At 25.9% G+C, this 52,995-nt stretch overlaps 10 protein-coding genes across 10 annotated transcripts; 7 read left to right on the top strand and 3 right to left on the bottom strand.

Moving 5' to 3' along the window:
• Window positions 1–8,027: 8,027 nt before the first annotated feature.
• Window positions 8,028–8,693, top strand: OCT59_004942 (uncharacterized protein; the record flags this gene model as incomplete). Its single annotated transcript, XM_025328593.1, has 1 exon — window positions 8,028–8,693. The coding sequence occupies one exon, from the start codon at window positions 8,028–8,030 to the stop codon at window positions 8,691–8,693; it is 666 nt and encodes a 221-aa protein (XP_025165945.1).
• Window positions 8,694–15,015: 6,322 nt separating this feature from the next.
• OCT59_004941 (uncharacterized protein) lies at window positions 15,016–15,549 on the bottom strand (the record flags this gene model as incomplete). Its single annotated transcript, XM_025328595.2, has 1 exon — window positions 15,016–15,549. One exon carries the CDS (start codon window positions 15,547–15,549, stop codon window positions 15,016–15,018), a length of 534 nt encoding a protein of 177 aa, XP_025165947.2.
• Window positions 15,550–17,315: 1,766 nt separating this feature from the next.
• OCT59_004940 (uncharacterized protein) lies at window positions 17,316–18,990 on the top strand (the record flags this gene model as incomplete). The annotated part of the gene is made up of 2 exons (XM_025328596.2): window positions 17,316–18,064; window positions 18,150–18,990. 2 exons carry the CDS (start codon window positions 17,316–17,318, stop codon window positions 18,463–18,465), a joined length of 1,065 nt encoding a protein of 354 aa, XP_025165948.1. The 3' UTR covers window positions 18,466–18,990.
• Window positions 18,991–22,380: 3,390 nt separating this feature from the next.
• On the top strand, window positions 22,381–23,565 carry OCT59_004939 (uncharacterized protein; the record flags this gene model as incomplete). Its single annotated transcript, XM_066138044.1, has 6 exons — window positions 22,381–22,391; window positions 22,474–22,546; window positions 22,797–22,842; window positions 23,094–23,135; window positions 23,332–23,442; window positions 23,537–23,565. The coding sequence occupies 6 exons, from the start codon at window positions 22,381–22,383 to the stop codon at window positions 23,563–23,565; spliced, it is 312 nt and encodes a 103-aa protein (XP_065997228.1).
• Window positions 23,566–28,698: 5,133 nt separating this feature from the next.
• Window positions 28,699–29,124, top strand: OCT59_004938 (uncharacterized protein; the record flags this gene model as incomplete). Its single annotated transcript, XM_066138043.1, has 3 exons — window positions 28,699–28,701; window positions 28,773–28,859; window positions 28,996–29,124. The coding sequence occupies 3 exons, from the start codon at window positions 28,699–28,701 to the stop codon at window positions 29,122–29,124; spliced, it is 219 nt and encodes a 72-aa protein (XP_065997227.1).
• Window positions 29,125–29,843: 719 nt separating this feature from the next.
• Window positions 29,844–30,815, bottom strand: OCT59_004937 (uncharacterized protein; the record flags this gene model as incomplete). The annotated part of the gene is made up of 4 exons (XM_066138042.1): window positions 29,844–30,080; window positions 30,159–30,265; window positions 30,347–30,593; window positions 30,678–30,815. 4 exons carry the CDS (start codon window positions 30,813–30,815, stop codon window positions 29,844–29,846), a joined length of 729 nt encoding a protein of 242 aa, XP_065997226.1.
• Window positions 30,816–32,093: 1,278 nt separating this feature from the next.
• On the top strand, window positions 32,094–33,141 carry OCT59_004936 (uncharacterized protein; the record flags this gene model as incomplete). The annotated part of the gene is made up of 2 exons (XM_066138041.1): window positions 32,094–32,128; window positions 33,072–33,141. The coding sequence occupies 2 exons, from the start codon at window positions 32,094–32,096 to the stop codon at window positions 33,139–33,141; spliced, it is 105 nt and encodes a 34-aa protein (XP_065997225.1).
• Window positions 33,142–34,285: 1,144 nt separating this feature from the next.
• OCT59_004935 (uncharacterized protein) lies at window positions 34,286–34,941 on the bottom strand (the record flags this gene model as incomplete). The annotated part of the gene is made up of 3 exons (XM_066138040.1): window positions 34,286–34,324; window positions 34,392–34,758; window positions 34,841–34,941. The coding sequence occupies 3 exons, from the start codon at window positions 34,939–34,941 to the stop codon at window positions 34,286–34,288; spliced, it is 507 nt and encodes a 168-aa protein (XP_065997224.1).
• Window positions 34,942–37,731: 2,790 nt separating this feature from the next.
• On the top strand, window positions 37,732–38,262 carry OCT59_004934 (uncharacterized protein; the record flags this gene model as incomplete). Its single annotated transcript, XM_066138039.1, has 2 exons — window positions 37,732–37,791; window positions 37,858–38,262. 2 exons carry the CDS (start codon window positions 37,732–37,734, stop codon window positions 38,260–38,262), a joined length of 465 nt encoding a protein of 154 aa, XP_065997223.1.
• Window positions 38,263–42,678: 4,416 nt separating this feature from the next.
• OCT59_004933 (uncharacterized protein) lies at window positions 42,679–43,700 on the top strand (the record flags this gene model as incomplete). The annotated part of the gene is made up of 4 exons (XM_025312034.2): window positions 42,679–42,819; window positions 42,876–43,046; window positions 43,131–43,481; window positions 43,552–43,700. 4 exons carry the CDS (start codon window positions 42,679–42,681, stop codon window positions 43,603–43,605), a joined length of 717 nt encoding a protein of 238 aa, XP_025165953.1. The 3' UTR covers window positions 43,606–43,700.
• Window positions 43,701–52,995: the final 9,295 nt, after the last annotated feature.

The following is a 52,995-nucleotide window of genomic DNA, read 5'->3' as shown; positions in this document are numbered from 1 at the left end:
CAATTTTAAAATTTCAATTGAATCATTTTTAAGGAATTCACTTTGATGTTTAATCAAAAATTCTTGAGTATATTTTGTAAGTTTATCTAATCCAAGTTCATCTGAAGCTATTAATAATTTTAATATTTCAGATCCTTTCAATTCAAATAAATTAATTGTCCCATAATAAACAAATCTGAAAATTAGATAAAAATAGATAGAAATAAATAAATAAATAAATAATAGTATTAAAAATAATATTTAAATTTTTTTTTTTTACCTTAGAATAATTTCAAAAATATCTGGTAATATATTAGATTTCCTTAAAATAAATATACCATCTTTTTTTTCGGCCCAATTCGATGAAAATGCTGCTCGAAAATATTCAGACCTACAACAAAGTATAATAGAATGTGCGTAAAGTTCTATATTATCTTCTCCTGTATATATAATAACATCATAATTTTCTTTATTTTCGTATAATTGTTGATAATCTTTAATTAAATCCCCCCATAATGTTATTGCCATACCGTAAAAAAGAATTGTAATATTTTATGAAAAAAAAAACGGCTTATCGAAATTTTAATGCAAAAAAATTTATATATTACAACAAACAATTCGCAAAAACTTTATTCCTTTTTCCGAGTCTTACCAGAATTAGATAAAATCTATTACCGATCGAAAATTCTGGTGTTGATCAATGACGAAATATTTAGTAAGCGCTCATTTGTTGAAAATTTATTATCATGTGAATTGTAATTCTGCGAAACTTTAGCGACTACGCCACTATCGTGTCCTTTGTTTAGTAGTAGTACAGACTAGAGTTAAACAATCATTGTACGTAGTGTTTCGGGCGAAACCGAAACTTAATATCTGGAGAAACTTCCGAAACTTGGTGAAACTGGTTTCAAAATTTTGAAACCTGGCGAAATTTCCGAAACTTAAATAAGTCACGGGTTAAATTTTTAATTGGCTATAAAGTACTTTAAACTCTAGCATCTGTATTTAGAAGTAAGGTAGGATTTTGTACAATTTCCATTTTGACACTTGCTACCAAATGTCAACTTCAATGTGATTGTAAATAATTAACTACAGTCAAACGCTATGCGCCGATAATTGCACGTACCGATAAACTTCCATGTCCCATTTCACAATTAATAAAAAAATCACATTGTACCGATATTATACAATAAATATTTGGCCAGCATTGGTTGAAGTTATAAAATTTAAAATGAATTTTACGCCATCTTGAATTAGATTTTGGCCTAGCATAAATTATACGATTTTGACAGGTTGAATACTATATTAGCATAGAATATGAAACATATTTAACAACTAATTACATTTCGCCAGGTTTCGGCAGTTTCGGAATAGCCGAAACCGAAACTCAAAATGGGTGAAACGTTTCGCCAATCGCAAAACAGTTTCGCCCGAAACATTAGTCATAAAAAAAAAGGTGATCAAGCGAAATTGTCTGAAATTTAATTTAAACGTCTAAAAAAAAAAAAAAATCTAGTCTATTCAATTTATTAATTATATTATTTTATAAACAATCTAATTTAACATAATCTATTTTAATCTAAATAATGTAATAATGATAATATATATTATAATCTAATAATGTAATAATGATTCTATTCTCTAATTACTTGAAATACTTCATAACTATCTACATCAAACTTACTTGGAATATTTAGATTAGGATAAGAAGTTGGAGTTGCAAACCATTCACCATTTGATCGCATCATTAAATCATTACTCTCCGTCACTTTATTATAAGCGCCAAAGATTGGTCCCCATCTTCTGAAGCATCGTACAGCGCGTTTATTATGAATTACTCTACCAATTTTACCTGAATTAACATTTTTATAATCATCAAATGAAAATATGAAACTATCTGATGTCGATTTACTACCCTTTCCTTGCCAATCTAATGGATTATATCCACCCACTAATTTATTTGAATTTTTAATTTTTGCGATTACAATTGTTGCACCTTTACCATCACATCTAAAATGAAATCTATCACCGCTAATTTGACTTTTACCTTTAATGTGTAAAATAGGTTTAAAATCGTATTGAATGAATTCTCTAGTCTTATAAATCATATCCCTCTTATTTATCCAATTTAAAAATAATGAATAATAGAGATCTTTTTGTTTAGTAATAATATTAGATTTAAGTTTAGGTGTTTTTGGACTTGAAATGGAGTATAATTGCAAGATATTTTCCGATAATAATTTCTTATAAGGATGTACCTTGTCGAAAAAATCTTTAGATGGAATATTACGAAATTTGATTAATGAGATCAAATTACCCATTGTTTGTTTCATAACTTCAAAATCAATATTAGTCCATATTAAAGGATTATCTCCAATAGTAGGATTTTGTGCATGAGACCATTTAATTAGATAATCCCAAATATCCACTTCATCTAATGTGATGTTATCCTGTTTAAACAATAATTCTAATATTTGTGGAGGTAAAGTTAAAAATCTTTCGCTCTCAAATAACTCTCCCGCTTTTTGACAGATTAATTTTACAAGAAAATCCCTTAGAGGTATGAACTGTTTATAAGGAAAAATAAGTTGAAGTATTCCTATTGGATCTTGTTTTAAGTACTCATTTTGATTTTTAATTAAATAATCTTGAAGACTATCAACGATTCTATCAAATATGAGCTCATCTGCCGCTTTTAATAATTCCAAATACTCCGTTTTTTCAATTTGACTATAATTAATTCTTCCACTATAAATATATCTATTTTTTTTTGTAATAAAAATTTATATAAAAACGTATAAAAACGTAAGTTTTTATAAGATTATCGATAAATTCTAAAAAATTATAATAATTTATAGTAATAATTGACATGATAATTACCTGAGGATTATTTGAAAAGTTGTTCCGGAAATATTTGGTTTCTTTAAAATATACGTCCCATCACTTTTTTTGGCCCAATTAGGACTAAACGCTGCCCTAAAATATTGTGAACGACATCTTAAAATAATTGAATGGGCGTGAAGTTCTTTAATATTAGGTTCTTCTCCCGCATAAATTATAACATTATAATCCTCTTCGGAAAATTGTTGAAAATCATTGGTTATATCTTCTTTATAAATATCCACCATTATGAAAATTTTTTTTTTTAAAAAAAACAAAAAGGAAAAAAAGAGAAAAAAAATTCTATTTAATTAAAATATGAAAAAAAAAATTAATTGCTATTAATTATAAGTTTGTGATTCTTCTAATGGTAAATATATAATTGACAATAAAATTATTCTTTAAGGCTGAAATATTTCCGCCTTATTTATATGTTTAGACAAAGAAATTCTTCGCTTAGTCTTCTTTGTTTTTCCATGATAAATAAGGAAATTTTCGAATGGGAAAATTTTCGTTTTCGTTGTTATTGTACGTAAAACGTATGAGGCGTAGGATTACATCATTTTGTCACGTGAAACCCCCAAAAACCTACAAAGCTAACAAAAAAAAAGGGATTTTTTAACACATAGACCGATAGTAAATTAATAATGAATGATTCCATCAAAGCATAATTGTTTTAATAATTAGATGGCGGAATCCATGAAAGGAGTATGAAAGCTTTATTCTTCTTTTTTGTGCTACTGTACGTGACTTTATATGATTATTTTATTATATTTATTATACAAAAATATCCGGTTTTTGTTATCTTAAAATTTCAACTAATTATTTTACTATTAATTTTTTTTTCTTTCTTTTTTTTTAACAAAAAAAAATTTGTAAATAAATAAATTACATTAATATTACTAAATTAGAAAAATTCACAAACTTCGATTATCCACGTTTTTCGGAATCCGAATTTCTCCCCCTGCATCATTGTCATAATTTTAATTTATTACGTTTTTATAAAGTAACTAAAATTATTGTCAAAATAGCAATTTATTAACAAAGGTGTCAATTCAAAAAATGTCTTTGTTATACGATCTTATAATATATTGTACGACAACATCTTTGTTTACAGTTATCGGCAAAATGCGAAATCTATTTGGCGCAGTTAAATAACTATCCAATGAAGTTGAAACACATAAAAAAAATACTTAAAAATAAAAATTACACATATTATATATTTTTTTATTATTATAATAGAAATATTTATGTTCATGTGATCATGTAATGATTTAGTAATAAAAAAAATAAAAAATTTTAATTACCATATTTACCGTCTTTATTTAGAGTTTGAATTTTATACGCAGGTGCGTAGCAACGCACCCCCTATATTATGTTTATATGTAAAAGTCAAAAATTAGTATTCTAAACCCTTTTTAGTAAGTTGTAGAGTTGTGGAGCAGGCAAAAATACGCATAGGACGTGTACTTTAAAGGTTCTATAATAAGTACATAAGGTTTGCACCGCGCTTATTTACATTTATGATATCACGTGATCATAAATGATCGGCAAATTCACTATATAATAATTTCCAAAAAGGGGGGGTGCTGCCCCTGCATAAAATTATTATCAATACCAACGGAGTTTGGAATATTCGTGTTCTTGTGATGATTTAGGATATCCGGTTTCTCCGAATTCCATTTCTCCGAAGCCACTTTATCGAATGGACATTTCACCGAAAAATTATTTATTCCATTTGGTTATTTGTTTTTATACTAAATTTTTAAATTTAGCTGATTTTTATTAATTTATCTTGTTGTTTATAATACATTAATCTTTTTTTTTACTTATTTTTTCATGATTAAATAAATGTTTTCAGGAATTATTTATTGTTTAATAATTAATATTGGTTACTTGATAACTTTGAATGTTGAAGTGATAATATCCTGGAAAAAAATATCTCTAAAAATAATTTAATTTTTATTTCATTGCGCGATGGAAATTTTTATAAAAATGTTGATCGTTACCATTTTGGTGAAACGTCGATTTCGGTGAAATGTACCGTAACCATCTTTATGGATGGGTAATGAGTCAGTATCTCTAAATCGGAAATTACGAGTGGGAACATGTGATGAGTTCCCTAAAAATCCGGAAAATAATCTTAATGCTATCTTAAATAAATAAAAAGATGCAGCACGAGGCTATTATATACAAATTAAATGTCATTTTCCACCACAGACGCATGACCATTTGCAGGATTTATCTCCTGCGGTCAAAAAAATTAAGGTAAAACATGAACGAAGCAGGAGATGTACAGTACTTAGAAAAGATGGGAAAAAAAATTATGTTTCTATAGAAAAGTTAATAACGCATCTGGACCTAGCGTTAGAGATGAATATGTCCTCCATTATAGCGAACTACAATATTATGTAATACTTGGAATGGTAGTGGACGAAGTACAGAAAAAAGCGTGTGAAAGGGGAGTTAAAAAGTCAAAAAAGTTTATTTTAAAGAGAGCAAATGAAAGGGGAGTTAAAAAGTCAAAAAAGTTTATTTTAAAGAGAGCAAGTGAAAGGGGAGTTAAAAAGTCAAAAAAGTTTATTTTAAAAAGAGCAAGTGAAAGGGGAGTTAAAAAGTCGAAAAAGTTTATTTTAAAAAGTGCAAGTGAAAGGTTAAAGATGGTCATCGGTCCTACCGGTCCTACTCGGTCCCGGACCGGTCGGTCCCAGGACTTGTAGGACCGGACCGCGGTCTTTCATTTTTTCTTGGCGCAGTAGGACCGGTCCTGAGACTGACCTAGTCTTTGTATTGGTCTTTATATATAAGTTATTACATGCATATTGAAACTTCGCCTTATTTCTAGAAAAGACTGTCTCCAAGGAAAAAAAAGAAAATTAACGTTAATAAAGTATAATAAGTCCGTCTTTATACATGTTATTTGCTTATAATATACGTCTGGACTGGAATGGTTCCTGGAAGACTGTTCCTAGTAAAGTAATAGAAAAAATTATTATTTGCGGAAAAAAAGAAAAAGACTGATCGGTCTTAAAAAGACTGCAGTCCTTAAAAAGACTGTCGGTCTTATTGTACGTGTTACAGGACCGAAAGACCGCGGTAAAGAAGTTAAAAAAAAAGTTTTTTAAAAAAAAAGATTGAACTGGTGGCATATCACGTGATATATAAATACTAGGAGCTTTTCCCGAAATTTTAAAATACTGTGACAATACCTATAATACGCTTTTTCTATATATATTTTTAATGAATTAACAATATTATAAAAAGAATTGTTTTGGTACAGCCAAAATGTCATGTGAAATCCCATTGCGATACTGGATTAACATCGGAACAATTCGTTAAAAAAAAAAAGGATCGTCACATTACCCTAAATATATTTTGTGTATGTTTTAGTAACAACATAACGATACCTTCGCAAAAATTCAAGGTTTCTGCAAAGAGACGTATTCAAATGTATCTCTCAATATACAAAACGTATCTTTCGGTATAAAAAACGTATCTACTTTTTTTTATAGGGCAGACATTTTCCTGAAAAGCATTTTGTCCCAACATGATATAATCCCAACAAGAAATTTTCCCGAAATCAAATAATGAAAAATGTAACTTTGGGTTGAGTATGTAGTAGCCGAGTTGACAGTCAAAATCCCAAAGTTTTTTTTTTTTTTAAAAAAAAGCATATAATTTTAAAAATGCAGCAGTGATGCAGTAATTTGTTAATTTATTCAATATAATTAAAATATAATTTGTAAATTTTATTAATACCAATGTAAATTGTTTGCAAATTTTATTAATATTACTGTAATGAAAATTAACTAACGTTACTCATATGGGCCGATCAGACTCATTTCTCATTTCATTAATTAATGATCAGGTGATATAATTGAGGAATATACTGTATATGAAATTTGTGATGATCTGCAAATAAAATTAACTTAGATAAGCTATCTACAAAAAAACAATATGGTGGGGAATCGTCGGGGAATCGTTTTCCTATTGGATGTTGTAAATATGTGATGTTAAAGTTAGTATAATGTGCTCTATTTTTATAACATTATTTGCACATTATTACGTTTATTAAGGCATTTTAAACAGCAGTTTACGCTGTAAAACTTTTTTTAAATATATTAATAGGTTTATTTTTATTTATTAGGCATTATTGTTTAATAATTATTATAATTATTGTATATTATATGTATTTATATAATAAACAGCATATTTTTAAGGGTTATTGTTTATTTTTGACGGTATTTTATAATGGTTTTATTACATAAAAAAAGCGTTCGAAATATTTTTTTGATTTTTTTCGCTTGTTACACTAAATTCGATTGGTTCGATATTGTCACACTTATTTTCATGTGACATTTGGTTGGTGAGCCATATGTATATTATTAATAAAAAATTATGATAAAGAAAAAATTTTTTATTTTAGTTAAAAGGATTATGTACTGTGCAGTATATTACTATATTACTAAACTATTCCTTATCTTCTAAAATTAGAAACAATTGCATTAAAAAAATTAACTAATCTCAAATTCGTTTGATCGAATTTCAGTCAGGATTTTGGCTGCCAAGATTTTAGATCATCGGGATTCTGTGACTTGTCAGGATGTCAGGATTTTTTAATATTGAACAAAGTGTGAAAGTCATTTATAATAAAAGTTTTTTAATATTTGTCCAATTTTCAAGTTAATAAATCTTAAACTGTCCGTAAATTTCCATAAATTTATTTTTGTAAATTTATTGTAATTTAATTTCGGGAGATTGACAATATCGTGTCGGGGAAAAGTCCTATTCGGAAATTGGATATCGGAAGTAACTGTTACACCCGGCTAAAAAATAAAAAGATAGCCATATTTATAATAATATCCTTAGAAATTTATGTGGAGTGCTGATTAAGTATTAGATACCTTTATTAACTCATTAATGAAAAGAAATTAATATTCCATCTTTTTTCCGTAAAAGGCTCATATTTCCGGATTTAATGGAATTTATCAAATCATTCATTTTCCGTAAATAGATCCGTGAAAGGCACATTATTACGGAGTTTTTACAGATAAAATTTTTTATAGGGAAAGTGTATAAATATTCTGATAATATTATCATCCTTTCCCAAGAACAATTTAATTTCACATTTCTTTTCCTTTGTCTTTTGCATCTCTCCAGAAAGAATAATGAGAATATTTTCGGCTCAATTATTTAAGTTATACGCTTTATTTTTAGTTGCAATTGCAACCGTAGCTTTAGGTGTTCCTCTAGTTCGTCGAAAAGGTAGTCATGGAAGTCTTATATGTTCTGAACAAAATGCCTTAACCAAGCGAGCAGACATACCATTTGAAGAGCGATGTCCTGAAGAATACTCTTTATACATAGCTTCCCTTTGTTCCATAGATGCACCAAACCTAATGTTGATAAATTGTGCAAGAGAGGATGAGCCAGACGTCATTTTTGACACTGACTATACTTGTGAAGATGATGAAATTTGTATAGATCGTACTGAATTTCCAGAGACCCCACATGCTTTTTGTATTAAAAAAAAATGTGGTCTTCCATTCGATAATTTTGTCCGTCCTGATCTCGATGCCTGTGGATCACATAGTTACAGTGTTTCTGGACCAGTGAATTTAGTAGTTGCAATGATGACATATTCAACAGAAATGAACCCAATACAAGTAAATTATCAGAATGTAAAATATAAAGGTGATCTCGCTTTTGTTAATCAGGTGAACAATTTCACTAGAGTTATTAATGGTTATAATGGGGAAAATATCGATTTCTGTTTTAATGGAGGCACCACGCAGAAAGTACAAGCTTTCGCTGCTGCTTGGATAACTGACTGATTCTAATGACATGTAGTTTTTATAAATTAACTAGCCAGTAATTTTTTATCCAATACCCACAGATAAAATAGGTGGAATTACAATTTGTAGAAGTTTTATTCTTTTTTTTCTTTCATATTTTGTTAATGTAATGATTTCTTATAATTTTTAATAATAAACGCTTTTTTTTTATAGACTTCATGGCATAATGTTAACAATTTAGCGCTTTTGAAATATTAATTGAAGTTGTATTTTTTTTTTTTTTAAAAAAAAAAAAAAATGCTATCTATTTATTTTTTCTTCCTTATTATATCTAGCAAGCTTTCTAAACTTTTCTAACTTTGATAAAATTTCCGTAATATAAATGATACACGTCTAAATAGAATGAAAATATTTCAAAACGAGTTGATAAAATATTTTTATTATTATTATTGTACTTTTAGCATATTTCTGTTACAGATAATAAAGATATTAGTATTAATCATACTGTATTTTCAATATATGATTTATATATAAATAAATAAGTATTTTCCTTACTTTTTCGTGAATAAGTGTTTTCAGGATAATAAAGTGGGTCTGGTTCACATTACCGACAATCATTTTACCGACAATCATTTTACCGACACTCACTTTACCGACAGGTACGTTTTACCGACAATCATATTACCGACAATCATTTTACCGACAAAATAATAATTATTTTTAAGTTACAAAAAAAGCAAATTATATAAACTAAATTAAGAAAATTATTAAGAACAATTCTAAGTACAATATATTATGAAGCTGAAATAAATTTTTTAAAAAATAAAATTGATAAATTAAATATTCATTAAATTCAAATTATTTTATTATATATAAATATCATAGTATTTTACATTTTGTTATATATTAATCAATTTTTTATTTTACATATTATGGTAAATTCTTTTATATTAAATATGTATTTTAATTTTCATAACTGAAGTGGGTAGTGAAATAGTAATAAATACTGTAAGTGTTGATGGTAAAATTGGGTGTCGGTAAAATGAGTGTCGGTAAAGTGTACCTGTCGGTAATATGATTGTCGGTAATATGAGTGTCGGTAAAATGATTTTCGGTAGTATGATTGTCGGTAATGTGAACGGGTCCCAATAAAATAAAGTTATTTATTTATTGCTTAACAATTAATATCAGTTACTTGAATGTTAAAGTGATAATATCTTGGAAAAAAAGGAATTTTCATTGCGCGATGAATTTTATAAAAATGTTAGGAATTCGGCGAAATTGACGATTCGGTGAAATGGATTAAGCGAAATTTACGTCCCTTCAGCGAAATATCCCTTAGGCGAAACATCCCTTCGGCGAAATGGCTTCGGCGAAATTGGTTTCGGCGAAATGGCTTTTGGTGTAATGATGATTTGGTAATAAAAAAATCGAGCGGGCGATCAATATTTTAATTACTGTATTTATTATTTATATAAATTCTATATTTAATTTGAGTTTAAAAACTCATGATAAGAATTTGACTTGGATCATGTGATATAATAGATGGACCAACACATTTCCAAGTGTCATTCTAGGATCATTACCAAACTGATTACGATATGATCCTAATTTTAGGGTTTGAATTTTTTTTTTTTTATTAGAAATGATTTCCCATATAAGTGGGTTATATGGGTTATAACATCCTACTATTAATTGGTAGACGATGATGGAGAAAGAGCTATTAATAATAAATTGCTCTGGGTCTAATTTTTGTTATAATTAATGTCTCATTGTGATCGCTGATTCGCCGTCTTGACTAATTACCATAATATGAACTATTATTCCTGTCGTGGAATGTTCGATTATCGACCAAGTTTTTCATTTGTCTGGAGTGTATGTTGAATATCATCATTTATCAACATTTTGAACTCGTGATATTTTAAGATTTCATGACATGAATTAATTTAATTGGATAAAAATTTTTTAAGGTAGAATTTGAAAAAAAAAAAATATTCGTTTGAAGATATATAATAAAATCTGTTAATTGATCCCTCCATTACTTTAATATCAAATATCGCTTCAAATTTTAACATCTTGTGTAGGATGTCCGAGATACCATTTGATCAAATTAACCCATATTAACCTTCTCCAAAAAAAAGATAACGTTTCCATAATTGGTGCTTTTAATCTAATAAATTGATCGTAATCCGCATATTCTATCGATATAAAAATCATTAAATTTGTATTTGACTCATTACTAGAAATTAAATCAAGAATTTCTAAAGAATTTCGGCATAAAACTAATGCCCATTCTCAATTAAATAATTTTGAATGAAATGGACCGAAGTTTGAATGTTGAGTTCGTTCACAATTGTCATGAATTTTATTCAATTTAGACTACCCGATCTCGTTCGTCCAAGAAGCATAAAATGATTCTTTTTTACCAAAAACATTACAAGAAATACCATCATTCTAAAAAGGAGACGATTATATTTCAGTGTATAACAAGTCAAAAGGTTAGAGAAAATCGGTTATTGGTATGAATAATAATTAAAATGGCCAGGTGGTGCGAGTTGGTGGATATGTGCTGTAGGTCAGTAGGTATGTGGATTGGTGGATCTAACGTTATATTTTTTATTTTCGAGTACAGTACATTCGTTTTAGTCAAATATCAATCCTTTTCTGGAGAAATCAAAAAAAAAAAAACACGTGAGAAACGTACAAAAAGGAGATTTTTTTTTTAAAAAAAAAATTACTAATTTATCATTCTGATAGTAGCTCAGGAAAGCCAGTTTCTCCTTAATATCTAACCCTAGCCCTATGAAAAAAAAAATTCTTTAAAATATACTTAAAATGTACTTATATATTTTAAAATATATCTAAAATGTACTTAAAATTTTTAAATGTACTTAAAATATACTTAAAATTGCAATTTTAAGTATATTTAAAGTATGAAATTTTATACTTAAATTATATTTAAAATATACTTAATTGCAATTTAAATATAATTTAAGTATAATTTAAGTACAAAATTTTACACTTTAAATATACTTAAAATTGCAATTTTAAGTATATTTTAAGTATATTTTAAAATGTTAAGTATATTTTAGATATATTTTAAAAATATATAAGTATATTTTAAGTACATTTTAAAGAAATTTTTTTTTATAGGGTAGTTCCTCCATTACTACTGTAGTCCTTTATTTACTAAAGGACAATAAAAAATAAATAAAACCGAACAAAATAAAAATAAAAAGGAAAAAAATATCAAAGAAAATGAAAAATAAAATATTAATATATCCTTTTTTCATAATTTGACGTAAAATTTCATTATTAAAGAAAAGCGTTATATATAACCTAACCTGACACTATAATATGCCAGTTCGGGTTTCGGGTAATCATTACGATAGTCAAAAATCCCGTAATCTGAATCAGCTTCAAAATTATTCCATTTTATCAATTATAAGATGAGTAAAATATTTTAATAAGAACTTGTAAAGAGTTCTTATACGGTAAGAGTAATGAATCATTTATTATATATGTTGTATATGAATCAAAAATAATAAATATTTTTATATGTAATTTAATAAATTTGAAGTAGGAAGAATTTTCTTTGCGTTACTTCTAAATTAAATATCGGATAGAATCATTTTTATTAATTGCAATAATAATAAACACAATTATAATAGTTATAACAACAAAATAATTAATAATAACAAAGTATAATAAATAACTAATGCAGCAAAATATAGAAAATATGTAAAATGAACTGTTATGTTAATTCAATAAATGTTCTTAAATATTTAAATATTCTTACAAATATGGAGAATTGCTGTGATGCAATTAACAAAAATGATATAAAATATTTTAGATAAAAATAATTTTACTAAATATAACAACTTATTTTGAAATATTGAAAATAAAATATTTCAAAAGAAAGAAAGAAAGAAAGAAAGGATGAATGTATATACTCAATTTAAACATATGCTCTTATTTTTTTATCACATTAAATACTTCATAGTCATCAACTTCAAAATGGTGGGAAATGTCAATTTTAGGATAATAAGTACAAAAAGAACTCCATTTGCCATCTGAATACATTAAAAGATCTGCCCATCTTCCATTGTACCCAAAACATACTCCATAATAGTTCTTCCAGCTTACAGCATAGCGTTTATCATTTACTCTATATAAATTACCAGTATCGACGCTTCTGTAATCATCAAATAAAAATAAAAAACTGTCATTTGTATTTCCATTAGTATTTCCTGACCAACTATATGGATTATACCCTCCAACTATTTTATTAGTTCCTTTAATTTTTGCTATCACAATAGTTGCTCCTTTGTCATCACATTTATTATGAAATGATGAAGCACTAAACCCATCCCTACTGCCACGTAAAATTAGATTAAAATTATATGGTACTCTTTCTAAATCATAAGCTACATTTTTTCTATCTATCCAGCTTGCAAATAATGGCATGTATTTTTTATTTATAATAAGAGAATCAATTTTACCAATATTAAAGGCCATTCTTGACGGTAACAAATCTATTCGTTTCGTACTCGGGTTTAAATATGAATTTAAAATTTCATGTTTTAATTTCTTTGGTAATAAATCTTCATAAGGTAATACATTAAGAGAAAAATCTTCTGAAGTGATATCTTGAAATCTGATTAGAGGAATAAATCTTGATATTGTCTCTCCCATTAATGTAGAATCTTCTCTGTTCCATTTAGAAGTATCAGTGTCGATTGTAAGGTGTTTTGATTGGGTCCATTTTATCAAGTTATTCCATATCTCAATTTCTTTTAATGCAAGGTCATCTCGTTTAAGTAATAATTCCAATAGTTCTGCTGGTAATTTCAAAATTTTATCAGTTCCAAATAAAATATTTGGCTCTTGACAAATTGTTTCGATACAGTAATTACGTAACGTTGTTAATGATTCATGTTGAAAAATAATTTCAAGAATTCCGACAGTGTCATTTTGTAATAATTCCTTTTGATTATTGACAATAAATTCTTGGAGATGTTCATTAAGTGTATGCAATCCAAATTCATCTGTAGAAATCAATAATTTTAAAACGTCTAGTCCATTTTTTTCAACACTCAAATCTACTTGTCCACAATATAAATACCTATCATATATTGAGAAACTTTTTTAGTTCATTTATTTTTACAAATAAAAGCATTTTATACTAATATGAACATGATAAATAACCTGAGAATTACTTCAAAAGTATGTGATGAAATATTAGGTTTCTTAAAAATATATTTTCCGTCAATTTTTTCCGCCCAATTTGAAGAAAATGCTGTACGAAAATAATTTGATTGACAACGAAGTACAAGAGAATGAGCATAAATTTCTTTTATATTTGGTTCTTCACCAACTTGTATGATAACATCATAATTTTCTTTCGATTCAAAGAGACTTTCAAAATTTTTCAAAATTTCTGAAGATAATTTTGAATCCATTTATTAGCAGTTAAGTAATATGATTTTGTGGCGTATTTATACTTAAATTTTTTCTTTGTATGACTGTCGATCAACTTTTGTAACGTTACTAGAAATATCTAGTATTAATAATTTTTTCCCGAACATAATTTTGATTTTATTCAATCTTAGCTATTTAATAAAATTATATGACTTAACGACATAACATTTATAGAACTTTGCTAAATGATTTTTTGCACAAACGGTATTACGGTCCAGCTCACGTCATCGATGCTTCTTTAAATAGTATTTTAATATTTTTTTTGTCTATAAGTTGATCATCAGCTTATTTGCCTTCTATATGTACTCTGCCAGCTTATACTGCAAGTTGAGTTGTAAAATTGCTGAATAAGTTAGTTTTATATTTGTGAGCCTGACTTTAAGATTATTAAAGTTGTAACGGGCTTTATTCTAAAAGGAATGATCTTATAAATTCTACATTGCATTAGAGTAGAAATTATTAAGTTATCTAAGTTATCTAAGTTATCTAATAACGTAATATATTACTACTCGAAGGTCGAAATTTCTCAACATAGATTATTTGGATCTTTTTCAAATAATTTTGGTATAAGTTTAACAACGATTAATTGACGATTTTTTTTCATGAAAAAAAAAATTATACTAAATAATATAATTCTGTAAGAGACGCGTACGAGATTATTGCGTAAGATATACAGTATATAAAAAGTATAATATAGCTTAAATTTGACTAAGTGGATTTTATAATAATTTAAAATTAAAATTAAACTCTTCTTTGTGGATTTTATGTACGATTTTTTATTTATTTAAATAAATACTGTAAATACAATTTAATACAACATATAAATTTAATACAATATATAATATATATAAAACTAAAATACTATAAAAAAAATGTTCTTTTATACATTACTAATTTCACAATCTTTAATAACCTGAAATGCTTCATAATGTAATATTTCAAAATTACTTGGAATACCAATTGAAGGATAAGAGGTTGGTTTACTTGTCCAATTACCATCATTCTTACATAATAAATCAGGACCATTTCCAAATGCCGGTTCCAATCTTTCATTATAATATACGGCATTCTCAGGTTGACTAACATAACCACATCTCCCAGATTTAACTTCATCTTTGTCTCCAAAATAGAATAGAAAACTATCTCTTGCAAATTTATTTGATTTTTGTCTACTAAATCCATTTGGATTATAACCTCCAACTAATTTATCCGAATCCTTAATCCTAGCTACAATCAAAGTAGCTTTAGCTCTACTCAAAGCTGATTGAAATACCGGGAATAAATTCATACCTTTATCAACATGTTTACTAATCAATAATTTGAATTTGTAGGGATTGTTATGTATCTTATAATGTGAATTAGATTCCTTGTCTATCCAATTAGCAAACACAGCGCAATGATAAGGCGTAAGCATGATTGAAGGGCTGACTTTATGATATCTTGTTCTGTGACAACATCTAATAGAATTACTTTTATCCAAGAATTTCTTCAATAAATAATTAATCATGTCTTTTGATAATAATTTTTTATAAGGTAATACCTTTTGATAAACATCTGTTGAATCAAAATAATCAAATTCAATTAAAGGAATTATATCATTTAATGTTACTTTCAATATCTTAAGTTGTTCCTTATTTAAATTATTAATATTTTGATCGAATGTTGGATGTTTAGAAATTCCCCATTTTAATACATTTTCCCAAATTTTTGATTCTTCTATTTTATAAGCTTTACATTTTAATAAATCTTTTAATAATGATTCATCTATTGAAGGAAATTTTTTTGATGAGAATATAATTTCCGGTTTCACACAAATAATTTCAAGATAATCATCCCATAATTTTGTGAATAATGAAGAATTTTTATGAATTATTTTAAAGATTTCTATTGGTTGAGATACTAAAAATTTTAATTTATTCTCATTTAAGAATTTTTTAGCGTAATTAATTAATTGTTGAACGTTAAATTCTTCTGATCCAATAATTATTTTTAGAATTTCAGATCCTTGTAAATCGGTCAATTTAACATTTCCACAATAAATAAATCTAAGAATAAATAAATATATAAATAAATTGATTAATAGAAATCATCATCAATTACTAAATTTAAATAATAATATAAATAATATAAATAATTAATAATAATAATATTTACTTTAGAATAATTTTAAACACTTGAAGATCAATGTTACGTTTACTGAATATAAACATTCCATTATTTTTATCAACCCTTTTATTTGAAAAAGCTGTTCGAAAATATTGAGATCTAATACGTAATATTACTGAATGAGCATGAACCACATTTCCATTTTCACCAACATAAAAGATTGTATCATATCCTTCTTCTGTATCAAATAATTTTTCATAATCGTCTATTACATCCGCCCAAAATTCTCCGGTCATTATGGAAATTCCTGGTGAATTAAAAAATAATTTTTTTTTTTTTTTTAAACGAATACTTATTTAAATAATTTTTTATTTAATTTTGTGTAAGGTCACATGGTATTAGCCCGCATGATTTTTAAGACTAGCCAAGTATTGACCGGTACTAAATAAAGATCGGCAAGAGAGGCTTCGGTTAAAAGGTTTGGTCGTATTAAGAAAATGTTATACAAATTTAGTAAATTTAGTATACAGTACATACTAAACATTTTAAATTACGTATAATGAACGTATTTTTAATGAAAAACGAATTTAATAACTAAAAAAAAAATTTATTATTTAATTAATTAATTAATTCAACAATTTTGGCGCGGAAAAAAGTATATAACCGTAGTTGATTATAATCTGCAAGATCAATACTGATATGGTAAAAGTCCGTGCTGCCATATAAAAAAAAAAAATTGCGAACAAATTATAAATCTGCGCCATTATTTCCCTGCATATACTTTTTATTTAGTTACAAATCAAAGGACTATTTTATATTTTAATCTATAAAAGGTTGGATCAGCCCAAGAAACAAAGAAACAATGCTATCCATAATTGAAAGGTGATGCATTGTGGCGTATAAATAAATAAACACATTCATGTAATACAAATAGCTCATGATTTTCTCCTTTTTTTTTCTTTTTGAACTTTATAAAAAATTGTCATTTTTACGAAATAAAAAAAAATTAAAATAATTTTTTTGAATAAAAAAAAAAACTTAAATAATATACAAATATTATTACGTACGATAAAAATGAAAGAAATCAAATCATGTGATATCGTCCTTCCATCTCCGAGTCTTTATATACCTAGTGGGACATCATCATTAATTATCAAAGGAGAAATTAAACTCGTACTTTCGACTCCATTAAAGGTTACTCAAGTTGTCTTAAAACTTCATGGATTTTCTCAATTTAATAATTCTCAAAAATCTACAACACGTAATCTTACTACAAAAGATTTGACTAAACAAAAACTTACCGTTGTTAATGTTACAAAAACATACAATCCTGGTGAAACTATTCTTCCATTTTCGATCACTTTAAAATCTCCACAAAATCTTCTTGAAAGTGTAGAGGGTAAACATGCCGCTGTACGTTATGTTTTGACTGCGGAATTAACCAAGGCGAATCCGCACGCTATTTACAAAACCTCGAAGAATGTAATTCTTCGTAAAAATATATTTACTAATGGGGTGGATATTAATGATAAAGTTGTGTATGAAGGTGAAAGAGAAGGATTATTGAAATATAAGGTTGAAGTTTCCAAGTATATGGTAATCGAAGATGATGGTTATGTTGGTGAAGAAAATGACGATGATGATTCTCCATGCGAAAATCCACGTGGTAAAGTAAAAGTAGAAGCTACGTTCGAATCATTAGATAAAGCTGGCGTTAAAGAAGTGAAAGTTGATGCTTTTGAATATGAAATGTATAATCTTGCAAAATTCAATTCTACAACTGGAGTTTCTTCGTCAAGTGGTTCAACTACTACTGCAAAATCGTAAGTTTAATTTGATTTTTCTTCTGTTTAAATTATTTAAATATAAATTTAGTTAATTGTTATTTTATATTTATTACATTTTTAGATCAACTTCAGCTCCTAAGCCTAAAACTCCTACTACAAGAGCCGCACCAAAGATTCCGGCATTTTCTAATGTTAATATACAAAATCCTCATCATACTAAACCCCTTCTTACTCCCTCGCTTACAATCCCTGTGTCTTCTAATGCATCTGAACCCGTAACTTTTGAAATTCCTATACATAAAAGAATGAAGCCTGATTCAAATATCAATTTTTTGGAAATAAAACATGAAATTATTATGACAATAAGATTTGATAAATTCATGTTAACTCCTTTGAAACTTGAAGTTCCTATTTCTATTATAACCATAGGTTCATAATCTAATTAATAATAAATTTTTTGATGAAAATAAAAAAATTATTTTAATAATTTTCATTAATAGATAATTAAAAAAAATTAATAGATTTTATTTCTTTATTTTTCCTTTTTCCTTTTTTTTTCAATATTGTAATTTTCTTATTAAAAAAAAATTTAATAAATGAATTTTAGAACTTTTAATGATGCTTATAAGAAGGATTAGAAAAATTTCAGATTTATGATTTTAGAGACATACAATAATTAACGCTAATGATATACTTGACGCTAGATCTATAAATTACGAAGGAAATTTTTTTTTTTTGTTATAAAACCGTATTTTACAACGTATGTTAATTAATCTATAATGATGGTTGAAAATTATTTTCAAGGATAGGTGGTGATTTCTTCGAAAAAGAATTTTCCGTCCTTTTCTTAAATTTGATCTTTCATCAGCTTGTATTATAGCTTGCTTTTTCAAACAACTTTAAAATTTAAAATAATTTCCTCCATGTATTCTGTAAGGAGAGAATGAATTAAGCAGAGGAACGAATTTCTATGTACACGTTTTCTCATTATTATATGTGATGCATAGACTCATGCATTATATGGCGGGATCGTGATGAACGACAAAAATCGTGATTGCGAAAATTATCACAACAATCATTACGATGAAGTAACTATCTTCTCTCATTTTCGGTCGAACCAATTCTGATTTATCACGATAAATAGTGCGTGCTGTTATCTTTTACCGAAATCAACTTCCCTTAAGTAAATTCAAAGAGAAGAATCACGAATTTAATTAATCTTATTTCAATCATGATTTCGTTTTAAAACTTGTTGCTATAGTTTTTTTAATTAGAAGATTTCTAATGGACTTATTCAAGTCAAATAATGTCGATTTCGTAAATTTGATCTTTCATAATAGCTTGCTTTCAAATAACTTTTTAAAGTTTAAAATAATTTTGCAGAATCTTGCAGGGAGAGAATGAATTTAAGCGAAAGAACGAATTTCTTATGTACACGTTTCACATTATTATATGTGATGCATAGACTCATGCATTAGAACGACAAAAATCGTGATTGTGAAAATTGTAACAACAATCATTACGATGAAGTAAACTACCTTCACCATTTTCAGTCGAACCAATCTGATTTATCACGATAAATAGTGCTATTATCTTTCATCGAAATCAACATCTCTTAAGTAAATTCAAAGAAAAGAATCATAAATTTAATTAATCCTATTTCAGTCACGATTTCGGTTTAAAATTTTGCTATAGTTTTTTTAATTAGAAGTATTAATAATGATTAATGAATTAATCTCCGCAACTCTTGTAAGAGCTGTCGTTTGTATCGTATAAGAAATAGATAATACTTGGGAAAAAATGGAAAAAGATGAATATTAATAAATCAATACTATATACATTTAAACACAATTCCATAAAATAAAATACAGTGTGTCTAGTACACGCAGATCTTGCACAAAATTTTTAATTTAAACTCTTAACGATTGCAAATAATATAAATAATCGCGTAGTATTGGTTATGATACGGCACAATACAATAAATTTATTGATTATAGGGAATCTCTACTATTCGGCGAGTAATACATTAAATCAATACGTGTATTTTAAATTGGCATTATTCCATTCGGAATTCTGCGATTAAAACATTAAATTAAATATCCAAATATATTTTCATTTGTTAAATTTTGTCTTAACGTTACAAAATACTAAAAAAAAAATAATTTTTTTTATTTTTAATTGTAAATTTTTTTTTTTTTTTGAAATAGAATGAATTTGAATGATTATTGTAAAAATAAACCTTAGATGCACGAAGAACATACATTTTTTCTTTTGTAAGAATACGAACTGAACTTGTTCTAAACAAATTCTTAATAATATAATAATAGGTTAATTCGGTATATAAAAAGTTTATCTATACATTCTATTTATCGATGTAACATCCAATGCATAGATGCAAACCTTGAAAGTTGAAACACGCCACAAAAAGATCATCAAAGTCATTTCTTACATAAACATTGTTGACATTGTCATACAATATTAATAACCACTTACAGTATTATATAAAAAATGACATCAGCACATACAGGTCGCACAACTTCGGTAAAATTTTCGTTTCTGAATTCCGGAATTCTTTTCTTGTTTTTAAAAAATTATTAAAAAAAAAAGAAATGTCATATAAATTTTAGGAATCTGCTATCAACGATTATGAAAAATTGCTTGAAACTGGAGAAAGATCTGATGTTATTATATATGCTGGAGAGAATGAAGAATTTCGTGCTCATTTGTCTATCTTATGCGTTAGGTCCGAATACTTTCGCGCAAAAACTGGGCTGAGAAAAAAGACGGAATGCTTATCTTTAAAAAACTAACATTGAATTTAACTTGTTTCTGGTTATTCATAGGTAAAATTATAATCAGATATATTACATCAAATTATATTTCAAAATAAATATAATTTGATAATTATATACAGATTCATTTTTTGTGGAAAAGTTAATTTAACAAAATTACAAGTTTTGAAATGTTGAAACTTTGATAGCAGTAAATGAATTAGATATTATTCAAGAATACTTGTCTATAAATAAGTCTGATTTCTTGAACCGAAACCCTATAGAAATTCTTGAGATACAGTAGTTTATCAACATGAAAAATTCACAGAGTTATGGAATTTTTGTCTTAGTAATATTAAAAAATCAATTGACTTAATAATTTAGAAATACCTAAATTACCTTTATTAGAATTCTTTTAAAACATAATGATTCTGCTATGGATGAGATTGTTATGTGGGAAAAGTTTAATCGAATGAGATCTTGCACAAAATCCTACTATTCAAAAGATGTTAAAATTGGAGTAAAGAGAAATATAAATTTTCTCTTTTTTAGATAACAATTAGTGTTGTTCTTTTATTATGAAAAGTAGAAAACTCGACTTGTAGCAGTGATAAAAACAAGAATGTGTAATTATTTGCTTTTCTCTTATCTTTAATATTTTTTTTTTACAACTTGAACTTTTTATTGTATTATTAATTAGTCTCTCGAACTTTCACTATTACAGTTTCAAGCATTAGTATGTGTAATACCGTAATTGTTTGCTATTTGGGCGTGATTTGAAAAATTACCATAATAATTTTCGCGATGAAAAAATGAGAGATAATATTCCAGCAAAAATTCATCAATATATTATTAGAAAGTAGTCTAACTATCCGCCTTAGTATTTGGAGCTTTGAATGGACAATCTAAGATATAATTCCAAATGAGTATAATGGTTGCGCTTGGCGTTTTTTGAACATGATGAGGATATATTGAAGTGGAGCGTTAACAAGTTTCGATCAAATCATTCAGGCAGCATCGCTCTATAAAAAAAAATTCTAGAAAAAACTCTAATAAATGATCATTTCTCTAGTTTTCATTTCGAAGAAACTCAGACATGTGATTATTTTCTGAAAAATTTTTTATAGAGTCGAACTACCTGCACCATTTTCGGCCGAATCAATTCTGATTTATCCCAATAGATTGTACCGATATCTTTTACCAAAATATACACTTTAATCCTACTTCAATCATATATATTCCGTAAAAGGCTCATATTTCCGGAATTAATAACGGAATTTCTTGAATTATTTTCATTTTCCGTGAATGGATCCAAGAAAGGCTCATTCCGGAGTTTCACAGAAATAACGGATAAAATTTTTTATAGGGGGGAAAAAATGAAAATTAATAAATCAATTACATTTAAACATAATTCCGTACAGTGCGTCTAGATATCATATCGCAGAGCTTGCACAACTGAAAATTTTAATTTAAGTAAAAATAATGTAAATAATTGCATAGTACTGGCTATAAACAATTTATACTATTCGGCGAGTAACACAATAATCAATACATGTATTTTAAATCCAAATTTTTGGCAAAATGAGGTACAAGTAAGTGATTAATTGCCTTAATCTTCTCTCTAACGTTGTGATATTTATATTTCTCGTGCCTTTCTGACAGTTTTTTCTAAAGGACGTTCCGCCAATTATTAAAAGCTTTACGAAAATCTTTCGACAACCCCAAGAACACCACCAAAAAATTTTCGGTAACATGACTTTATTAGGTTAGTATGTTTAATCTTGCGATTAAAACATTAAATTAAATATCCGAATATATTTCATTTGTTCTTGTATTAAATTCTTTTTTTTATAAAATACTAAAATGAAATAATTTTGTTTTAAATGAAATGGTAGTTTTTTTTTTTGAAATAGAATGAATTTGAATGATTATGATAAGAAAAAACCTTAGACACAAGAAGAAAATACATTAGAAAATATATTATTTCCTTTAATCAGATAGTGAGCAGAAAACTAATTTTACCTCCATTTTCACGAGAGAGCCGTCGATACGAACTGACTTGATTTAGACAAATACTTAATAATATAATAATAGGTAATTCAAATCCATATTCTACGATAAATTTGTTGTTGGATATTAATGTCATATTATTCCCAATTAAAATTTTATAGTTTTTTTTTTTATACATCCGAACAATTACAAGATCATCATCAATTATGTACTATAGTTGTCTAGTGATTTCTTCTTGTCATTGTCGCACAGTATTAAGCATTAACCACTTATATTATTTAAAGATAAAAAAAGACATCAGCACAAAACAGGGTCGCACAACTTCGGTAATTTTCGTTCCGAATTTTTTTTTTTTAAAAAAAAAAAAATTATTAAAAAAAAAGAAATGTCATATAAATTTTGGGGATCTGCTATTAACGATTATGAAAAATTGCTTGAAACTGGAGAAAGATCTGATGTTATTATATATGTTGGTGAGAATGAAGAAGAATTTCGTGCTCATTCCGCTATTTTATGTATTAGGTCCGAATACTTTCGCGCAGCTTTCTCAAACAACTGGGCTGAGAAAAAAGATGGAATGCTTATCTTTAAAAAACCAAATATTGAATCCAACTTGTTTCGGATTATTCTTAGGTAAAATTATAATCAGATATATATATTATTTATATGTGTGTGTGTGTTTCAAAATAAATAATATAATTTAATAATACTACACAACTTTTACTAGATTCATTTATTGTGGAGACGTTGATTTAACAAAATTGCAGGGTCCTGAAGTGTTAAAGCTTTTGATAGCAGTAGATGAGTTAGATATCCAACTTTTAATTTCATGTATTCAAGAATATTTAACTATAAATAAATCTGATTTCTTATACAAAAACCCTATAGAAATTCTTGAGATAGTTTATCAACATGAAAAATTCACAGATTTATGGAGTTTTTGTCTCGATAAAATTTGTGAAGAACCTGAAAAGTTAATCAATTCTGATAAATTTATTAATTTAAAAACACCTTTATTAGAATTACTTTTAAAACGGGATGATTTTGCTTTGGATGAGATTATTATATGGGAAGGTTTAATCAAATGGGGTCTTGCACAAAATCCTACTATTCCAAAAGATGTTAATAAATGGAGTAAAGAGCAATTTACAATTATGGAAAGGACTCTTCATGGATTTATTCCATTAGTAAGATTTTATCACATTCCTTCAGATGTCTTTTTTTATAAAGTTTTACCTTATAGAAAATTGTTACCTAAACAACTAGTTTATGAGATTACGGAATATAATATGGTTCCGGATAAAAAATCGACTATTAACATACAAACTCCTAGGAAACAAAAATTATTATTAAAATTTGGTTCATCCCTTATTGACTCTAATCATTTCGCAATATTTGCCAGTTGGATTGATAAGAAAGATAATTTATATTATAATTTTGAAAATATTCCTTATAATTTTAATTTACTTTATCGTGCAAGTAGGGACGGAATGGATACTAAGCAATTCCGTAATAATTGCAATAACAAGGGAGCAACTATTGTAATTACACAAGTTAAAGGAACGAACCAAATAATTGGTGGATATAATCCACTTGTATGGGATTCAAGTAATTCAACAAAAGCAACAACAGATAGTTTTATATTTTCATTTGCAGATAAAAAAGACATAAATACTGCAATAATTGGTCGAGTCAAGAATACAAATAGTGCAATATTTTGTGCTGGTACTCTTGGACCAGCATTTGGACCTGGTGCTGATTTGTATTGTACTAGTGGGAAGCAATGGGAATGCTCATCGCAGAACCATTATTACTCAATTAATTTACCTTTCAGAACGTTTTTTGCAGAAGATTATGAAGTTTTTCAAGTTATCAAAAAACAATCAATTGGCTAGAATTTGTATACAATAATTTAAATCCGGATGATGAAATTATTACGATAATAAATTATCCTATTTACATAATCTCGGTTCTTATTTATTTATTTTTTCTATTTTGATTATATTATTTTTAAATTTGCGTGATGAATCACATTGGTATCTTGAAAACCTCGAAACTTTAAATAAACTTCACTATGCAATCACCTCTTATCTAATACTGTATTTGAATGATTTTGTAATGATTATTTAATTGACTTCTGTTCTCCCTCATAATCGCAAGTTCTATATCGTATGTTTTCCTCTCTCCCACCCGTATAAGATATTTCTGAGTTAGTAATTTCGACCGAATCGAACAGGAAAGAAACATAAGATGGGAATTTAACTTTCTAAGCACTATTATTATTCTGCTGTTACGATGTAAAGTAGTAAACTCGACTTAAAACTTCATTCTTCCTCTGATATTTTCAAACTATTTGGGCGCGATTTGAAAAATTGCCATAACAACAATCTTAATGATGAAAAAATGAGAGATAATATTCCGGCAAAAATGGGCATAATGATAAATGAGAGTTGCTCTTAGTATTTTTTGAACGTATATTAAAGGGAACGTTAGCAGTAATAACAGCGTTAGAATTAACGTATGTAAATACATAATTTTTTCTGTAATTTCTAGATCAAACCATTCAGGCAGCATCGAACCACAATACCTGCACTATTTTTGGCCGAATAAATTTTGATTTATCACGATAGATAGTGCCGTTATCTTCCAAAATACCCAGTAAATAGTTTTTGTATAAATTTATACCAAACGGGCTCATTGGCTCGAAATTAGCTCAAATTTATGCAAAAAATAATCCAAATTTAAGCCAATCTAGAGCCAATTATATATGGATGAGCCCATTTGGTACAAATTTATACAAAAACTATTTACTGGGAATCAACATCCCTTAAAGTTAATTTAAAGAAAGAAGCATAAATTTTAATTTATCCTACTTCAATCATATGATTCGATTTAAAAAGTTTTCTATTGTTTTTTAATTAGAGGTATTAAAAATAACTCTAATTGATTCATTCAAGCCAAGCAATGTTTCTTTCATACTTTTCGTAACTCTTGCAATAGCTGTTGCTTCTAGCGTATACTAAGAGATAGATAATACGTGGGAAAAAATGAAAAGGGGAATATTAATAAATCAATACTATATACGTTTAAATTACACCATCGATTCTGTACAGTATCGTATACGTGGAGCTTGCATAAAATTTTAATTTAAACTCTTAACGATTATGAATAATGTAAATAATTGCATTGTACTGGCTATAAGCAATCTCTATATACTATTCGACGAGTAACACATTAAATCAATACGTATATTTTAAATTTAAATTTTTGAAAAACGAGGTACAAGTAATAATTAATTATGTTTAGTCTTGTGATTAAAAAATTAAATTAAACATCCATTTGTTCTAGCATTAAAATCTATTTTTTTTTATAAAATGTTACAAATCATTGAAAAGAAATAATTTTGTTTTATTTTAATTATTTGTAAATGAAATGATGTTTTTTTTTTTTGAAATGCAATGAATTTTAATGATTATTATCGGAGAAGGGTAAAAACAAACCTTAGACATCAGGAGTTGTATTTTTTGTAGAGTCTATGTAGTATCTATAATCTTATATATATCTAATGTAAATTTATTATATAAATTTTTATAAATCTGTAATACATATGAATTATTTATTTATTTTTTATATAATTGTAGAAATATTATAAATATTTTGTATAAAATTAGCATAAATATAGAATTATTTAAATATAAGTTTATGTATAATTTATAGTTAAATAAATTTTATATAAATATTTCATATAAAATTGTATGAATATAGAATTATTTAAATATAAATTTATATGTAATTTACAGTTAAATAAATATTATATAGATATTTTATATGTCATTATATATTTTATATAAAATTTTCATATAAATTTATATAAGTTTAAAAATATTTATATATTTTATTTAATTTTCAAATATATGCAAAATTACTAATACAATATATAAAAAATTTTTATTATTAATATCGCAGTTAAGTGATTGACATCTTTCAAAATAAATTGTAATATATTAACAAAATATTCTCATCAAAAAAATAATACGAAATATTTTTTTTAATGCATTTGTTACTATCGAAATGCGTTGGGTCACGTGATAGTAACAGAAATTCGTATTATATTTATCACGAAAATAGAGTGTATATGTTTAAATTTTTAAAATATAAATTTATTCGAAATAAATAATAACTTAAAATAATGAAATAATACAAATAAATAAATACTAATTCATAAATCATAACAAAAAGATAAAATATTGCTGCCTCCACTGGCGACCTATAATATTACCGATAAAACTAAACTAAACTAAAAATTAGTACTAAAATAAGTCCTCTTTTCCTTACCGTTCACCCATTATATATATATTGTTCATAATTTTGGTATAAATTATACTAAATTATACCAAGTATAAATTATACTATGTGTAAATTATACTGTTACGCTGCCAATCATTTAGATTACCTGCGAATTTCTTGGAGTTTCGGTGTGGCGCAGTTCGGTCGTAACACATTAAATACTTGGCCACATTATGAAAAATCATTGTAATAAATATTTGTCTATAATAATCCATAATATTTTTTTATTTTTATTTTTATAATTTGAAGTGAGCATAGCTTCAGCATTTACTATACAGAGACTACAAGAATCGAAAATAGTACAAATAAGAAAACTTTATCATATATCACGTTATATCACGTTATATCACGTGTATCACGTGATATAATCCGCATCTAAAATGGTAAACCTTATTTTAACTTTAAACTTTTTATTTTAACTTCAAAAATTAAATAATGATAAGTTTTTGAAAGAATTCATCAAAATCAAAAATAAAAAATTAGTAAAAGTGACATTAATGGTTCAAAAAAAAAAATCAAAGAATAAAAAATATTTAATTATATATTTACCATAAATTGTTATTTGAAAAACAATTTTTTTTATTTGAGATTATGAACTATTTATAAATAGAATTTTATGTAAGGCTGTAATGAATATAATAAAAATCTATCATGATAAACTTAAACTAAAAAAGGCAACAAAGTATGTATTTTTTTACTTTAATTCATATTGTTGTTATCAATAAGGATCTTTATTAACTGAATTTTATTCATCTTATTTACGCCAATATATAAAAAAATAGTATATTTTTACTATTTGTAATATCTATTCGATAACATAAAATTTTTGTTGTACAGTTTATAAAATAGAATCTCTTTAAACGATCTACAAATAGTGTGATTAGTAATCATACCAACGATTATTTCATATAAATAGTAAAGTTAAACTTTACTTTTTTACCTTTTACTTTCTTGCTTTCTTTTCAATTTTCGTATTCCCTATTATTTACTTTACTTTTCATTATTTTATTTTACTACTTCTTTATTAACTTTTTTTAAACTATGAGAAATCTTAGATCAAATTCAAATCGTAAAGTAAAAGACCAGCAAGATATTGAATCTGTAAGTACTATTGTGCAATATTTATCATTTGTACATGGTATACAATGTACTTTTTTTTTATTTAGATTATTGATAAATTTGAAACAAATAAGAACTCTACATCAAACAATGAAAAGAAAAAACGAAAAACTTTTATGCAGAAAGTTAATAAGCCAATTTGTTTTAACCACTAAAACTTTGACTAATGACAAGTCACCCATTTCATCAAAAACTATACGTGATACTTATGATGTCATATCCAAACCAAAAATTACGCCTAATACTAATGATCTGATACATCATTTGATATACTTAGTATTACAGATGATAATCTATTAAAAGACTCATCTGAATCACAAATACCAATTGTAGTTGAAGATAAAAATAAAAATTCCCCACGTTTAACATTGGTTGATATTAACCGAAATCAAATTCATACTAGTGTTACCAACCAAAATATTAATGGTATGTTTCAAAATAATATATTTGATAATAATTAATACCTAATAATTTGCTAATTATAATCTTTAATATAGTTATTTGATCTTCATGAAAAGACGCATGATCAAACCATGGCTATGTTTCAAAAACAAGAAAGAACTATAAACCAAATGCAAACACAAGTTAAACAAATTTAATCTATAACTGAAAAATTGGAAAGTATTATAGAAGGGAAGAAAAAGTCCGAGTGGTGGGAGGTATATACATTTGTAAAACATATTTTTTTATGTTCTATTTTAATTTTTATTTATATGATAGCAATTTGTGGAATATGGAGTTAAAGAAATAATAAATGACTGCCTATATCCAAAGGAAGAAACACTTTCATTGCATATTAAAAAACATTTAGCAGTAATGGCTCCTGAAAAAATGCAAAAATATGAATAACTGACTAAATGGAATGTCTTGTGGCGAAGAATTGAAGAAAAGGTAAATTTAAGGTTTTTTTATCTTTTTATTTATTCATATATTATACTAATAATTGTACAATTATAATAATTATTTAGGTTGGTTCATATTGTTATTCATATTGCGGAAGCTTATTTGGAACAATACGTTGGCATATGTGGTCATGTTTAAAAGGTCAATTAGAGAAAGTAGATACATCATCAGCAGTTATATTTTTTATAGAATTTATGTAATATCTATAATCCTATATATATCCAATATAAATTTTTTATATAAATTTTTATAGGTCTATAATACACATATACATTTTATTTGCTTTTTATTTAAATATAGAAATATTATAAATATTTTATATAAACTTTGTGTAAATATAAAACTATTTAAATATAAGTTTATTTGTAATTTATAGTCAAATAAATAATATGCAAGTATTAAATATAAAATTATATAGATATAGAATTACTTAAATATAAGTTTATTTGTAATTTATAGTTAAATAAAAATTATGCAAGTATTTTATATACTAACTATATATGTATATAATTAGATACGTGTTTTATATAAAATTTTCATATAAATTTGTATAGGTTTAAAAAATATTTATATATTTTATTTAATTTTCAAATGAGTATAAAATTATAATAATTACCTAAATATAATATATATAATTTGTATCAATAATAACATATATAACTGTTTTAAAGATTTACAAATGTATTTATATAATATGAATCAACTTTTTCAAATTGTGGAATAACATGAACTATTTCATTAATTGATTCAATCGGAATCAAATTATACAAATTAGTCATTTTCATATATGGACAATCTAATCTAAAATGTTTAGACTGGATTTTCAAATCATACCACCGAATTAAAGCCAATTTTAAACCTTCATGATTATTATTTAAAAATACCTGTACAAGCAAAAGAACCTAACCATTTAATAATTGTTTGTTAATTCATTCAATTGTTGTTAATTAATTTTATAATAAAAATTTCTATATTTTTACCTTAGCAAAGCATGAATTATCATATGTTACAAATTCTTCTAATTGGCTTTCATCAATTTCAATTGATATATCGTTAAACATTGGTAAATTATTATAAGATAATGTTGCTCAAACAAATTTGCCATTAGTTAAACGTACTGATTCATAAAGTGAAATTATTGCTGTTTCCATCATGTCAATAATATTACCCTCGTCATTTAAATCAGGCATTATTTTCAAATATTCACTCAATGCTTCTAAAAAATGTTCTAATCCATCAATAATTTCTGGTGGGCCTTCTCTTACTTTCAATTCATTAACTGTAGTTTCAATGAGTCGGAATGGTATATTATTGTAATTTTTATATAAAATTACTTCATTAGATTGGTAAAAATGACGTGGTTTATTGAGAAATATTGTCTTGTATACTTCTTGTAAAGTTAATTTTCGCATAACCTGTTTTCACATTAAAAAAAAATTAAAAAGTTACATTCAAAATTAAATAAAATTATATTTTTTTTTTTGTAAATTGATATTTACAGTTCCTAAAATCTGAGGATTAACATTACGCTTATTTGACATACGATAAGGATCTTTGATATAGGCTTTATGTAAAAACTCAAATGTTTCAGCATTCCAACCATTAGGTGAGCCATAATCTTTAATAGCAGAAATCATATGATAAAGAAAATGATGAAGCTTTGGATACTGGCATTGATTATTAGAATAAGAACCAATTAAAACAACTTTGCTAACAATGCTAAATTTTCATAATGCATTGTGCAATCATTGTACAAGTCTTGTACAAGGTATTTTAAATCTGAAAATATATAGTACGATATTTCTAACAATACATTTTTAATATTAATTTATTCACAATCAATTGTAAAATATATAATTCTGATACATTTTCCAATGAATCTTAAAATCTTTTACAATGTTTTCACAAGATTTTACTTATATATATATTGTACAAAATATTGTATAATGAATTTTCACAATTAATTATTTATAACATAATCTAATTACCATTAACGTTAATATATACTAGGTGTATAATCTAATTACAGTACATTAAATCAGGTGATCTGCATGATCTACATGAATCGACTTTCGCTGTTTTTCGCTATTAAAATTTTTTTTATTTTTTTCGTATGGGCGCTAACCGTGAATTGAAACGCCTTGTTGGGCTTTTCGTAAAATTTATATATTAAAAATATAAAAAAAAGAATTCGAATTTCGGAGAAACCCATGGCCCTATTTATATAAAATTATGTATCACGTGCATTTGATATAATCCGCAGTTCGATGACTTCGATCAACTAACTTTTTTTAAACTTTTTTTTTCTTTAAACTTTTTTTCTTTCTTATAACTTTTTTTTTCTTTAAACTTTTTTTTCTTTCTTATAAACTTTTTTTTTCTCCTTTTAAACTTTTTTTTCTTCTTTTAAATAAACTTTTTTTTACTTTTTGATTCATTCTTCCCTTTTCCTTCGTTCACCCTTTCACTTCCCTTCGTATCCTTCTTTCATCTCTCCCTTGTTCTTTCCTTTTTTTTTCCTCCCTTTTCCCTTTACTTTTACATTCCCCTTCTCTTTTCTTTCTCTTTTCCCGCTTCTCTCGCACTTTTTGTTGAAGAAATCTTAAGCGTTTCCTCCTTAGGTTCAAATTTCTGGTAAGTTTGTCTTTTTTTTAATTGTTTCATTTTAACGAACGATTTTTAATAGTTGTTTTTCTTACTTTTTTTTAGACTTCGAGTATTTAGACGCGTGAGAATATGGTGGGAAAATTTTTTCTTAATATCTATTTTAATGAAACGTTTCTAACGTTTCAAATTTTTTCTTTTTTTTAAATGGTTCTTATGGTCTTCTTGGACGCAGCATTTCGGCAAGTTTATTAGAAATCATTTGTAAAATAAATAAAATGACAGTTTTTTCTTAACTTTTTTTAGACAACATGATTCTTTGGCTATTTGAACGCGTGGGAATATGGTGGCTAATATGGTGGGAAATTTTCTTTTTTTTTAATTATCTATTTTAACAAAACGTTTTACTAATTCGATTTTCTCTTTTTTTTAGACGTATTATTTCGGTAGGAATTTCCAAAAAAAAAAAAAAAAAAAAAATATTTTTTTTTTTATTTCTTTAACGAAATGTTTTACTAACATTTCGATTTTCTCTTTTCTTTTTTTAGACGGTCAGTCCTTGGGCGCGTATTATTTTGGTAGGGCTTTTTGAAAAAAAATCTTTTTCTTTAATTTCTTTCTTTTTAATGAAACGTTTTGCTAACGTTTCGTTTTTCTCTTCTTTTTTCTTAGACAGCAAGCACTTCAGGATCTTTGGATACGCGGAACTTCACTTTCGGTAAGTTTTTTCTCTGTTTTAGTCTATTTATTTTAACAAAACGCATTTTAACATTCAATTTTATTCTTGTTCTTTAGATAGGGCTGAACGTTTCGTTCTTTCTTTTGGAGATTTTATTAAAATGAATTTAAATTATAGTTATAAAAATGACCGAGGAAGTAATCATGAAATTACAGATTTTGAAAAACAGTAAGTGAAAACAACAGTTCCGTATTCTCTTTTGACGGCAAAATGTGAACCAGAAGTGGAATTTGGTAGTGAGCTAACCTTTATGATTTTTTTTTTACGCTTCTTTTCAGTACTAATATTTCATGTTCCTCTTTTTTTAGATGGCTGATACTTCGAATTTCTTTAGACATGCGAGAATTTGGTGGGTGGGTTTTTCTTTGAGACAGTTAAGTTTCAAAAAAAAAAAAATTTTTGAACTTTAAAAAAAAAACATTTTTTGTGGGAACTTTGGTTCCAAATCGGACATGGCAGAATCGGGTAAGTTCTTAAAAATTATTTAAAGACCTTAAAAACATTTTATTGACGTTTTTTCTATTATATAGGTCCTGGATCATATTTTTAGTGTTTCAAAATTTTTGAAACTTTCCTTTTGTAGATTTGAATGGACTGAACCATCAGAAGAGATAAAGTAAGTTTCATCATGAACTTTGCTTCTTTTAATTTTTTAATAAAAGAAACGTATTGTTAATGTTTCTCTATTTTTTTTTTGTAAGATTCGAATTCTGACCATGGAAGATTAAGTTTACGTATGTATCATTACAAAACTTAGTTTTATTTTATTTTTCTTTTAACTTTGATATTTTAACGAAGTCTTACATCATTTGCTTCTTTTTTTAGACGGCTAGTTTTTTAGATCTTTGAAGTTTTGACATGTAAAATTCATGTTAATTTAGTGGGATTCTATTCTTATTGTAAATTATTCTTTAATTGTTTCTCTCCTTTTTAGATGGATTGTTCTTCGAGTATTTGTAAGAGTAATTCGTTATATCATTCTCCGGAAATCTCAGTGCATGGAATTCGGTAGATGATCTTTTCTTTGAACTATTTTTCTAACGGAATGTCTATTAACATTTCGTTTTACTTTTCTAGTCGGGTATAGATGTGTGAAATTAGTTGGATTATTTCTTTTATTAGGCAGCCAGTTTTTCGGGTCTCTCTGACTCTTTTTGAACATGTTGGTTTTTGGATTTCGGTAAGTGTATTTTTTTCATTAGTTTGTTTATATTAATGAATGTTACTTCATTCTTTTTTTTCAGGAAATTTTTTTCGTTTCTTTTTAATAGTATTCGCATCTACACCAAAAAAACAAAGAATGGTAAAAAAATGAACACTTATAAGGATATAAAGTAGTTGTATAAAGAAAATGAAAATAAAAGAGAAAAGAAACTTGATTGCAAGGAAAGAGAGAAGAGTAATTAAATGAGGATAGAGGAGGATTGACATCTTACGTGTGATGAACCATAGAATTAATTTTTAGATAATATTACATTAAATAAATAAATTATAATGTATTTTATAATTAAATTTTACAATATATTTTCAATAAATATTACAATAAATTTTACAGTATATTTTTCAATAAATTTTATAATATATTTTACAATAATTTGCTACAATTTATATTAAATATACATGTTAATAAATTAATGTTACAATAAATTTTATACTAACTATTGTACAATGTCCCTACAAGACCAATAACGAGTATCTTAACATGGTTTGTATATAATATACTGTAATATTAATTTTACAATGTATTTTAGAAATTTTAGGTTGTTAGCAAAGAAAGTCTTTTGCCCAACTCTTCATTAATTTCTACATTATTAATAAGTTAGATTATATTAATAATATATAAATAGGTTCATATAATAGTAATTAATACCTCAAAATCATCCAACTCTCTTTCAGTAAATGCTAATTTTCTTGTTTTTCTATATATATCATTCCATTTTAAATATAAACCTGTTAATTTGCTATCCAATCCTCCATTATCTAATAATCCATCAAGTACAAATGGCATAACTCGCATCATATTATTTCGATACTCAAGTGCAGTAAAACGAGCAAGATCTGCTAATCCATTATGGAAAATTTTTAGTCCATGATGTCGTGGAATAGCTGCAAGTCTTGTATCCATTTTTTCAACTAATGCATTTCCTCCCTGATTCTTTAATAAATTACGTGTAAATTCAATCATGTAAGGAAAAAGTCCAAGATCAAGGTGATGCATTTTTTCTGGCACTGTTGCACTATAAATATTAAAATTCCTTAAATAAAATGTCAGTAAATTATTTAATAATATTATCAAAAACATTTATTAAAAATACATACGGTAAATTCCAAAAGGCATTATTCTGTTCATGAATAGAATGCTCTTTTGTCAAACCAGAATTGATGGCAGTTTGCATATTCTGTTGTGTTCTTGGTAACATTTCTTCTGTTGTCAAGTTAATTTTATTTAAATTATTCCGATCAACAAGACAAGTATGACATGGATTTTTACATTTTGATCCACCATATGTTAAACAATATTTTCAGGACCCCGAACAATACTAATATAGGTAGGAGCTGAAGATGCGTCATCATCTTAGTAGCTATCAATATGTTAGAGTTTGGGAATGCGTACAATCATCAAAAATTTTTGATAGGGTTAGAATTTGATTTTGCGTAATTTTGATTGGATTTTAGGATGGTAAGATGTTAGATTTGCTTATTTTTGGTACATTTTTGGAAATAAGTTTCCTTTTTTTGTAATAATTTAATTTTATTAACGATCATAAAATAAAATTTTTTTTCGAAAAAAATCTTTTCTGTATTGCATACATAATATTTCATTGGAAATATGGTAAAGAGTGATTGGCTCATATTATTAATGCAAATCAAATTAAACCGCAGATATGAAGAAGATTATTTAAATAGTCATGTAGCATGTTCAGGATATAAAGAAGACGAAGACAGAGAACAATTTGATACAACTAATAAAAGAGCAATTAAAATTTTAAAAACTGACTTGAAGTTAGAGGATTAGAATGCGTATTTTGTAAAAATTTCAGGGGTTAGGAGCTATGAATGCGTACTGATCATAGTCAAAAGTGCTGCGTACAGCTAATAGTAAATTTTTTTTCTGGACCTTACCTATATCAGTATTGTTCGGGGTCCTATATTTTCCATTTTCTGGCCAATCTCCTAATATCATTGCCACTACCATCGTACACCATACATAACTATTGCCAACTTTCAGCTGTATACCTGTTTGATGTTGAACTCGGATTGGAGCAAGAAGAATCTCAAAACATTTATAAAAAGTAATTCTAATTGCTTTACGAAATTCTTCAGTTTCTTTTATTTGTTTAGAACTTTCTAAAATTGGTATTAGTCCAACAAGTGTTTTTGATTCAGGTTTATTACGAAGATTGGTTGGAATATTTCCAATAGTAACAAATATTGGGTGGCGTGAACTTTTTCCAAAATGATCAAGCGTAGTTGCATCTGAATAAATATAATTGGTACAATCTTACTACCATAAGGCGCATGATTAACTGCTTGCTTCCACCAATTGCAATTAAACATTTCACTATAAGAACGTTCTTGACCATCCTAAAATTGGTGAATTAATATTATTAATATACACAGAAAGAAAATATCTCATATAAATATTTAAATATTACTTACTTCTTGATTAATACAAATTTCATTATAATCAAATACCAATTCTTTTGCAATTTCAGCATTGCTTACAATTTCCTCAATTCCTGATAAAATTGGCCGATATTCAAAATTGTATTGAATATTGTTAATATTGATTATAGGTATTGAGTTGAATAAAGTATGTTTTTTCTTTAAATTATCTAAGAATTGAAGGCCAATACGAGTGGAAGGTGGTAATGTTTTTTTAGGAAAATTTGCATGAGTGCGAAGAAATTTGAGAAATGCATCACCAACATTATTAGAAAGTTTGTGATGCACTACCTAATTAACCAAAAATTAGTATTTGAAATAATGAATTATTAAGAACAAAAATGTTTTAAAATACTTAACAAGTTTTACAAAATCACGATAAATCTCATTTGGGAAATTTTGTTCATCGCTATCAGAAGAGGTTTGATCATCATTTTTAGAAAAGGTGGAATTTGCCATTTCATTTATATTGGTTGTAGGAATTGAATGTTCAATAATAGGAACAGGTAAATTATCAGATATAATCTCATTTTCATCACTTTTACTTGATTCTTCAACTTTGTCACTTTCATATGATTCTTCATCATCATTACTTTCATCACCTTCATCATCATTATTATTATAAATATAAATATTATCTTTTTCTGAAAATATTTGATTTGAAGAAAATTCCTCTGAGGACTCTTCATCTGAACTTGTCTCTTGCTCGCTACTGCTTATTTTATAATTGAAATTGTGACTTCGGCGATGATTATAATAACTTGTTGAACGATCAAAAGTTTTAAAGCAAATATTGCATGTCCACATTTTCTAAAATGCAAAATAAAAGAATTCATCAAAATCAAAAAATAAAAAATCAGTAAAAGTGACCAATATAGAATTGAGTATAAAAAAATATTTAAATATTATACCATAAATTGATACTTGAAAAATAATTTTTTATTTAATTAAGTTTACCATGATCAACTTAAACTAAAAAAGGGCAACAAAGTAAGATGAAAACCTGTCATTTTTAAATTTAAGTACTAGTAAGATTGGTAATACAAATTCTTCTACTAAAATGGTATAAATTGATATTACCTTTAACTCAGAAGACAATGATACTGCAATGATCATTATATAATACAACAGGTTCAATTTAATTCGTATGGCTGAAGTATTAGTCGTAAAATTATGAATTTTTTTATTTCTTTTTTATTTGAATTTGTTAGATTTTGTTTGAACTGAATTTTATCATCTTATTTATGCTAATATAATAAGTTTTTTACTATTGGTAATATCTATTTTGATAACGTAAAATTATATGTTACGCAGTATGATATAAAATAGAATCTTTTACCGATCTACAAACAATAGTGTGATTAGTAATAGTATAAATAAACTTAAACTTTTTAAAATAGTATAAATAGGAATAAACTTTTTATCCTTTTACTTTTACTTTTGCCTTTTACTTTCTCATTTTCTTTTTAATTTTCATATTCCCTGTTATTTACTTTATCTTTCATTATTTTATTTTATTATTCCTTTGTTAATTTTTTTAAACCATGAGGAATCTTAGATCAAATTCAAAGCGTAAAGTGAAAGATCAACAAGACATTGAAACTGTAAATACTATTGAATAATATTTGTCATTTGTATATTTTACAGTACATGTATTTTTTTTTATTTAGATTATTGATAAATTTGAAACAAATACGAACTCTGCATTAAACAATGAAAAGAAAAAACGGAAAACTCATACACAGAAAGTTAACAAGCCACTAGTTTCAAAATCTACAATCAATAAAACATTGACTAGCGATGATACATCTAAGCCATCTAATTTTAAAACTATGCTTAATACTAATGATAATTCTTCCACTCCAAAATTTGTGCTTGATATATCATCATTAACAGATGATATAATTAGTATTACAGATGATAATCTATTGAAAGATTCATCTGAACCACAATTACCAATTACAGTTGAAGATAGAAACGTAAATGCTCCCTATTTACCATTGGTTGACATTGACCAAAATCAAATTCATACTGGTGTTACCAATCAAAATATTAATGGTATGTTTCAAAACTAATATAATTAATAATTAATATATACTAATCTATATAATATAATAAAAAAATACATGTCGATCTTCTAACGTTTAGATTAGCCTGTATAAATAATCTTTGAATTGTATCGCATGATTCACATGATTCATTTGCGCCTAACAGTATTAATTATTTTATATATATACTAGCAGTTACCTGTTGCTTCGCACTGGACCTAATGAGTTTGTTTAAATAGAACAATTTGGTATTATAATGTAAATTAAAAATGGTTACAGTTTTTTGTTTATTAATTAAAACTTGATATATAGTTAATAATTAGTTAACAAAAAAATATTAAAATAAGATATATTAAATCATATTAACAATTAGTAAAATGATATTTACAGTATTAGAATAATATAAATTATATTTAGAAATGATATGAATTATATTTACAATAATGTAGCTATATATTAGAATGATATAATTATAGTGCATTAGAGTAATTTAAATTATATTTACAATAAATGAGTGTTAAATATTTTGAAAAATTTCATTATATACAATGTTTTTTGTCTGACAGTTCTCTTGATGTAATATGAGAATTTTAATTCACTGATATCTATGAGATTTATGCATGTCTGTACAGGTTTGACTTTCATTATTTAATCTTTTTTTACATTGTTCAGGCGGTTTATCTTCAAATGTTTCCTGAAGTGAAGCCATATTAATTTAGTATTAACAAAATATTACATATTATGTTGATGGAAAATTGATGTTTTATATATATTATCACAAAAATAAAATATATGTTGATGATTTATGATTTATCAAAGAACATTTTGATAAAAATAATGTATTTGTGGAATTTATTGTTATCGAAAAATTTTAATATTGAATGAATAATATTAAAAGTTATCATTATTAATATCAAAAAAAATTACATTGTATCCTATTGTTATTGACGAAAAAAATATTGTTATTGACGAAATAAATATAATTTTAAAAAAAAAATAATTGTGTCCCATTGTTATAAGAAAAAAAATCAAAAAAACATTTAATTGCATTTTATTTTAAAAAAATTGGAATCTAATTAGTAAATATCCGACACGAATACTTTGGATCACACTTTCAGGACCTTCAATCTAATCATGAAAAGAGTACATAGTTATAATAATAAGTATTTGTAATCAATAAACGGGCTAATTAATTTTTTTTTAATTTCAGCAATAAAATAGCAATGATTAGCAATTTGGTATTAATGCTATAATTTACTGATTAATGGATTTTAACCATAATAATATAGATCAAATATTTCGGGAGCAGACAAACCACCCATTACACAATTCAAATTATTTATACAGGGTAATCTAAATACTATAGAATTTTTTTATTTAACTTACTTTAATATGTGCTATATAATGAAAAAATTAATTTATAATATGTTATGTAGATGTATCATATGAAACAGGGATCAAAAATATATTTTATGTTAAATCATATGAAATTATAATATTATAGATAATTTTAATTTTATAATAGCTTTTTTTAAAATATCTAAATTTTGGTAATTTGGTAATAAAGCTATGATAATTTCAGTCAACAGAAATGATCGGTGTTCATAGTATGATTTAATGATTTATTATATAAAATGATCGGCATTTGTAATGATAAAATGATGATATAAATGATCAGATTGATCGGTATTCATGATATTGATTTACCGATCCAAAAATTTAACTAAAAAATAACAGATAATAAATCAATAATACAGATAAATACACATTATATCGTTATACAATTTTATATGACTATTTAGTTATTTAGATATGTAGATATAAATAATAGATAAAAGGGTTTAAAATTTAAACGCACCCTATCACGTGATGTGATTTTAAAATTTTATTGGTTGTGTATTTAGATAATCAATCTATTTTTTATTTTTTATTTTTATTTTTACTTCATTTAGGAACGTTTTATAATATTTTTTTTTCATTACCCTTTTTTTGTAGGAATACCCTGAAGACAAAATGGACTCCTAAAAATAAAAGGTGTTTTTTTCATTTTTTCCCATTCATTTCGTTCAAGAACGTTCCTAACGTTCTTTCAGTAATTTTTTATAGGAACACCTCCTGGTGACTCTTGGAGATGAAAGGTAATGTTTCTTTTTTGTTTTCTTTTAATGTCATTTAAGAACGTTTCCTAACGTTCTTTCAATAATTTTTTTGTAGGAACGCCTCCTGGCGACTCTGGAGATGAAAGGTAATGTTTCTTTTTTGTTTCTTTTGTTAATGTCATTTAAGAACATTTCCTAACGTTCTTCAATAATTTTTTTTATAGGAACACCTCCTGGTGACTCTTGGAGATGAAAGGTAATGTTTCTTTTTTGTTTTCTTTTGTTAATTTCATTTAAGAACATTTCCTAACATTCTTTCAATAATTTTTTTGTAGAAACGCCTCCTGGTGACTCTGGAGATGAAAGGTAATGTTTCTTTTTTGTTTCTTTTGCTAATGTCATTTAAGAACATTTCCTAACATTCTTCCAATAATTTTTTTTATAGGAACGCCTCCTGGTGACTCTTGGAGATGAAAGGTGAGTTTTTTTTGTTTTCTTTTGTTAATTTCATTTAAGAACGTTCCCTAACATTCTTTGAATAATTTTTTTATAGGAACGCCTCCTGGCGACTCTGGAGATGAAAGGTAATGTTTCTTTTTTGTTTCTTTTGTTAATGTCATTTAAGAACATTTCCTAACGTTCTTCAATAATTTTTTTTATAGGTGACTCTTGGAGATGAAAGGTAATGTTTCTTTTTTGTTTTCTTTTGTTAATTTCATTTAAGAACGTTTCCTAACATTCTTTCAATAATTTTTTTGTAGAAACGCCTCCTGGTGACTCTGGAGATGAAAGGTAATGTTTCTTTTTTGTTTCTTTTGCTAATGTCATTTAAAAACATTTCCTAACATTCTTCCAATAATTTTTTTTATAGGAACGCCTCCTGGTGACTCTTGGAGATGAAAGGTAAGTTTTTTTTGTTTTCTTTTGTTAATTTCATTTAAGAACGTTCCCTAACGTTCTTTGAATAATTTTTTTGTAGGAACGCCTCCTGGCGACTCTGGAGATGAAAGGTAATGTTTCTTTTTTGTTTCTTTTGTTAATGTCATTTAAGAACATTTCCTAACGTTCTTCAATAATTTTTTTTATAGGAACACCTCCTGGTGACTCTTGGAGATGAAAGGTAATGTTTGCTTTTTGTTTTCTTTTGTTAATTTCATTTAAGAACGTTTCCTAACATTCTTTCAATAATTTTTTTGTAGAAACGCCTCCTGGTGACTCTGGAGATGAAAGGTAATGTTTCTTTTTTGTTTCTTTTGCTAATGTCATTTAAGAACATTTCCTAACATTCTTCCAATAATTTTTTTTATAGGAATGCCTCCTGGTGACTCTTGGAGATGAAAGGTGAGTTTTTTTTGTTTTCTTTTGTTAATTTCATTTAAGAACGTTCCCTAACATTCTTTGAATAATTTTTTTATAGGAACGCCTCCCAGAGACTCTTGGAGACAAAAGGTTTTCATTTTCTTTTGCTAATTTTGTTTAAAAACATTTCCTAATGTTCTTTCGATAATTTTTTTTGTAGGAACACCCTAGATGAAAGGTAAGTTTTCTTTTTCGTCTCTTTTCTTAATTCCGTTTAAGAATGTTTCTAACGTTCTTTCAATAATTTTTTTTATAGGAATGCCCCCTGGAGACTCTTGGAGATAAAAAGTAAGTTTTCTTTTATTTCTTTTGTTAATTTTGTTCAAGAATGTTCCTAATGTTCTTTTAATAATTTTTTTTATAGGAACGACTTCCAGAGACTCTTGGAGATAAAAGGTTTTTCATTTTCTTTTGCTAATTTTGTTTAAGGACATTTCGTAATGTTCTCTGAATAATTTTTTTTATAGGAACACCTTCCAGAGATTCTTGGAGACAAAAGGTTTTCTTTTGCTAAATTTGTTTAAGAACATTTCCTAACATTTTATTGATAGTTTTATAGGAACACCACCTGGAGGCAAAATGGACTTCTGAAAACAATTAATTCGTGATCTACCAGTGAACCATAAAATTTGACTATTAAAAGGCAGTGATAAGTTCATATGTATTTTATCAATAATTTAGAATCTGCGATTCTGAAGAAAAAATATGGAATAACTCGCCTTCTATTGGTCATAGAGACATAAAATTATTTACATTTTTTTGCCTTATACTAATACAATTGTAATGATATGATAACAATAAAAATCTGCATTACAAATCGGGTATGCTACAAATATATTGCTATATTACTCTCTTGCTTTAATCATTATGCACCCTCCATTCCCCGGCGCAGCGCGACGGGCTACAACTAGTTTTTTTAATAATTTAAATATTCAATATAGTTATTGAAGATCAAATAAAGAGACTTTTTGACCTTCATGAAAAGATGTTTGATCAAACCATGATTATGTTTCAGAAACAAGAAAAGTCTATGAGCCAAATTCAAACACAAATCAAACAAATTAGATCTATAACTGAAAAATTGGAAAGTAATATAGAAGGAAAGAAAAAGTCCGAGTGGTGGGAGGTATGCATATTTGTAAAATACTTTTTTATATCTATTTTTAATTTTTATTTATATAGCAATATGTGGAAGATGGAGTTAAGGAAATAATAAATGATTGCTTATATCCGAAGGAAGAATCCCTTTCATTACATATAAAAAGACATTTAACGGTAATGGCTCCTGAGAAAATGCAAAAATATGAACAACCAACTAAATGGAACATCTTGTGGCGGAGAATTGAGGAAAAGGTAAATTTAAATGGTTTATTAGTAATTTTTTTTTTTTATTCATATTATGCTAATAATTGTGCAATTATATGAATAATTGTTTAGGTTGGTTCATATTGCTGTTCATATCGTGGAAGTTTATTCGGAACAATACGTCGACATACATGGTCATGTTTAAAAGGTCAATTAGATAAAGTGGATACATCTACTAGCCAAACAGAACTTGCTATATGGAAATCAAGTGATAAAGTCCGGTGGTGGTACAAAAATCTTGAAACCTCCGATGAAGATAATGAGTCGCTACTTTATCAAATTGTTACAAAAGTGTTTGGTAAAAGTGCAACTAAAAATAACACTTTTGTAATTAAGGCATGTGTTCAAAATATGCTGGATCCTGAACATCCAAAGATTGAAGTGGATGAAGACTATATTATTTCAAAATTAATTAAATATGCAGTAAGTACAATGTAAATTCAATATTAATTATCGTATATAATATTTTTTATTAATATGATATTTTTTATAGGATGATGAAAGTAATAATAATGATTCTATTTCAGTATCATCAGATGATTACTAGTTAGTCATAAAATGTAATAGCTATAGAAAGATGTAATAATTGCATACTATTTAAAGTAAATAATAATAAATTCGCAATTTACAATTTATAATATTAACTATTTAAAAAATACATAAAAATTATTTGAATCTAAATAAAAAATTTATATAAATTCCATATAAATCAATTTTACACGTAAAATCAGATCCATGTGAATTCCACGTTGGGTCCTTAAAACTACATAGAATAGTGTATGTAGATTTTACATATATTTTTTCACATAAATCTACATAGAATACAACTCCCGATGATCTAGTACTAGCCAAACCAATCTTGCTATATGGAAATCAATTGACAAAGTCCAATGGTGGTTTGAAAATCTAGAAACTTCTTTCGATGAAGGTTACTTTCTCAAATTGTTACAAAAGTGTTTGGTAAAAATGCAACTAAAAAACATTCAAAGATTGAAATGGATGAAGATTATATTATTTCAAAATTAATTCAATATGTCGTAAGTATAATGTAAATTTAATATTAATATTATATATAATATTTTTTTATAAATATGATTTTTTTATAGGATAACGAATGTAATAATGAAGATTCTGTTTCAATATCATTGGATGATTATAGTTAGTAGTAAAATTTAATAGCTATAGTAAAATATATAAAATAATAAATTTGCAATTTAATATTGAATATAATACTTATATAATAAATACATAAAATTTTATTTGAATTTAGAATAAAAAATTTATATAATTCTATATAAATATATTTTACACATAAAATCAGATTCACATGAAATCCACGTTGGGTCCTTAAAACTACATAGAATAGTATATGTAGATTTTACATAGATTTTTTTACATAAATCTACATAGAATATAACTCCCGATGGAGGCAGAAGACGTAGACGTAGACATGTTAATAAGTTGTTTCATTTTTTGTTTTTCATTATATAGTCTAAATGTAGTTGAGTAGTAGTTAAAGGTCATCGTGAGTTGACCGAGCGGTAGGCTGAAGCGCCCGGTATGGAGAGACTTGACGTTGGCAATTTCAATGTATCTCTTTATATTTCGTTTAATATGTAAATTGTTCTATGTACCTAATTTTATTTAATAAAGAGAGGCGATTACGCGAGTTGTCAGCTAAAAAAAAAAAAAATTAATTTTAATTGAAAAAAAAAATATGAAGAAGTTACGTTATTATTATAGAATGTAGATTTGAATTTTTTTTATATACCGTACTACCCTATTATTATATTATTAAGAATTTGTCTAGATCAAGTTTAGTTCGTATTCTTACAAAATAAAATTATTTTTCTGCTCATTATCTGATTAAAAATAAGAAAAAAATGTATGTTCTTCTTACATCCATCGGGAGTTATATTCTATGTAGATTTATGTAAAAAAATCTATGTAAAATCTACATATACTATTCTATGTAGTTTTAAGGACCCAACGTGGATTTCATGTGAATCTGATTTTATGTGTAAAATATATTTATATAGAATTATATAAATTTTTTATTCTAAATTCAAATAAAATTTTATGTATTTATTATATAAGTATTATATTCAATATTAAATTGCAAATTTATTATTTTATATATTTTACTATAGCTATTAAATTTTACTACTAACTATAATCATCCAATGATATTGAAACAGAATCTTCATTATTACATTCGTTATCCTATAAAAAAATCATATTTATAAAAAAATATTATATATAATACTAGTTGTAACCCGTCGCGCTGCGCCGGGGATAAAACTTCTTAGTATTTTTTGATAATAAATATTTACAATATGGTAAGGTTAGACTAATAAATTTATATAATTTATATAATTTACATATTTAATTCTATTTCATCATTTTTAGGTCCTTTAGTTCTTCCAGTAAGGTTCAGTTGTTTTTCACTTTACATTTCGTTTCTTACTCATTTTTTTATTTTTTATTTTGTTTCTGTTTTATATTTCGTTTTTCACTAATTTATTTTATTTTTTTTCAGATATTTTAGTTCTTTCAGTTCTACAATTAATAAAGGTATTTTTTTTATTTTTTTTATTTTTTTTTATTTCGTTTTTATCTTATATTTCATTTCTTACTAACTTCATTTTTTGTTTACTTTATGGTTTATTTTTTACTTTGTTTCCTCATGATCACTTTTTTATTTTTGTCTCTCATCATTTTTCACTTTATACTACTTCTCATTATTTGTCTCCCATTATTTTCTATTACATCTTCATTTTCCATTATTTCATTTTCTTTCCTATTTACTTCCCATCATTTTTTTTGTCTCTCAATCACTTCTTTTCATTTCCATTACTTCTTTTCGTCTCTCATCACTCCTCTTTATCTTTCATCATTCCTTTTCGTCTCCCATCACTCCTCTTCATCAACATCACTCCTCTTCGTCCCTCATCACTCCTTTTCGTCTCCCATCACTCCTCTTCATCTTCCCATCACTCCTTTTCGTCTCCCATCACTCTTTTTCATCATCCATCATGTCCTATTTTTCCTTTTTGTTTCCTATCACTTCTCATTACTCTTTTTTACTCCCTTTCTTCTATTACTTTCCATTACTCCATTGTTATTTCATTTTTTTTATTAGTATCTTTCTTTTTGATTAATTCATTTACTTATCTTTTTTATTTATTGTTATTGTTTTTTTTATTGTATCACTTTATTAAAAATAAATACAGTGATTTTTTTCTTTAAAATCGAAAATGTGGGACTTAAATTTTAAAAAATTTCATTTAATAAGATTATTTTGAATAAATATGTTTGCAAAAAAAAATTTTTTAAAAATATCTTCGCAATAAAATTTTGTTTAACCGATAAAAATTAGCTAAGTTAAAAAAATCTAGTTGTTTGCCGATCAAATAAATGGCCTTAACTTTTAAGTTTAAATCAGGCACTGAATCATGCTACACAATTCAAGATTATTTATACAGACTTAATCTAAACGTTAGAAGATCGACATGTATTTTTTTATTATATTATTAGGTGTAACCTGTCGCGCTGTGTCGGGGATAAAACTTGTCAAGAAAAGTAACAATGGTATGGCTATATTTTAGAAATAGGCTTAGTATTTTAATAATATTATTTACAGTATGATAAAAATAATCTAATAAATTTATATAATTTACATATTTATACTAATAAAAGTGAATTGTGTATGAATGTTATATATAAAATATTACATATGAAATATTGTTATACATACAAAATGTTATTTTTAAATGTGAAATCTATTTATAGAATGAAATATTTCACAGTATTCAATGTTTCTTGTCTTGCAGTTCTCACCATTATCTATAAAAACCTTAACATATAATTGCTCATGTGTAAAGACAGGTTCAGGTAGGTAAACACCAACCCTGCTCAGAGTTTGCCCTTGTGATTTATTAATTGTTATTGAGAATGTAACACATACTGGAAATTGACATTGATTCAAAGTAAAGTCTCATTATTTTTCACCTCATATTACTTCTCATTATTCGTCTCCCATTATTTTCTATTACATCTTTTCATTTTCCATTATTTCTTTTTTCCTCCTGTTTACTTCCTATCATTTCTTTTTGTCTCTCGTCGCTCCTTTTCATCTCTCACCACTCCTCTTCGTTTCCATCACTCCTTTTTGTCTCCAATCACTCTCTTCGTCTCCTTTTCGTCTCTCATCACTCCTCTTTATCTTCCCATTACTTCTTTTCATCTCTCATCACTCTTTTTCATCATCCATCATGTCCTATTTTTCCTTTTTGTTTCCTATCATTTCTCATTACTCTTTTTTACTCCCTTTCTTCTTCTATTACTTTCCATTACTCCATTGTTACTTCATTTTTATTAGCATCTTTCTTCTTGATCATTGTAATTTACTTAACTTTTTTATTTATTGTTATTGTTTTTTTATTTGTATCACTTCATTAAAAATAAATACAGTGATTTTTTCTTTAAAATCGAAAATGTGAGGCTTAAATTTTAATATTTGCTTCATTAAATAAGATTATTTTGAATAAATATATTTACAAAAATTTTTTCTATATGTTATAATGAAAAAAAGTATAAGAAAAATTTTAAATCAACTAAAAAAAAATATATAATCTCGCAAAAATCTGTAAACTTCAATTTAACCAAATAATAATAATTGTACTGAAAAAATAACAAATGAGATAAATATTAATTGATTAAAAAAGTGAGATTAATACTAATTAGTATTAGCAAAACGCCAGTAATAGGGAACTAAAATTATTTTTTTTATACTTTAGTAATTAGCATTTGCTGATCAAATCATCTTAAAATAAAAATAAAAATAATACCCACTGCACCCTATCACGTGATTTATTGTATTTTAAATTTGATTGGCTGATCAGTGTTATCGTTTATTTATTCATCAAATATTCTTATTCATTATTTAATTTTTTTAAATGAAAAGGCTTTTTTAAAGTTTTTTTTTGAAACAGTTAATAAACTGATATAACTATATAAGTCTTATTGTTTTCTATTACCTTTTTCTGTTGTTAAAATTTATTAATTGTTTCCAGGAGTCCATTTCATCTCCAGGTGGTGTTCCTATAAAACCATCAAAAGAATGTTAGGAAACATTCTTAAACAAAATTAGCAAAAGAAAACAAAAAATCTTTTGTCTCCAAGAGTCTCTGGGAGGCATTCCTATAAAAAAATTATTAAAAGAACATTAATAGAACATTCTTGAATGAAATTAACAAAAGAAATGAAAAGAAATTTACTTTTCGTCTCCAAGAGTTTCCAGGAGACATTTCTATAAAAAAAATTATTGAAAGAATATTGGAAACATTCTTAAACGGAATTAACAAAAGAGACGAAAAAATAAAACTTATCTTTCATCTAGGGGATGTTCCTACAAAAAAAATTATTGAAAGAACGTTAGGAACGTCCTTGAATGAAATTAACAAAAGAAACAAAAGAAACTTACTTTTCGTCTCCAAGAGTCACCAGGGGCGTTCCTATAAAAAAAAATTATTGAAAGAACATTAGAAACATTCTTAAATGGAATTAACAAAAGAGACGAAAAAAGAAAACTTATCTTTCATCTAGGGGACGTTCCTACAAAAAAAATTATTGAAAGAATGTTAGGAACATCCTTAGTTGAATGAAATTAACAAAAGAAACGAAAAGAAACTTACTTTTCGCCTCCAAGAGTCACCAGGGGCGTTCCTATAAAAAAAATTATTCAAAGAATGTTAGGAAATGTTCTTAAATGAAATTAATAAAAGAAACAAAAAAAGAAAACTTACCTTTCATCTCCAAGAGTCACCAGGAGGTGTTCCTATAAAAAAAAATTATTGAAGAATGTTAGGAATGTTCTTAAACGAAATTAACAAATATAAATGAAAAAGAATTTTACCTTTTGTCTTTAAGAGTCTCCAGGGAGTGTTCCTATAAAAAAAAAATTATGAAAGAATGTTAGGAACGTTGTTCTTGAACGAAATGAATGGGAAAAAAAATTGAAAAAAACACACCTTTTATTTTTAGGGGTCCATTTCATCTTCAGGTATTCCTACAAAAAAAGAGTAATTAAAAAACGTTCCTAAACAAAGTAAAAAATAAAAAATAGATTGATTATCACCAATAAAATTTTAAAATCATGTCACGTGAGTGGGTGCAGGTGCATTCAAATTTTAAACCCTTTTATCTATTATTTAAAAAAAATGGGTCATATTTAGATTAGTCATATAAAAAATTTTAAAATTGTATAATGATATAATGTTTATTTATCTGTATTATTGATTTACCATTTATTTATATCATCATTTTATCATTAGTACTATGAATGCCGATCATTTTATTATATAATAAATCATTAAATCGTACTATGAATGTTAATCATTTGAAATTATCGTAACTTTATTATCAAATTACCAAAAAAAAAATATTTTAAAAAAGCTATTATAAAATTAAAATTATCTATAATATTATAATTTCGTATGATTTTACAATTTTATTTGTAATCTGTAATAAAATTAGTAGACACACATAATAAAATATATTTTTGATCTCTGTTTCATATGATATATCATATAATTTTTTCATTATATAGCACATATTAAAGTAAGTTAAATTAATATCATAAATACATAAATACTGTTCATCTATATAATTAAAAAAATTCTGTAACATTTAGATTATCTTGTATAAATAATTTGAATTGTGTAATGGGTGGTCTGTCTGCTCCTGAAATATTTGATCTATATTATTATGGTTAAAATTCATTAATCAGTAAATTATAGCATTAATACAAATTGCTAATCATTGCTATTTTATTACTGAAATTAAAAAAATTAATTAGCCCATTTATTGATTACAAATACTTATTATAACTATGTACTCTTTTCATAAGTATTCATGTCAGATATTTACTAATTACTCTAATGCACTATAATTATATCATTCTAAATATAATTTATATCATTCTACTAATCAAAAAACTGTAACCATTTTTAATTTACTTAGTATTACATTATACAGTCTAACCTCGATATACCGATATTCGATATATCGATATACTATTAAAAACTTGATATACCGATAAAATTTTATTTTCCCACTATATGTGAGGACATATAAATATCGGTATACCATTGATATAATGATATTTTCTAAAAATTTCATATATGTCCCGACATATCATTATATAAAGGTTTGACTGTAATACCAAATTGTTCTTGGCCTATTTAAACAAACTCATTAGTCCCAGTGCGAAGCAACGGGTAACTGCTAGTATATAATTAGTAGTACTGTTAGGCGCAGATGAATCATGCATTACACAATTCAAAGATGATTTATACAGGCTAATCTAAACGTTAGAAGATCGACATGAATTTTTTTATTATATTATATAGATTAATATTGAATTTACATTATACTTACGACATATTGAATTAATTTTGAAATAATATAATCTTCATCCATTTCAATCTTTGAATGTTTTTTAGTTGCATTTTTACCAAACACTTTTGTAACAATTTGAGAAAGTAACCTTCATCGAAAGAAGTTTCTAGATTTTCAAACCACCATTGGACTTTGTCAATTGATTTCCATATAGCAAGATCTGTTTGGCTAGTACTAGATGTATCTACTTTCTCTAATTGACCTTTTAAACATGACCACATATGCCAACGTATTGTTCCAAATAAGCTTCCGCAATATGAATAACAATATGAACCAACCTAAATAATTATTATAATTGTACAATTATTAGTATAATATATGAATAAATAAAAAGATAAAAAAACCTTAAATTTACCTTTTCTTCAATTCTTCGCCACAAGACATTCCATTTAGTCAGTTATTCATATTTTTGCATTTTTTCAGGAGCCATTACTGCTAAATGTTTTTTAATATGCAATGAAAGTGTTTCTTCCTTTGGATATAGGCAGTCATTTATTATTTCTTTAACTCCATATTCCACAAATTGCTATCATATAAATAAAAATTAAAATAGAACATAAAAAAATATGTTTTACAAATGTATATACCTCCCACCACTCGGACTTTTTCTTCCCTTCTATAATACTTTCCAATTTTTCAGTTATAGATTTAATTTGTTTAACTTGTGTTTGCATTTGGTTTATAGTTCTTTCTTGTTTTTGAAACATAGCCATGGTTTGATCATGCGTCTTTTCATGAAGATCAAATAACTATATTAAAGATTATAATTAGCAAATTATTAGGTATTAATTATTATCAAATATATTATTTTGAAACATACCATTAATATTTTGGTTGGTAACACTAGTATGAATTTGATTTCGGTTAATATCAACCAATGTTAAACGTGGGGAATTTTTATTTTTATCTTCAACTACAATTGGTATTTGTGATTCAGATGAGTCTTTTAATAGATTATCATCTGTAATACTAAGTATATCAAATGATGTATCAGATCATTAGTATTAGGCGTAATTTTTGGTTTGGATATGACATCATAAGTATCATGTATAGTTTTTGATGAAATGGGTGACTTGTCATTAGTCAAAGTTTTAGTGGTTAAAACAAATTGGCTTATTAACTTTCTGCATAAAAGTTTTTCGTTTTTTCTTTTCATTGTTTGATGTAGAGTTCTTATTTGTTTCAAATTTATCAATAATCTAAATAAAAAAAAGTACGTTGTATACCATGTACAAATGATAAATATTGCACAATAGTACTTACAGATTCAATATCTTGCTGGTCTTTTACTTTACGATTTGAATTTGATCTAAGATTTCTCATAGTTTAAAAAAAGTTAATAAAGAAGTAGTAAAATAAAATAATGAAAAGTAAAGTAAATAATAGAGAATACGAAAATTGAAAAGAAAGCAAGAAAGTAAAAGGTAAAAAAGTAAAGTTTAACTTTACTATTTATATGAAATAATCGTTGGTATGATTACTAATCACACTATTTGTAGATCGTTTAAAGAGATTCTATTTTATAAACTGTACAACAAAAATTTTATGTTATCGAATAGATATTACAAATAGTAAAAATATACTATTTTTTTATATATTGGCGTAAATAAGATGAATAAAATTCAGTTAATAAAGATCCTTATTGATAACAACAATATGAATTAAAGTAAAAAAATACATACTTTGTTGCCTTTTTTAGTTTAAGTTTATCATGATAGATTTTTATTATATTCATTACAGCCTTACATAAAATTCTATTTATAAATAGTTCATAATCTCAAATATAACAATTTATGGTAAATATATAATTAAATATTTTTTATTCTTTGATTTTTTTTTTGAACCATTAATGTCACTTTTACTAATTTTTTATTTTTGATTTTGATGAATTCTTTCAAAAACTTATCATTATTTAATTTTTGAAGTTAAAATAAAAAGTTTAAAGTTAAAATAAAGTTTACCATTTTAGATGCGGATTATATCACGTGATACACGTGATATAACGTGATATAACGTGATATATGATAAAGTTTTCTTATTTGTACTATTTTCGATTCTTGTAGTCTCTGTATAGTAAATACTGAAGCTATGCTCACTTCAAATTATAAAAATAAAAATAAAAAAATATTATGGATTATTATAGACAAATATTTATTACAATGATTTTTCATAATGTGGCCAAGTATTTAATGTGTTACGACCGAACTGCGCCACACCGAAACTCCAAGAAATTCGCAGGTAATCTAAATGATTGGCAGCGTAACAGTATAATTTACACATAGTATAATTTATACTTGGTATAATTTAGTATAATTTATACCAAAATTATGAACAATATATATATAATGGGTGAACGGTAAGGAAAAGAGGACTTATTTTAGTACTAATTTTTAGTTTAGTTTAGTTTTATCGGTAATATTATAGGTCGCCAGTGGAGGCAGCAATATTTTATCTTTTTGTTATGATTTATGAATTA

This window comes from Rhizophagus irregularis, chromosome 13, assembly GCF_026210795.1.
Source record: "Rhizophagus irregularis chromosome 13, complete sequence".
NCBI lineage: Eukaryota > Fungi > Glomeromycota > Glomeromycetes > Glomerales > Glomeraceae > Rhizophagus > Rhizophagus irregularis.
The sequence above is the reverse complement of the archived record's forward strand: the minus strand, read 5'-3'. Positions and strand labels throughout refer to the sequence as shown.